This window comes from Calliphora vicina, chromosome 4 (genome assembly GCF_958450345.1).
Source record: "Calliphora vicina chromosome 4, idCalVici1.1, whole genome shotgun sequence".
In the NCBI taxonomy this organism is placed as follows: domain Eukaryota; kingdom Metazoa; phylum Arthropoda; class Insecta; order Diptera; family Calliphoridae; genus Calliphora; species Calliphora vicina.
The window spans coordinates 11,505,300-11,577,388 of NC_088783.1; the positions used below are offsets into that span (position 1 = coordinate 11,505,300).

Sequence of the window (72,089 nt, forward strand, 5' to 3'; positions counted from 1 at the left end):
AGGACGAAAAATATATGCTCCCTCTGTGTTGTTTCTCATTATAACCGATTCGACTGTAGTCGTTAAACCGTACACCCAGTATCAGTGTACCTATAACCTTATTTGCCTGTGACAGTTTCCAGTGCATGATCGCACAGCATCACGTACACGTACCAGATCGACCTCGCAATAGTACAAATGGTGCCAGCTAGAGTTTTCACGGGAATTCCCGAGAACTTAGGCAAAATTTTCAATCTCGAAATCCCGGGAAATTGTGCGAGAATTCCTGGGAATTATTTTCCTAAGTTTTATTTGATGTTTTTTGAACTTGACTTTCTCTAGAAGAAGCTTAAAGCTCCAAAACAAATGCAGAAGTTTCATACAATAACAAAGATTTATCCCAAATAGACCAAAAAGGATAATAATTTGGGATCACTCATATTTCCCACCAAATATCGATTTTTAGATGAAAAATCTAAAATCACTCATAATATGAGGTCTTAGAGGAAAAGGGATAATAATCTGTGATCACTCATAAATCCCTGCAAATATCGATTTTTAAAATCACTCATAGTTCGTTAATAAGAGGTCCTAGAGGTAAAAGGTAATTTTTAGTTAAACCGAAAATCGATTCTTTAAATTTGTCGGTTATTTGGTTACTCGAGCCGTAAAGCTTATCTTAGACTAGTTAGTAAAATTAAAATTTCATACAAAAATTATTTCAGCCTCAATTGAAAAATTCAGATCTTTTGACTGAGTTAGAAATATATTAAGTTATCGCAACCAAAACAATTTTCTCTGTGCGACAAAAAACGAAAAATGTTTATTTAAACCAGGAAAATTAACTTTTTAGCTTAATTAGAATTGAAATTTTAAGTTCTAAAAGGAATTATTAAGATGCTTAATATTAAAACTCAATGTATTGTCATATTTAGGAAAACTAATGCTAATAATACTGGATTAAATTTGTTTATATACATTCGAATTTGAACATCTAAGATCTAAGATTATCTAAGATTCATATGCTTATTTGCCTGTGAAAGTTTCCAGTGCATGATCATACAGCTTCATACACGTACCAGATCGACATCGCAATAGTAAAAAATGGTGCCAGCTAGAGCTTTTCACGGAAATTCCTGGGACGGTAAATCCCGGGAACTTACGCAAAATTTTCAATCTCGAAATCTCGGGAAATTGTGCGAGAATTCCCGGGAATTATTTTCCTTAGATTTATTTGATGTTTTTTGAACTTGACTTTCTCTAAAAGAAGCTTAAATCTCCAAAACAAATGCAGAAGTTTCATACAATAACAAAGATTTATCCCAAATAGACCAATAACAAGTTCATTATTCAAAATATTCCAAAAACTCTTGAATGTTCACAGCTGTCACAGAATTCTATTCTATTCTATCGAAAGTGGAATTATTTTAGTATTTTGCTTTTTCACAAAGAGTACAACAAAAATGTTTGGAATAAAACCATATTTATTTTTCTACAAGTTTTAATTAACATCTTTGATTTAATAAGCAAAACATTTCCAATTCAAAATTAAAACAAAAATTGAAATATTAATTTTTTGCGAATTAACAGAATTAATTGGAATCGAATGAAGGTAGAAGAAAATCTAATGAAAATTAAAGCCACTCAAATGGTGACAGGTTTGTATATAACCAAAATTAGAAATCGTGTCAGCTTATATCTTTATATTGAATTTTTATACCCTACACCACCATAGTGGGGAGGGTATAATACGTTTGTGCAGATGTTTGTAACGCCCAAAAATATTGGTATAACACCCACCTTAAAGTATACCGATTGACTTAAGGAGTGAGATCGAAAAATTCTTAACACACGTTTTTCATTACATTTTTTAACCCAAGTATTATTTGAATTTTTTTTTGATCAAGTTACCTTTGAAAAACATGTCAGTTATTATGTGTAATGTCAATTATATTAATTTTTTTGTTAATCTGATTAAAATGAGTGACCAGAAAAAAGTGCGTACTGAAATTATTAAATATTTTCAACAAAACCCAACTTGGTCTTACAAAAAGTTGGCCAAGCATACAAAGGTCTGCCGTCAAACTGTTTCCAATGTTATTAAACAGTACCGGGAGAACTTGTCAGTTGATAGAAAACCTGGTTCAGGTAGAAGGAATGGTCCACATGATGTTTCTAAAGCCAAAAAAATAGAACGCATTTTCAAAAGAGCTCCCAACACATCCGGTAGGAAAGCAGCCCGATTAGCTCAGTGCTCGGACTATTTGGTACGAAAAGTTAAAGCTAATGCAGGTTTAAAAACATACAAGGCTCAAAAAGTTCCTGACAGGAACGCTACTAAAAATTTAGAGGCCAAAAACAGAGCACGGAAATTGAAGTCAAGTTTTATAAAAAAATATTCTTGCTGCATAATGGATGACGAAACGTATGTTCTGGCAGATTTTTCGCAACTTCCAGGTCAAAAATTTTATGTTGCTGATGCTCGAGGGAATGTTGAAGAAAAGTTTAGGACCCAAAAGCAGACAAAATTTCCCAGAAAGTTCTTGGTATGGCAAGCAATATGCAGTTGCGGCAAAAGAAGCCACTCATTTGTTACAACGGGCTCTATAAATACCGAAATTTACATCAAGGAATGTTTACAAAAAAGGCTGCTTCCATTCATAAGACTTCATAATGTGTCCACTTATTTTTGGCCTGACTTGGCATCCTGTCACTATGGCAAACAAGCCCTTGAGTGGTACAAGAACAATAATGTGGTATTTGTACCAAGAGAGGCAAATCCTCCAAACTGCCCGGAGCTAAGGCCAGTGGAGAGATATTGGGCTCTTGTTAAAAGAGAATTGAAGAGTACAAAAAAGGTGTCCAAAAGTGTGGTAGATTTTAAACGGAGATGGACTACATGTTCGAGCAAAGTGACAGAAAGCACTATAAAAACGTTAATGGAAGGGTTTCCGAAAAAGGTTCAAAATTTCATCACTAGTGATTAAAACTATAAAAATAATTTTTTTTGTAAATTGTAATAATAATTTCAATCAAATAAAAAAAAAATTAAAGCTGTAAGTTTAGTGGTTTCTTTTTTATAAACATATATGTATGTTAAGAATTTTTCGATCTCACTCCTTAGAATCACTTTCTGAGTCGATTATACTATGTCCGTCCGTCTGGCTGGTTGGTTGGTTGGTTGGTTGGTTGGTTGGTTGGTTGGCTGGCTGTCCATGTAAACCTTGTGCGCAGAGTACAGGCCGTAATTTTGAAGATATTTCGATGAAATTTGGTAGATATAATTTTTTCGGCATAAGGACCAAGCCTATTGAAACTACTTAAAATCGGTCCATTATTTCACCTAGCCCCCATACAAATGTCCTCTCGAAATTGGACTTTATCAGTCATAAATGTTAATTTATATATGTATCTACACAAATTTCGTTCCAAATAATGATTTGATTAATGATTTCTATAATTATCAAAACATAAGTTAATTTAAACTAAATTTATATTAAAGAATATTTGTATGGCTTTATGTAAATTACTTACTTTATTTTTTAAATATTTAAATAACTCAAATTGAAGGACTAGTCAGTCCATCAAGGAAATCTTATTTAAAAAACAATATTTTCCAACACAATTATTTAATTTTTTTCTTCGTCAAACCACCAACAGCTGATCCACTACTAATAAGACACAAATACTCCCTAAATAGCAAACCCACCAAAGACAACAGCAAATCTTTTAATAAATTGACAAGCAACAACTTGTTCCAACACCAAGTGACGTAGAGCAAAACCCTCAATAATTTTTAAATCAAAGCGCGCAAATACTGCAAATATTCCCAACGTACTACGAGCAATAACAATGACGCCAATTGTGGTAATTTATGCAAATGGCTTTAACAATACAACCAGCCAGCCCATGGTGAAGGGCGAAATACCGAAATGAATGAATGAATGAATAAATACATAAATGAAGGCAGCGAACAAGAGAAGCTTAATCTGCAATTGAAAGCTAGAAAGTGGATGGATAAAGATGAACCTCGAAAGAAAAAGTTCATAAAATAATAAAAGGCAAAAAAAAAAACAAATATATATTATGGCCCGATGCGAATGAATCTTGAACACATGCAAGCACTTCCTAACAACCACAATAATACGAAATTTATTTTTTCAAATTAAAGCGCGAAATAAAATTAATAAAAAATAACAAAAGACAAGAAAGAGAAGAAAATGCGTTCAACCAACCAAACCAAAAGACAATCTAAAACCAGACGGGATAAAGGCAGCTCGGAAAACCATTCAAATGCATGTTTTTGGTTCATAATATTGCTGCTGTACTGTACTGAAGCAGCCACAAATGAAGTCTATATGAATAGCAAGGAAGAAGCTTAAGAAACGATGTTTGGTTTTTTTTTGGGGAACCAGATTATAAAAAAAATATAAATATATGCAAATGAATGCCACAAACTTACTTACACACACACACACACACCCATATTTGTTTTAATAAAATCTAAAGGCATCTTAGGAAACACTCATTAATACACATACTTACAGAGAGACAGCATAAATTTATGAATCCTTGCAAGTGTTACTTACAAGGATTCATAAATATTGCTGGAGCAAATTAAAGACACATACTGAATAATAATAAAAATAAATTTTATAGCCAAAACATTTATGGTGTAACTAAGTAAAGTAAGTACTTTTACGCTAGTTAAAAAAAATACGAGCAAGTATAAGAGTAATGGTATCTTCAATATATTACCAAACATTCATTCATTCATTTCGTTATTTATTAATTTTGTTTTTATTAAAAGGTTTTAAATTACACAACAATTTTTATGTTGCAAAGGATTCTTGTAAAGTTTCATTTTTAAATAGGCTTTAATATTTAATTACTTCAAAGCTTTAAAATAACATTACATTAGCACATTTTTAAAAAACATATTTCGGCTTAGTACATTGATTTGAAAACATCATTCGTTTGCATTAGGGTTCCTATTTTCGGGAACTTAAATTTGTAAAAAAAACGTCGCGTTTCGTTTAGTAAGCGAACTTGTTCAAATTCGAATGTATATAAACAAATTTAATCCAGTATTATTAGCATTAGTTTTCCTAAATATGACAATACATTGAGTTTTAATATTAAGCCTCTTAATAATTCCTCTTACCCCCAGTAACACGAAGTCTGGTTATGTTTTAACTAATAGTTATACTGACAGTTTTCATACAAAAATAATTTTAACCGACCGTATAACTATTAGTTAAGGCATAACCAGACTTCGTGTTAATGGGGGTTAGAACTTAAAATTTCAATTTTAATTAAGCCAAAAAGTTAATTTTCCTGGTTTAAATAAACATTTTTTGTTTTTTGTCGCACAGAAAAAATTGTTTTGGTTGCGATAACTGACTATATTTCTAACTCAGTCAAAAGATCCGAATTTTTCAATTGAGGCTGAAATGATTTTTGTATGAAATTGTAATTTTACTACCTAGTTCAAGATAAGCTTTACGACTCGACTACCAAATAACCGACAAATTTAAAGAACCGATTTTCGGTTTAACCAAAAATACCTTTTACCTCTAGGACCTCTTATTAACGAACTATGAGTAATTTTAAAAATCGATATTTGCTGGGATTATGAGTGATCACAGATTATTATCCTTTTTCCTCTAGGACCTCTTCCCAACTAACTATGAGTGATTTTAGATTTTTCATATAAAAATCGATATTTGGTGGGAAATATGAGTGATCACAGATTTTTATCTTTTTTCCTCTAGGACCTCTTATTAACGAACTATGAGTGATTTTAGAATTTTCATATAAAAATCGATATTTGGTGGGAAATATGAGTGATCACAGATTTTTATCCTTTTTCCTCTAGGACCTCTTATTAACGAACTATGAGTGATTTTAGAATTTTCATATAAAAATCGATATTTGGTGGGAAATATGAGTGATCACAGATTTTTATCCTTTTTCCTCTAGGACGTCTTATTAACGAACTATGAGTGATCTTAGATTTTTCATATAAAAATCGATATTTGGTGGGAAATATGAGTGATCACAGATTATTATCCTTTTTCCTCTAGGACCTCTTATTAACGAACTATGAGTGATTTTAGGTTTTTCATATAAAAATCGATATTTGGTGGGAAATATGAGTGATCACAGATTATTATCCTTTTTCCTCTAGGACGTCTTATTAATGAACTGTGGGTGATTTTAGATTTTTCATATAAAAATCGATATTTGGTGGGAAATATGAGTGATCACAGATTTTTATCCTTTTTCCTCTAGGACCTCTTATTAACGAACTGTGAGTGATTTTAGATTTTTCATATAAAAATCGATATTTCGTGGGCAATATGAGTGATCACAGATTATTATCCTTTTTCTTCTAGGACGTCTTATTAACGAATTATGAGTGATTTTAGATTTTTCATATAAAAATCGATATTTCGTGGGCAATATGAGTGATCACAGATTTTTATCCTTTTTCCTCTAGGACCTCTTATTAACGAACAATGAGTGATTTTAGATTTTTCATATAAAAATCGATATTTGGTGGGCATATGAGTGATCACAGATTATTATCCTTTTTCCTCTAGGACGTCTCATTAACGAACTATGAGTGATTTTAGATTTTTCATATAAAAATCGATATTTGGTGGGAAATATGAGTGATCACAGATTTTTATCCTTTTTCCTCTAGGACTTCTTATTAACGAACTGTGAGTGATTTTAGATTTTTCATATAAAAATCGATATTTCGTGGGCAATATGAGTGATCACAGATTTTTATCCTTTTTCCTCTAGGACCTCTTATTAACGAACTGTTGGAGATTTTAGAATTTTCATATAAAAATCGATATTTGGTGGGAAATATGAGTGATCACCAGGGAAACCAAAATATGCAAATGCATGTTTTTTCTGGTGCGTCTAATGAGCACATGGATAAGATATTTACACGTTTCAGAACTACTTAAGAATTTTGGCATCGATTTGTTAGTGCATATTTTTGCATATTTTACCCTTAAATACATATTTTTGCATATATTTGTTTTAAGAGCATATTTATGTCATATTTTGCGTTTTTAGAGCATATTTTACTGTTTAATAGCATATTTTGAGTTAATCAATAACAAATTTTGTCTTACTTATTTTTCGCTGTTGTGTTACAGGTTTTTACTTCCTTTGTTTAAAATTCAAAATTGAAAAATAGATGGCTTTTCACCAAAAAAAAAAATTTAAAAAACAGAATTTTTTTTTTTAAATTTAAAATAACAAAAAAATTTTTTATCCAAAAAATGAAAAAACTGGAAAAATTTTTGTTCACCTAAAAATATTTAAATTTTTTATTTTGAAGTATAATTAGGTGAAGGGTATATAAGATTCGGCACAGCCGAATATAGCTCTCTTACTTGTTTTAATATAAAATAAATACTATTTTAATAATAGCTACATCTAAATATCAAATTTTAGTTCTAATTCAAACTTAACCTTTCTAAGTATTAAAGAAATATTGTCGTTTAAATTTGCTCCTGTAACATCAGTTGATGTCGAAAGAACATTTTCTATGTATAAAAATGTTTTCAGATCCAATAGACAACGATTTTTATTTGAAAATTTAAATAAATTTTTTTTGGTTAAAAATTATGTAAAAGTTTGTTTTTTTAAGAGCATATTTTTTAAATTTTAAGAGCATATTTTAAAGTTTTTACTGCATATTTAAAGCGCCTAAAACGCTTTTTTTAGAGCATATTTCCGGTTTCCCTGGTGATCACAGATTTTTATCCTTTTTCCTCTAGGACCTCTTATTAACGAACTGTGAGTGATTTTAGATTTTTCATATAAAAATCGATATTTCGTGGGCAATATGAGTGATCACAGATTTTTATCCTTTTTCCTCTAGGACTTCTTATTAACGAACTGTGAGTGATTTTAGATTTTTCATATAAAAATCGATATTTCGTGGGCAATGTGAGTGATCACAGATTTTTATCCTTTTTCTCTAGGACCTCTTATTAACGAACTGTTGGAGATTTTAGAATTTTCATATAAAAATCGATATTTGGTGGGAAATATGAGTGATCACAGATTTTTATCCTTTTTCCTCTAGGACCTCTTATTAACGAGTGATTTTAGATTTTTCATATAAAAATCGATATTTCGTGGGCAATATGAGTGATCACAGATTATTATCCTTTTTCCTCTAGGACCTCTTATTAACGAACTGTGGGTGATTTTAGAATTTTCATATAAAAATCGATATTTCGTGGGCTATGAGTGATCACAGATTTTTATCCTTTTTCCTCTAGGATCTCTTATTAACGAACAATGAGTGATTTTAGATTTTTCATATAAAAATCGATATTTCGTGGGCAATATGAGTGATCACAGATTTTTATCCTTTTTCCTCTAGGACCTCTTATTAACGAACTGTGAGTGATTTTAGATTTTTCATATAAAAATCGATATTTGGTGGGAAATATGAGTGATCACAGATTATTATCCTTTTTCCTCTAGGACGTCTTATTAACGAACTATGAGTGATTTTAGATTTTTCATATAAAAATCGATATTTGCTGGGAAATATGAGTGATCACAGATTTTTAACCTTTTTCCTCTAGGACCTCTTATTACCGAATTATGAGTGATTTTAGATTTTTCATATAAAAATCGATATTTGGTGGGAAATATGAGTGATCACAGATTATTATCCTTTTTCCTCTTGGACCTCTTATTAACGAACTCTGAGTGATTTTAGAATTTTCATATAAAAATCGATATTTGTTAGGAAATATGAGTGATCACAGATTATTATCTATTTTCCTCTAGGACCTCTTATTTACGAACTATAAGTGATTTTAGAATTTTCATATAAAAATCGATATTTTGTGGGAAATATGAGTGATCACAGATTATTATACTTTTTCCTCTTGGACCTCTTATTAACGAACTATGAGTGATTTTAGATTTTTCATATAAAAATCGATATTTGGTGGGAAATATGAGTGATCACAGATTTTTATCCTTTTTCCTCTAGGACCTCTTATTAACGAACTATGAGTGATCTTAGATTTTTCATATAAAAATCGATATTTGGTGGGAAATATGAGTGATCACAGATTATTATCCTTTTTCTTCTAGGACCTCTTATTAACGAACTATGAGTGATTTTAGATTTTTCATATAAAAATCGATATTTGGTGGGAAATATGAGTGATCACAGATTTTTATCCTTTTTCCTCTAGGACCTCTTATTAACGAGCTATGAGTGATTTTAGATTTTCATATAAAAATCGATATTTCGTGGGCATATGAGTGATCACAGATTATTATCCTTTTTCCTCTAGGACGTCTCATTAACGAACTATGAGTGATTTTAGATTTTTCATATAAAAATCGATATTTGGTGGGAAATATGAGTGATCACAGATTTTTAACCTTTTTCCTCTAGGACCTCTTATTAACGAGCTATGAGTGATTTTAGATTTTCATATAAAAATCGATATTTCGTGGGCATATGAGTGATCACAGATTATTATCCTTTTTCCTCTAGGACGTCTCATTAACGAACTATGAGTGATTTTAGATTTTTCATATAAAAATCGATATTTGGTGGGAAATATGAGTGATCACAGATTTTTAACCTTTTTCCTCTAGGACCTCTTATTAACGAGCTATGAGTGATTTTAGATTTTCATATAAAAATCGATATTTCGTGGGCATATGAGTGATCACAGATTATTATCCTTTTTCCTCTAGGACGTCTCATTAACGAACTATGAGTGATTTTAGATTTTTCATATAAAAATCGATATTTGGTGGGAAATATGAGTGATCACAGATTTTTAACCTTTTTCCTCTAGGACCTCTTATTAACGAGCTATGAGTGATTTTAGATTTTCATATAAAAATCGATATTTCGTGGGCATATGAGTGATCACAGATTATTATCCTTTTTCCTCTAGGACGTCTCATTAACGAACTATGAGTGATTTTAGATTTTTCATATAAAAATCGATATTTGGTGGGAAATATGAGTGATCACAGATTTTTAACCTTTTTCCTCTAGGACCTCTTATTAACGAGCTATGAGTGATTTTAGATTTTCATATAAAAATCGATATTTCGTGGGCATATGAGTGATCACAGATTAGTATCCTTTTTCCTCTAGGACGTCTCATTAACGAACTATGAGTGATTTTAGATTTTTCATATAAAAATCGATATTTCGTGGGCAATATGAGTGATCACAGATTTTTATCCTTTTTCCTCTAGGACCTCTTATTAATGAACTGTGAGTGATTTTAGATTTTTCATATAAAAACCGATATTTCGTGGGCAATATGAGTGATCACAGATTTTTATCCTTTTTCTCTAGGACCTCTTATTAACGAACTGTTGGAGATTTTAGAATTTTCATATAAAAATCGATATTTGGTGGGAAATATGAGTGATCACAGATTATTATCCTTTTTCCTCTAGGAATGAGTGATTTTAGATTTTTCATATAAAAATCGATATTTCCTCTAGGACCTCTTATTAACGAACTGTGAGTGATTTTAGATTTTTCATATAAAAATCGATATTTCGTGGGCAATATGAGTGATCACAGATTTTTATCCTTTTTCCTCTAGGACCTCTTATTAATGAACTGTGGGTGATTTTAGAATTTTCATATAAAAATCGATATTTGGTGGGAAATATGAGTGATCACAGATTATTATCCTTTTTCCTCTAGGACGTCTTATTAACGAACTATGAGTGATTTTAGATTTTTCATATAAAAATCGATATTTGCTGGGAAATATGAGTGATCACAGATTTTTAACCTTTTTCCTCTAGGACCTCTTATTACCGAATTATGAGTGATCTTAGATTTTTCATATAAAAATCGATATTTGGTGGGAAATATGAGTGATCACAGATTTTTATCCTTTTTCCTCTAGGACCTCTTATTAACGAACTATGAGTGATTTTAGGTTTTTCATATAAAAATCGATATTTGGTGGGAAATATGAGTGATCACAGATTTTTATCCTTTTTCCTCTAGGACCTCTTATTAACGAACTGTGAGTGATTTTAGATTTTTCATATAAAAATCGATATTTCGTGGGCAATATGAGTGATCACAGATTATTATCCTTTTTCCTCTAGGACGTCTTATTAACGAACTATGAGTGATTTTAGATTTTTCATATAAAAATCGATATTTGGTGGGAAATATGAGTGATCACAGATTTTTATCCTTTTTCCTCTAGGACCTCTTATTAACGAACTATGAGTGATTTTAGGTTTTTCATATAAAAATCGATATTTGGTGGGAAATATGAGTGATCACAGATTTTTATCCTTTTTCCTCTAGGACGTCTTATTAACGAACTATGAGTGATTTTAGGTTTTTCATATAAAAATCGATATTTGGTGGGAAATATGAGTGATCACAGATTATTATCCTTTTTCCTCTAGGACCTCTTATTAACGAACTATGAGTGATTTTAGATTTTTCATATAAAAATCGATATTTGGTGGGAAATATAGTGATCACAGATTTTTAACCTTTTTCTTCTAGGACCTCTTATTACCGAATTATGAGTGCTCTTAGATTTTTCATATAAAAATCGATATTTGGTGGGAAATATGAGTGATCACAGATTTTTGTCCTTTTTCCTCTAGGACGTCTTATTAACGAACTATGAGTGATTTTAGATTTTTCATATAAAAATCGATATTTCGTGGGCAATATGAGTGATCACAGATTATTATCCTTTTTCCTCTAGGACCTCTTATTAATGAACTATGAGTGATTTAAGAAATTTCATATAAAAATCGGTATTTTGTGGTAAATATTAGTGATCACAGATTATTATCCTTTTTTCTCTAGGACCTCTTATTAACGAACTATGAGTGATTTTAGATTTTTCATATAAAAATCGATATTTGGTGGGAAATATGAGTGATAACAGATTATTATCCATTTTCCTCTAGGACCTCTTATTAACGAACTATGAGTGATTTTAGATTTTTCATATAAAAATCGATATCTTGTGGGAAATATGAGTGATAACAGATTATTATCCATTTTCCTCTAGGACCTCTTATTAACGAACTATGAGTGATTTTAGATTTTTCATATAAAAATCGATAATTGGTAGGAAATATGAGTGATCACAGATTTTTATCCTTTTTCCTCTAGCACCTCTTATTAACGAACTATGAGTGATTTTAGATTTTTCATATAAAAATCGATATTTGGTGGGAAATATGAGTGATCACAGATTTTTATCCTTTTTCCTCTAGGACGTCTTATTAACGAACTGTGAGTGATTTTAGAATTTTCATATAAAAATCGATATTTGGTGGGAAATATGAGTAATCACAAATTTTTATCCTTTTTCCTCTAGGACCTCTTATTAACGAACTGTGATTGATTTCAGAATTTTGATATAAAAATCGATATTTGTTAGGAAATATGAGCGATCACAGATTATTATCTATTTTCCTCTAGGACCTCTTATTTACGAACTATGAGTGATTTTAGATTTTTCATATAAAAATCGATATTTGGTGGGAAATATGAGTGATCACAGATTTTTATCCTTTTTCCTCTAGGACCTCTTATTAACGAACTATGAGTGATTTTAGATTTTTCATATAAAAATCGATATTTGGTGGGAAATATGAGTGATCACAGATTTTTGACCTTTTTCCTCTAGGACCTCTTATTAACGAACTATGAGTGATTTTAGATTTTTCATATAGAAATCGATATGTGGTCGGAAATATGAGTGATCACAGATTTTTTCCTCTAGGACGTCTTATTAATGAACTATGAGTGATTTTAGATTTTTCGTATAAAAATCGATATTTGGTGGGAAATATGAGTGATCACAGATTTTTGTCCTTTTTCCTCTAGGACCTCTTATTAACGAACTATGAGTGATTTTAGATTTTTCGTATAAAAATCGATATTTGGTAGGAAGTATGAGTGATCACAGATTATTCGTGTGTCTTTTCAACCTGTAAAACCTTATTCAGATTCAAAACAGATTATTTGCATTTTCCTACACCAAAATAATCTAAAAAATTATTTAATTTACTACCTTATCCTGCTAGCTTTACTGCACTCCTTCCTGTCCCTGTTCATTTCATAATATTTACACTTAATTGATTTTAAACAATCAACGACCAATCATTATTGTTTATTTTTATCAAATACGAGTACATCGTCCTTACTGTGCTCCATTCATAATTGCTTGATGTTTGGTGGCGAGGAAGAGAAGCCACAATGTGGTTCTTTTATATTATGATAAATAAATAATAAAAAATAAAAGTAAAATAAAGTTTTAAGTCCAGAATAATTGTAAATACGTTTTGGCCACAATCATTCTAACATGGTTGAACATTTAATGTTGTTGTTAACAAGTGCTCCATCATCAAGTTGGTTTTACAAAAATCATTTGTTGATTTTGTTGTTGCTCGCTCCTTCCTGCTGGGTCTGGATATGCGGTGAGCATGTGTATTAAAAATTAATGCTTCGTTACATTTATTTAATTAGCAAATTTTACAAAAGGTTTTGTGCAGTAAAAAAAAGCGGGGTGAGCAAATTTTACCACATAGAATCAATATAATAAATTGAATTTTAGTAAATAGAAAAAATGTTAATTATAATAGAAAATTAATTTTCTTGAAACTTTAACTTATCTCCAAAATATCATTGTTTAATGGAAAACTTTAATTTTATTCATTGTTTAACTAAATTGTCAGAGGTAAAAGTTTATTGTATCACTGACACAACATAATCGTTTATATTGTCACAACATTATCATTATTTTTTACAAAAGTCTCGTAGACGTTAAAGATTTACGATATAAAACGCTTAACGACTCCACTAACGACCTCCTCCTTCTGCTTATGGTTGACGCACAACATTTGATTTTCAGCAACATAAGGTTGTTGCTGTTTGATAAACATAAAAACAAAAACAGCGAAAAAGAGAAACGTTAGTGCCACAATTTAACATAAACCGCCCTCTTATGAAAAGGAAATCATGGATGGATTTGCGAAAGGTTTACGCGATCATTTGTCATTTTCTTTTTTTCAGAATAAAAACATGCTTAACTTGGAAATGATGGCAGACGGAACAAGTATTTTAACAGTGCTGGAGTTTGAAAAAGATTTAAAAGGTGGTGAAAATGAAATAAAATCATATGAATTATTAATAAAGAAATACATGAAATGATTGTAATCGTATGTGAGAGCATTTAGTTTAATAAAATCGTTGTGAAAGATATGAATTATTTACAAGGAAATGACAATATCGAGTCGTAACAGCGAAAATAACTTAAGTGCAAACTTTACAGGGGGAAACATTTTTATTATTGTTTTGCATGTTTTAATTCAATGTAAACATTACACAGTGGTATGTCGATTGCAAAAAATATGGTAATAAATCTGAATCTGCTAAGCCACTGGTTATTTTTGGAATTTATTATTGGGTGAATGAGTTCCATCGGATTATATGTTCGAGATATGGTTTGTGCGGTTCAAAAGTGGTGATTTTGACATGGATGACAAAGATCGCCCAGGCCAGCCATAAAGAATTGGAGGCATTACTCCATGAAGATTGTTGTCAAACTCAACAAGAGCTTGCTAAATCATTAAACAGTGGGAAGAATCGAATTTTTTTAAAAATACATCTGGCATTTCTAAACGGCTAATCCGATCAGGATAAAATTTTACACGGGCGTAAGTTATTAAAATCGACCCTACATATCCTCCAGCGGCGGCGCTGTGGGGGCTCAAAGTAGGGTACCTTCGACATGTAAAATTTTTAAACACGTGCCATTTTTTGGAAAGCGCTCGGCTAGGTCTTGAAAAAACATGCTTGTGTGTGCTATTTATCTCTTAAAATTTCCAATTTATAAGCATTTGAAAATTGAAATTTAAAAATTTTGCCATACCTTGGCCGTACTTTTGAATTTCTTTTGTTAGTTAGACAACTAAATTACCAATAACATGTAAAAGAGTTCAGAGCAATATCAATTACGGATCCAAAAATAAACGATTTTCAATTTAAAAATTAAAAAAATAGTAGATTTTTGCTGTTTTTTTAGAAAAAAGGTAACTTAACTCTTTTTTTTATTAAAAAAAACATATTATTGGTAATTTAGTTGTCTAAGTAACAAAAGAAATTCGAGTCCATTCGGTCCAAAAGTACGGAATATATTTTAAAATAAGTAGACCAATGTATGGCAAATTTTTTAAATTTCAATTTTCAAATGCATATAACTTGGAAATTTTAAGAGATAAATAGCACACACAAGCATGTTTTTTCAAGACCTAGCCGAGCGCTTTAAAAAAATGTAAAAATCTTTCGGATGGGAAACAAACAAATGGCACGTGTTTAAAATTTTTATATGTCGAAGGTACCGTACTTTGAGCCTCCATAGCGCCGCCGCTGGAGGATTTGTATGGTCCATTTTAATAACTTAAACTTTAATACTCCTTGTCTACGCCCAAGTCAAATTTCATCCTAATAGGATTAGCCCTTTAGAAATGCCAGATTTATTTCCAAAAAATTTCGATTCTGCCCCACTGTGCTTTGGTAGATGCACAAGCTGCAATTTTGCGGTTCAGAAGCGGTGATTTTTACACGGAAGACAAATATCGTCCAGGCCATCAAAAAATAATTGACGACCAATAATTGGAGGCATTACTCCATGAAGATTGTTGTCAAACTCAACAAGAGCCTGCAAAATCATTGGGAGCTTCTCAAGCAGCAATTTCAAAACGTTTGCTAGCAGAACGATTCATCCAAAAGCAAGGAAATTGGGTACCATACGAATTGAATCCGACAGACATTGAAAGACGTGAAGACCGGCCAACCAGCCAAATCGACACCAAAGCTAAATGTTCATGGCGCTAAGATAATACTTTGTACTTTGAGGGTGCAAAAGGGTCGTATCTATTATGAGCAGTCCATCATAGATAACATGTACCGATCCTTGACCCGCCCGACTACTGTTTATTTCGTTTGATGCGGAAAGCTAAGCTTAACTTTAGATCAGAGTATCCGAAATTGGCTTGATTCGTTGTTGTCCTCAAAGGATGAGCAGTTCTTTCAGTTCGGAAGCCACGGAATGGGCAACCACTACCGAAGATATTTGCGGTCAAGGTAAAAAACTTTTTTCTAAACAACATTGACACCCTTTATGTCACCTTGTATTCCAAAGAGGTTTAACCATCAGATTCTTAAAGATTATGTCCTCATCTACGATTCGTTCATATATTTGTCATTTTGCAATCGGACTAGTTTGTTTAGAAGATTCCGATTTATTACTACTTTATTTATAAGCTAAAGTTGTTACTTTCAATTGATTGTATAACAAGCAAGACTGAATTTGTTGGTTAAAACATTTTTGCTGTTATGGGGTACATACTGCGTTGGAAATGTAAGTAGCCTAGTAAAAAATTAAGTTAAACTTTAATTTTTTTTAAGATAGTAAATGTTGTAAACATTATACTCCCAAGGATGTAACCGTACAAGTAGTATTTTCCTTAACCAACAACAACAATTGCTGTAGTATTATAATTACTTTTGATTAATTACAGCCACATCCGTGAGTGTTTCATGTTCTAGCAAATACCACGTAAGTAACATTCATTTCCGTTCCTAGTAAAAACTAACAACTACGAGTAGCAATAATATGAAGGAAAATAGGAGCTCGCATATATGTATATATAGGAACTTCCTGGAAAGGAATGAGCATTGCATTCAAAGACTCTTCACTTGAATGTCTTCTAGATAAACCTTTCCTTTAAGGTAAATATAAACTTGCACATGTTAGAAATGAGAGAGTCATGTTTTTCCTTTTAGCCAGGCAAATGATATCAAAGGTAGACGACAAACAACACAACATTAATATATAGAAATTGTTTGTAATTGTCGCATGAAGGCGGCGGCGGCGTCTTTTGGAGCGCGTAATTTATGATTTTTCCGTTAGACATTAGACACAAAAGACATTACAAGCTAATTGTAATTATAAATTGTATTTTACATTTTGTATGCATATGAATATGAGTGAAGGTGAATCCTTATGTGTGATTAATATTTAAGACGCTGTTTATGAAAAGAACTGTTTGTCTTCGTTGCCACAGAAGCAACTCCTTTGCAATTTTGTAAATGCAATCCCTGTTTTTACAACACGGTGTTGTCTTGTCTTGTAAATAAAGACAATTTTATATGAATTTATAGTGGCTCAGAAATCATAACACTTTTTCCACACATTTTATATCTATGAATGTATGTATGTATATAAACTTATTTATTATATAGTATTTATAATTATTTTTCTCTATTCCTTAATTTTTGGAACTTAACAAATGTTGTGTCAATTTAGTTAATTGCCAACAATTATCTTAATGAGCGCCCTGCCATTTCTAAATCAGACTAAAAAGAATTATTAAAGAAACAAAAGAAAAATATCTTCCAGTTGACTTGTAATATAAACGACCTTATGACGCACTCGTAAATATTACTCACACTCAAAATGAAAGCTTTAAAGGACTGTATTCATAAAATATTTATATTAAAGAAACATTTGTTTTAAGATTTTGATCAGAGTTAAAGGTTTTCTTAAATCCCTTAAAATGGATGATGAAAGCAGAGGTTTAGACCATCGGAAAGCCAGCAATATGAAGATGGAAAAGAATATATTTCCCTTTCTTTAAATTCTAAACTCTATATTCCTATACTAACATCCAGGGCTGAAATTTGTGAATTGTCATATGCGTGAAATTTTGCCTTACTTTTTTAATTTCAAAAAAAGTGCCCTTGAAGCACAACGATTGCTCCAAAGTTTATGCTGAATGTGTTCCATTAGTTTCAACATGCGAGAGATGGTTTTTGCGGTTCAAAAGTAGTGAAGATCATCCAGGCTAGATAAAAAAGTTTGAATATCAAGAATTGGATCCATGCAGATGATTGTAAAACTCAAAAAGAGCTTGCCAAATCTTTGGGAGTAACTCAAGCAGCAATTTCAAAACGTTTTCGAGCAGCAGGATTCACACAAAAGCAGAGAAATTGGGTAACATACCAATTGAAGCCGAGAGATTTAGAAAAATAAAATCATTACTTGCGATGAAAAATTGATCCATTACGATAAATATATCGATTACGTACGTGAAGCCCGGCCAACCAGCCGAATCAACACTGAAGTTAAATATCCATGGCGTTAAGGTAATGCTCTGTATCTAGCTGCTGAAATCTAGCTAGATCATCATATGGAACCCGTACCGAAAGCAACGGATTCATTTGAAGCGAGCATTTGCCGTAATATTCCATCATGACAACGCTCGGCCATGTTTTGCAATACCTGTTAAAAACTATTTAGAATTAGGTGGTAGGGAAGTTTTGCCTCACCCGCCTTATAGTCCGGACCTTGCCCCGTCTGACTATTATTTGTTTCGATCGATGCAGAACGATCTCTCTGGGATACACTTCACTTTTGAACAGAGTATCAAGATTTTTGAGAACTTTTGTTGCCCTGAAATTAAACCATGTTTTTTTCTACAAGAATTCCTAATTGTTTTACAATTAACTTAAAGAAGTCAATGTTTTAGTACTTGGCTGACTCCAATTTATATATTTTTGGGACTTTTTATACACATGTGCTATTTGTAATGCAAAGAGAAGTCAATTGGTTTCTTTATACATCCCAGATAATTCATCGTGAAGTCAACTGTCACTTTAGTAACTCTAAGTAATCAAGAAGAGAAAACAGATTCGTAATAACAACCGAATTTGTTGCCAATCGAATGATTCAGTTGCACATATAGAATCTTTCAGTTCTATCAACAGAAAATGAGTTGATAAAGAAGCATTTCGGTTGAAGCAACCAAACTTTTGTTACAATTTCTAAAATTTTGTAGCCACATCTGTAAAATTCGGTCACTAAGGTAGAATCATTCGAAAGGCAACAAATTCGGTTGCTATTACGAATCTGTTTTCTCTGTGTATTTTCTTGAACATCACTAGAAATGAATTAATTTGCCCAATTAGTACACAGAGAAAACAGATTCGTTATAGCAACCGAATTTGTTGCCAATCGAATGATTCAGTTGCACACATAGAATTTTTCAGTTCTAACAACAGAAAGTCAGTTGATAAAGAAGAATTTCAGTTGAAGCAACCAAACTTTAGTTATCCCTTCCAAAATACTGCAGCCACAACTGTAAAATTCGGTCACTAATACAGAATCATTCGATTGGAAACAAATTCGGTTGCTATAACGAATCTGTTTTCTGTGTGTAATAATCTTTTGGGGAGTCCTTTGTCACTAAATAACAATTTGAAATCTGGAGTTTAGTCTATGTAGGCTCAATTGACTTTTTCCTAGGACAATAACTATTCACTTACCTAAATCTGTAAACATTGTTGAAAATATGAAAAACGATCAAACTCCTTTAAATGTCTGATTCCTGCAAAAACATAAATATATTTATGCTACACTTACAGACATATGAAAGTATTTATATAGAGCGATGCTCACTTATAAGAAGACAACAACGAAAAATAATAATCAGGCTTATACACACTCTCGCAAACATATACTTATGGATATATTTTTGGCTGTTAAAATATGGGGCGTGTGTAGTTGTCACCAAAGTTGTCATGTCTATATATTTAATTCTAACATTTATTGTCACACTAAATACATACATCTAAGTATCTACCACTGACTACAATCCAGCTTGTATTGTAGTAGTGTAATACATAAAACATATTTGTACGACACGTCGCCAAATAAAAAAAAAATGAAAATAATTATGCGCATTAGTATCAACTCATTAGTTTTCCAAAAGGACAAACACAAAAACAATCTAAGAAAAAATTCATTAAATTAATAAGAAAAATGAAAAAACAAAACTCCTTTCGGAAATGTTATTCATTATAGTGTTTTTTGGAGGTACAAAAAAATAAACTGGAAATACGTTGTAATTTTTTATAATAAATAAATTAAGTTAATTTAGGAGAAGATAAAGGTCGACATTATGGTTAAAAAACTGCTGAAGTTAGCCTTCGAACAGAGTAATACTAAATGTAAACTAAATCTTTTACGTATTGATTTCATTGTCAGCTATATTGACGCAAGTTTCCTGTATGTAACATCTTAGAATATTCCTGCCGGAACACTTAATATGCTCCAGATTAGGTACTGCATCTGCTAACAAATATTTGCAATATTTATTTATACTACCAGAATCTGGACTCAAGTTTTATTCTAAAGTTTCGTCATATATTGTCCGAAAGCCCTATGAGTGTAAGGTTTGACTTTAATTCAATATGGACATAGCGGACTCCTATATTGATCTGCTCAAATTCTAGATGTTATCCGTTCTATCCTTATCGGGATCTCCCCATAGTATCTTAGTCGTCTCTAAAACACAGATTCGTACACAGAGAAAACAGATTCGTGATAGCAACCGAATTTGTTGCCAATCGAATGATTCGGTTGCACACATAGAATTTTTCAGTTCTAACAACAGAAAGTCAGTTGATAAAGAAGAATTTCAGTTGAGGCAACCAAACTTTAGTTACCCCTTACAAAATATTGTAGTCACAACTGTAAAATTCGGTCACTAAGATAGAATCATTCGATTGGCAACAAATTCGGTTGCTATCACGAATCTGTTTTCTCTGTGTAGTCATTGTTTGATATTTTCATTATATGCCCATATCACGGGTTCTTTTGTGAATTTCCAGAAAGTTTACGGTTAAGGCTTACTGTTTAAATAGTGGAACAAATCTACGCAAATTCTTTAGTTTTTTCGTTATCTATGATATCATAGAGACATGGGGACGAAATTATCAATATGTTCACATATGTTTAGTAGGCATTTATCTCCTTCTTACATTCTAGTTTTGTTTTAGATTTTACAATTTCATCTGTAACTTATCTAAAAGATGTGAAATTTTTTGAAAATATCCATGTTAACAATGCAGTTTTGTGGATGAGAAGTCGAATATATCCTATACTCATTTTGTCATTCCTTTTGGTTCCTGGATTGTCTAATGTGAGGATTTCTACCATTAGTTGATCCCTTTCGGGAATTCTGATTACACAGTAAGTGTCTATAAGTTTTCTTATTACAATGTTCCATAGTAATGATGCCTCTAATGATAAGAACCAACTATATGTTTGTTACAACCATTCATATGATGAAGGACTTATCATATTATGTTGCTCTCGGCTGAAGGCTTATCATAATCTGAGAACAACATATTATGATAAAATGATTTATCATAAATATGGTTGTCACAAACATATATTTGTTTACTGTAACCATATATATGGTTGATACAATCATGTGAATTTTAAATTAACCATATTATGGTTACCACAAACATGTAAATGGTTACTGTGACTATAATATTGTTAAAAATCTTGTAACACTATTTAAATGGTTACAGTAACCATGCCCAATTATATTTTTTCTCTGCGTGTACGTAGACTATGCTTGACAAATACTATGGGAACACTGCTTTATCAATTTCATTATAGCCGTACAAACATTGAAGATACTGAAAGTTTTAGACGTCGAGTTGTGGTCTCTACACCCGATACAATTGCAAAAATTTACGTTCGGAGATTGAGGAAGCCATATGCATGCCACATGGCTCAGTGGTTTCAATTTGTAATCATCACTTGGGCATGATAAAGCTTTTCTTGAGATTCAACCATTTTCCCATCCACCCTATTTAGCACGAAGTAACTATTTCTTGTTTCCAAACCTGAAAAATGTCTCGACGACAAGACAATTGACAAATCTTATTTATAAGAAGGCTTCGAGAAAGTGTATAGAAGTCAAAGGAGACCATGTTGAAAAATAAAATGTTTTTTATCCAAAAACCTTTATTTCATTCAAAAAATCGCGGTCATATTTACCCGCCCTTGTACTATTTTATATCCAATGGCTAAGTTTCGGGCTAATACAATATTTAATACCTATTGTTATTTTGCAAAAAGTTCATCTCGCATAAAATTTTGCATTTTGCCAGTACCCAACTACCCCTAGATATTTGATATTTCATGATATATGTATTGTTTTGTTCTGAAAGTATAAAATTCCGTAGTCTGCGATTTTGCTCTTCCTTATCAACTGAAAAATTTTGTTTCCGGATTAAAGTTGTTTTTTCTTCCAATCAGTATCGCAGTCATCTGCATGATAAACGGTTTTAAATTCTTCAGGAGAATATGTATGGTTGCCACTTAAAGTAATAGAGATACCTCTACCACCCTGATCTGTACCACGTTATACATTCGTCCCTTAATTTTATATTATTTGCATTAGTCAAATTCCCAGGTCCGGAAGTCCATTAAAATAGCGGTAAATATTATTGAATTTCAAGTCAATTCAATGTTGGTTCAAGTCAATTCCTTGTTGGTTTTTCTTGCTTCTCAAAAACAATTCGTCAAACATTTCAGATTTATCATTTTACTTTATTTAAAGGCAGAGTGAACATTTCAACCAATTTTCAATTTGAATGATACATATGTATAGTCATCTACTATATTAAGTTTTGAACTCATATACATATCTAGAGCCATGATTTGTTGTCTTTTAAACCTACGAATTTTAAGAATTTTCATGTCATCCACCATCAAGCATAATCTATGACACTTTATAGGTTTTCTTTGTAACCCACACATCCTTTTGGGAAGATGTACATAGTGAAACAAATTCAATTTCGACCAGAACTATTAACTTTAATTACATGTTTACGACGAGTTCCTAAACAATTGAAAATTCTTTACACAACAATCAAGTTTTTGATAGTAAAATTCTTCTCAAAGCGATCGATCTACATGACTAATTTGACTATCCTAAGGTGATTTTCCTGTGGTGATTTTCGTCCGAAAATTGTGTTATACTTTCACAATAAGTCCTGAATACTTATAAATATCGAAGTCATATAGAGATGTCCGTTTGTCTGTTGAAATCAACTGTTTCCAAAAACCCTAAAAAATCAAACTTTTATTAAACAGCATATTGTTTTGTATTTCAGCTAACGGATCAACAAAAGTTTTTATTTCAAATTTCCATAATCATCAGATTCACACACATTTAATATTCTATGGATTTATTTAAACCCTTGAAAGAATAATTTCTTAAAGAATGAGGAATAACATGAAATCTATCTTCTAATTAAACATTGGCTTTACTCAGCTACACATTAAAGTAACAGCTTTCAGGAAAATCTAATAAATTGTGACTTAACTTTAATTAACAAGTCTTCAAACTCAACACATTTCATCAACTGTGATGGCTAAACATCACGGTCATCACCCCAAAAAAAAATACAAATGCAAAAATAAAAATAAAAACAGAAGCAGGGAAAGAAACACTGAAGGGGCCATTAACAGTCCATTTTTAGTAAATTGATCTCATTTTACACGCGTACACCTTGATTGAGATTTTTATGTGGTACAAATATAAACATCGCAATGAACACACACATAAATTGCCAGCGGGTGAAATATGCAATAAAGAGGCCTTTTTAAAGGCCTTATTTTAGAGGCACAATAACACTCAGCCGCTTTGCAAAATCATTTAAATTTTACAGGGAATAAAATGCAAGGCAAATGACATTTTAGTAGGTCATTCGTAAGGAGATCTAAAAAAAACACACAAACTGCGAAGCTTTTTGCTTGTCTGCAGAGTCTCTGGCGGGAATCGAACCCGCAACCCTCAGATTGATAGCCGAGCATACTGTCGTCTAGTCTATTGGGGTACACACCCATAGAATGTTCAATTGATGGCCTGATAAAGCAAGTCTTTAAAGCGGATTTTTAGGGATTGTATTTTTAATTACTTCAGCATAAAACATAAAGAATGGACTTTATAGAATCACTTGTGAAGTTCTACATATAAATTTTATAAAAGACAAACTATTTTAGAAGATTTTGCTTCTCCTTCTGGTTTCCTTTAACGTTTTATAACAAAGAGAGCAAAATAAATGCTGTTATAGAGAGATAACATGTAGGAATTATTGCAAAACCAATCATATTTGAATTTTAAATAAAGAGTTGTTTGATTGACCTTATTTTGTAATGAAATTATGAATGTGTAAATACTTCTAGAACATCTTCTGCAAGAAGTCAGAGTGGAATGTGTATCGCATCTTTTAGAATGTGTGAATATGTCTTTTAGAAGGCCTACAAAGTGAAGCCCTAGCATTTTTCACGCTGTATTATATGTGCGTGTTTAATTCCTACAAGTTCGTGTACGAGTGTGTATGAGTTTGTTTAATTCCTCGCATCCTAAAAGCATCTTAAATATTTTTCCTTTTTTTTTGCATTTATTCATTTGTTCGAAATGAAGAAAACGTACTTTGTTTGTAGTACAAAAACAGGAGCCGCATTAGAAGCAGAAAAATTAGTAATCAGCATGAATATCACAGCCAGATGGCTTAATACAACTGGAAACGTGACCAATGTTTTTCCCAGCTTTCGTTTGTTTTACAGCAAACGTTTGTTAAGGCAACATGGTTTAAAACAAACATGATGCTCGCCATCATCACCAGCATCATGATTTGGTTGGTAATGAAATCACATTTACACACATAAAATAAAATGAACCAAAAAGACCACAAATACTTGTAAAAAGAAATATGTACCTGGTTTAAAGGAAACTCACTCTTTCTCTCTTGGTTCTTTAAGGATGAAATCAAGAAAGCTTTAAATATGCTACTGGAATAATAAATAACTCCCTCTAAGAGTTGGATAGCGGACATACCTGAAATGAAAAGAAATAAAAATAAAATACAATGTTGAATGAAATGTACGAGTATTTCAATGAAAGTGTTAAGTGTTGGTAATTTGAATAAAATGTTTTTTTGGAATTTTGATATGGATCTAAATATTCTTTATACTGCTGCATATAATGTGGAGCAGAAGGCATAATTTAATATGTCTCGTTATGAAATACCAACTGAATTTTAAATTTAAGATGGAAATCTTTGAACATTTTTATTTCTAATTGATTTTGAAACCCAATTGGAAATATCTTCTTATTAGATTATATTTTTTTCATAATTTCAACAACTGTTTCTACATGATACATACTAAACAAATACAACATGCACTCAAATTAAACGCCTGCAACAAATTAATTATGTTGTATTGCAAACAACAAATAAATTTCATATTTTTGGTAGACTTGTACTCAATTTCAAACTCAATATTTACACAATTGTAAAAGACTCTTCTAAATATTACTTTCTATCTTTAAAAATTTTAAACCCAAACTTCCATTCATTATAAATATTCAAAGAATTCGAGTCAAAAGTATCATTCAGCCATTGGTTCTCTAACAATCAATAGCATATCTTTAACTCATAAATTGAAGTTATTCACCATGAAATTATCGTTTACGTTTCTCTTTGCCATCTTGGCATTGCTGTGTGCTGTGCACTACATCTCAGCTGCTACCGTTATTTATGCCGATGATAGTTTTTTGGAAGAACGCTTGGAATACCCAGAAGTTAAGCCTGAAATTAAGCCTAAAGTAAATAAGGCTTTAGCTGAAGAATTGGATAATGAACTTGAAGATGATGATGAAGAAGCTGAATTCTATGATGATCTCGAAGATGATGATGATGAAAATACACAATTGTTTGATGAACCTCAATATGATGATGATGATGACAATACTGAATTGCTTGATGATGATGAAAATGACTTGATGGAAGCTGAAAATGATGACGATGAGGAAAACGCCAATGAATTGGAAGAAATTGATGCTCGTGCTCGTCGTGGTAGACGTAGGAACCGTCGTAATAGGCTTAGGCGTCGCAAGGGTCGTAAGGGACGCAAAGGTCGTAAGGGTCGTAAAGGACGCAAAGGACGCAAGGGCCGTAAAGGTCGCAAGAACCGCAAAAATCGTAACCGCAGAAACCGCAGACGTCGTAATCGTTCCGGTTAAATAAGCACTGCCCTAAATTAATGTTATGAAATGTATTTGAATAAAATTAACTTTATATATAAAAACTTAGTTGTATCATTTCGGATTTAGTAATACAAATATTAAATTTGTAGGCAAAAGGATTGGCAATTGTTCTTTGTTTTTCTCACATTTAATTTCGTAAGGTTCTATTCTATATTTTATTTCTAGAGTAAAGATTTATCCTTCAGTAGGATAAATCTCAGGGTCAGACTTATATGGGATCTCGTGGCAATTAGAAAGGCACTTATGAATCCGCACCTTTTGGTCCATTATCTCCACATTGAGTACTTAAAATATATATATAACTCTTATATAATATAACCGTGTTTTATTAGTTTAATTAAAATCGAATTATACGTTTAAGGCTTGATTCAGAAACATTAACAGAAAATTAATTTTAAAAATTTATATGAAAATCACTGAGACCATAGAGAAAATATACATACATATAGCGGAAACTAAAACTCAAACATAAAAATTACTCAAAATAATCATACATACAATTGTTTTTATTTACATGTAGTTTTTTTACTAATACATTCTCACCACTTAGGTTTTTGGCAACTGAGTTAGGTATTGGAGAAAGTGGAACAAGACCAATACTTATATGGAGGATTTCATGTCAATCCGATATATTTAGTGTTATTTCAAGTTGGTTAAATTGTAAATTTTATTATATACTTTCTACATCAATTTTCTAATCGTCTTTGGATGAACTTAAAAACAAAATTAATCGAATAATATTTTTTAATCGAGGAAATTTTAAAAATTTTCGATCCCTTGAACAATAATCAAGTTATAGACATTTATTTGATTAAAATAAAACTTGAATGATTGATACCGATGGAGAATTTGAGAAATCATATAATTAAATGGATTGGTTTTTTTTGTTGAATCACAATATGGAATAAATAGCACATCGGGAAAATTATCTCCACGCAGATGATGTTGAAATTATCTTTGGTCAATTCGTATTCAAATTTCGTTGATGCAGCGGTAAATTCCCTTCTTTAAAGCATGGTTATTTGTGGGCCTGATATTTACCAACTATCCATTTTTCAATATTTCTCAACTTTGAAGGAAAATAAAAAAGACTATCAATTTCTATATTTTCCATCTTTTCAAAATAAGTTCTTTGATTATTCCTTTACCTAATGCAAAAATTTCCAGCTGCCCGTTCTTGTCCCATTTTTTTGCTAAAGGTAAATCTTTGAAAAAAGACATGGTTTCAAAAATAACATATGACCGTGAAAAACCAACCAACAAATTTTTTTTAAACTTTTCTGGAATAAATAAAATAAACTAATAAAAAAATTTTTAAAAATATTTTATTTTACTTCCCATAAAATTGATTTTTCCACAAATTTCAACTTTGCTAACCCATATCTATCATATGCCTTTTAAATTTTTTGATTATCTCATTTGGTTCAAAAGTTATGATTTTTGCAACGAAAAAAACTCAAATGGCGCCACTGTGCCACGCACTGTGGCTCATATTTAAATTTCATCAGCCAAAAGTCCAACCTTTTGTTAACAGCGATTTCAAAAATTTTAATGCCATTCAATAGTAAACACATTGAAACTAAGGTAGCCAACATAAAGTCAAATATTTTATGTCATTTTATTAAAAAATTTGGTTTTTGAAAATTTTATCAGAAGTAAATTATCATTACTCGCAAACTATTATCGATAATTGGATGATTTTTTTTGTTATGTTGGCAAGAAATAGTCTTTAGGAACTGGTATGATTTGATAACACCTGCTGTGTTATTAAATTTTTTCACAGGTACTATAATTTAGTGAAATTTTGAATTTCATTGGAATAAAAGTGCTTACGGTCAAAAGGGGTTAAACAAATTTTACTACCAGGAGAAAGGCCCATATACACTTGTTGACCTGAAAATTTGAAATTACTCCCAAATTTGTTTTCTATTTTAATTTTACCTGTTCATATGACTGGCGCAAAGTACAAGTCGCAATTTTGAAGATATTCCGATAAAATTTGGTACATAAATTTTTTTAGGTCCGAGGACAAAGCCTATTGAAAGTGACTGAAATCGGTCGATTATTTCATATAGCACCCATACAAATGTTCTCCCGAAATTATACTTTATCGATCGTAAATGGTTAATTTATATAGGTATCTACACAAATTTTGATCTAAATAAGTTTTATATAAACTGTATTAATGTCACCTAATTTAATGATGATCGGTACATAATTAGTAATAGCTCCCATATAATGCCCGCTTCCAAAAATCACTTTAACGAGCATAAAAATGTAGGTATAAACACAAAGTTCTACACAAATATATTCCATATAGACATAAATCACACGACCTAATTTCATGCCGATCAGTCCATAATTAGTCATAGCTCCGGTATAAGACCCGCTTCCGAAAATCACTTTAACGAGCATAAATCTCTTAAAAATGTTGATATAAACACAAAATTCAACAGAATACCTTCCATATAGACATAAATCACACGACCTAATTCCATGGCGATCGGTTCATAATTAGTCATAGCTCTCATATAATGCCCTCTTCCGAAAATCTCTTTAACGAGCATAAATCTCTTAAAAATTTTGATATAAACACAAAATTAAACAGAAATAACTTCCATATAGACATAAATAAAACGACCTAATTTCATGGTGATCGGTCCTTAATTAGTCATAGCTCCCATATAATGCCCTCTTCCGAAAATCATTCACGAAAATAAATTATAGTGTAGGGTATTATATGGTCGAGCTTGACCGAACATACTTCCTTACTTGTTTTTATCTGAAAAAAAAAATCCGCTTTTTCATACTAAATGCTATAAAAAATTAATTAAATTGCTCAAAACTGCTGAACCGATTTTAATGAAATTAAAACTGGAGAAAAAATCAAGTTATATATTGATTTTTTTCATTCCGTTTGTAACATATCATATATTTGTCGCAGACCCAAATTAGTATGTATATTCTGGGTCATCAAAAGATTCTAAGACGATATCTAACCAAAAGGTCGCTATAAGGTTTGTTTTGTATTGAAAATGAACAATATCGGTCCAAGCTTTTAACCAGCCCCCATAAAAATGTCCCCCCGAAATACTGTTTGATCAGTCATAAATAAATTGATTATGCGGCAATCCTGATAAAATTATTCACAAATTAGTTATAAGAACTCTGAAATGTAAAGTATAGCAAAAATCGGGCAACATTTGTCCCTGGTCCCCATATAAGGCTCCTTCAGAAAATGAATTGAACATTCATAATTGTCTTATATTAATTAATATCGTGATGAAATTGGACACAAACAAGTTTTATATCTTTCAGCCAATTTTTGAGAGGATTGGTCCATTATTGATTCTGCCCACCAAATATCCCCTATATCAGAAGATAATGCTAATTACTGACTGATTTCTTGAGTATTCAATACACAAAAGTGCCTACTCAACATGCTATGACATCTAGCTGCAACATCATCTAACACATACATCCAATTTTTTAATATCCACCAAAAACTGGGACATAATTTAAACATCTGTATCCACATGACCGACTTTAAACAACAACCAAATGCCAGAAAATCAAACTTTCACCACAAAACAGATGTTTGGTTGTGAAGAAAAATGTAACCCGCCTACAAATTGTAGTATTTGAGGAGCTTGTAATTTCAACTAAGTACAATATTTACACAAGTAATTTTTAAATCAATATCTAAAGAAAAATTACAAATTTAAATTAAATTTAAATTTGTATAAATATACAAAGAATTTGAAACAAAAGTATTATTCAGCTATTGGTTCTCTAACAATCAATAGCCTTTTGAAATATATCTTATCGGATCTAATTGCAGCTATTCAAAATGAAAATATCATTTACTTTTCTCTTTGCCATTTTGGCATTGTTTTGTGCTGTGCACTACAGCTCCGCTGCTTCAGCTGTTATAGCCGATGAGAGTGCTTTGCAAGAACGCTTGGAAAACCTTGAAGTTGAGCCTCAAGTTAAAGAGGCTTTAGCTGAAGAATTGGATAATGAGCTTGAAGATGATGATGATGAAGCTGAATTCTATGATGATCTCGAAGATGATGATGAAAATACACAATTGTTTGATGAACCTCAATATGATGATGATGACAATACTGAATTGCTTGATGATGATGAAAATGAATTGATGGAAGCTGAAAATGACGATGATGAGGAAAACGCCAATGAATTGGAAGAAATTGATGCTCGTGCTCGTCGTGGCAGACGCAGGAACCGTCGCAACGGTCGTAAGGGTCGCAAATACCGCCGATCTCGTAAAAATCGTAAAAACCGTCGTTCCCGTAAAAACCGCAAAAACAGCAAAAACCGTCGTTCTCGTAGAAATCGCAAAAATCGTAATGCTCGTAGAAACCGCAGACGTCGTAATCGTTCCGGTTAAGAACTCACTGCCTTGAATTAGTTAAATGAATTAATTGTATTTGAATAAAAATAACTTTATATAAAAAAAAACTTAAGTTGTGTTATTTGATAGGAAGTACTTAGCAAAACATCTCCTTGTCTTCAAAATTTGTATCAGATTCTATGCAACATTAGAAAGCGAAATCTCAAGAGATTCTCGTTTCAGCCCTATTAAAGTTTATCGATGGCCATCAATTCAAAATATTCACCACTAAACGCAGAGAAAATTCATGACAACGACTAAGTTTGTCAATTATTCGAGTTTTATTTTAATCGAATAAAAGTTTAAAATATTTTATTATTATGATTGATTATATTTTAAAGAATCCTCGATTATCGAACGATTAACGATTAAAAAATATTATTATTCGAATAATTTAATAAAATATATTTAAAACCAGAAAATTTTTATTAATTTGTTTCTTAACTATGATCAAAAATACAAAATTAATAATAAATAAAAGATGAAAATATTAATAGATGAAAATATTATTACTATATATGAAATAGTTCATTTAATTATTGAAATTCTTTAGATTCCAAAATAATTTTAAATTCGTATTAGGCTTTCAGACAAAATTTAAGGCGATTGCTTAAAATAGATTATAAATTATATCAAAAGCATACCCTCTAACCGACCAATTTTATTTCGAGGTAAAATAATATACCAGGTTATTGTTTGAAAAAAAGAAATACGATGAAATAAAAACAAACAAAAGACAAGTGCACTTTCTTGTTTATCACAATAAGTAAATTGTTTGTCTCTTTACACATATTTTTAATTTAATTTTTAATTTTTATTTCATTTATTTGTAATATTTACCGTTATAACGGGAAAAATAACGAAATAAAGCAGCATTACATACATTTAACATACCCACCTAAAGGCAGCCTTGCCGGTTAGAGGGTTAACCTCTTCCAGGTCTTTAGAAATCTCAAGGTTTTCACCATAGGGTTTCACATAGATACGAGACGTAATTGTCAAAAACCTAAGTCTGTTGTCAAAAACCTATCTCTTGCAACAACAAAATACATGCTATTCAATGTATTTTGTTTTTGTATCAAACATATGATTTGTTGTATTTTTATTTGACAAATCGGAGTGTCTCGTCTCTATGTGTAATTCTCTATGGTTTTCACTCTTAAGTTAAGTTTAATAATGTTCTGATCTTGGTGTGTTAATCCAAATTCGATTGGAAACTGAATAGAGAATGTTATTTCTAATAAAATTTCCAATGTAGCCATCATGAAACAACTTTAAAAACTACTGGTCTTGTTTCTTTAAGATATTTTTTCAAAATTTTATTTTTTTTTAATTTTTACTTGAAAATAAATTTATTCTAGAATTCAATTAATAGAACAATAGTTGAACATTTTTTTATTCCAAATAGAAAAATATCTTTCATTCGAATAAAAAATATAGTTCATCTTACATTATTTGAATGGCAACCCCAGCTACGACATGATTACGCCAACTAACGAATGATCGTCGCCAACGACTTTACGGTTAAATACATTTTATTTGAATAACAGCAATTCTTTGTTTCATATTTTTAATTAATAATAAATATTGTGGCTACAAAGATAATATAGACATGATATAATATTATGACCGAGCTGATCATAATATGGTTGGGCTAAACCATAATATAATTTTGTTGTTACAGTTATGTTTTTAAACAGAAATATTATGTTTATAAATAAAAATATAATTGAACACAATCATATTTTGGTTGTACTATTGGCTGTATGATTAAAAAATGCGGGATTTACAATAGATGGCGTATCTTTTGAACGCGGTACTTGATTTCAATAACTTATATGTCATTTTGAAAGGTACATATCTGTCATTTATTCTCACTTAGTTACATCAAAGTTTTCTTAGTTTCGAAAATGTCGAATTATGTACCAACAAACAGTCATGTGCGGGAAGTTTTGCTATACTGCTTTAATTTGAAAAAAAAAATTGCCGGTGAAGCACACCGATTACTCACCAAAGCTTATGGCGAATGTTTCAACGTGAGAAAAAATATAGTTGGGCATGGTTACTGTAACCATTTCAATATTGTTACAAGTTTAACAATATTATAGTCACAGTAACCATTTACATGATTGTGGTAACCATAATATGATTGACTTACGATTCACATGATTGTGTCAACCATGTATATGGTTACAGTAAACATATATATGTTTGTGACAACCATTCATATGATGAAGGAATTATCATATTATGGTGCTCTCGGCTTAAGGCTTATCATAATCTGAGACCAACATATTATGATAAAATTATTCATCATAAATATGGTTGCCACAAACATATATTTGTTTACTGTAACCATATATATGGTTGATACAATCATGTGAATCGTAAATTAACCATATTATGGTTACCACAATCATGTAAATGGTTACTGTGACTATAATATTGTTAAAAATCTTGTAACACTATTTAAATGGTTACAGTAACCATGCCCAATTATATTTTTTCTCTGCGAGTGGAGAGATGGTTTGTGAGGTTCACAGTGATGATTTTGACATGGAAGACAAAGATTGCACAGGCCAGCCAAAAAAGTTAAAGACCAAATTTGAGGCATTAATCCATGAAAATTTTTGTAAAATTCAACAAGAGCTAGCAAAATCATTAGAAACTACTGAAACAGCAATTTCAAAAAGTTTGCGAGATTCATTCAAAAGCAGTGAAATTGGGTACCATATGAATTGAAGCCCAGAGAGCTTGAAAGACGATTTTGCATGCCCGATGAATTACTTCGATGGAAAATGGATCCATTGCGATAACCCAAACCGTAAGAGATAGTATGTGAAGCCTGGCCAATCAGCCGTTATGCCATCATGAAAACGCTCGGCCACATGTTACAATACCTGTTAAAAAGTATTTAGAATTAAGTGGTTGGGAAGTTTTGCCTCACCACCTTTATAGTCCAGACCATGCTCGTCCGACTACTATTTGTTTCGATCGATGCAGAACAATCTCTCTGGGAAACACTTCACTTTGGAACAGAGTATCCGATATTGGCTTTATTCGTTATTGGCCTAATAATATTCAGCCTAATTCAAAACAAACCGAAACTCTTTTAATATATTATTAAATATAAATATTCCAATTTTGAAATTTTAAACTTTCTGTAAAAAACGGAAACAGCATTCAAGGAAGGTATAACAATTAAAATAAAATGAAAGTTTTAGTGATAAGCTTATCACTATAGAAAGTTTAGTGGAATTGAACTCGAAGTCCAAACTATACTTATCATCTAACTGCATCAACATTAAAGTAGTATTGGTTTATAATTGCCTAACATTATATAACCGATTTACTAATATGCACCAAATACTGTAAACATATGTATTCAAATGACAGCGATAAAATGCAGCACCAAACCATTTGTTTTGTTCTGCAGACAACGCATAACCCATCTAAAAGTTATTGTCTTTGATGGGCTTGTAATTTCGACTTCAATATTTACACAAGTGTTCTGTTTTCTCATTCACCCAAAAGTTTCCAATTAGAAATGAAAAACATAAATTTGGTATAAATATTCCAAGAATTTAAGAACATATTATCATTTAGCTATTGGATCTTTAACAATCAATAACATTTTGAGATATTCTTGTCTAAGGAATTCAAATAATTCAAAATGAAAATTTCATTTACTTTCCTCTTTGCCATTTTGGCATTGTTTTGCGCTGTACACTACAGCTCCGCAGCATCTGTGGCTATTGCCAATAAGAATGCTTTACAAGAACGCTTGAAAAGCAATGAAGTTAATACTTCAGCTGAAGAGTTTGATAATGAGGATGAATCTCAAAACAAATTATTGGAACCTGAAGATGATGATGATGAAGAAACTGAGTTACTTGATGAACTTGAAGATGATGATGAAAATACAGAATTGTTTGATGAACCTCAAGATGATGATGATGACAATACGGAATTAATTGATGATGACGATAATGAATTAATGGAAGCTGAAAATGATGATGATGAGGAAAACACCAATGAATTGGAAGAAATTGATGCTCGTGCTCGTCGCGGTAGACGTAGGAATCGTCGCAATAAGCTCAGGCGCCGCAAGGGTCGTAAGGGACGCAAAGGCCGTAAGGGACGCAAAGGCCGTAAGGGACGTAAAGGTCGCAAGGGACGTAAAGGTCGCAAGGGCCGCAAAGGTCGCAAGAACCGTAGAAATCGTCGCTCTCGCAGACGTCGCAATCGTTCCGGTTAAAAACATACTCGCTTAAATTATTATAACACAGTACAACACATGATTTTGGGACTCAATTCTGACAATTGCACGTGAAAGTAGCCCCAAAAATAAGAACTTCTGCATCATTAGTTTTGTCAAGTTGGCTGCCGTAATAATTTAATGACCATACGAATTTTTTTTTCTCAAGGTGGATTTTTATAACTTTTTCTATATTTTAGCACGGTTATATCTCGTATACCGTACGGAATATCTCTTTTGTGGCTGAAGCAATGTTGTAGATATTGTATAGTAGAAAAAAAGTACCGAACATACCTACCCGAAAAAGGTGCACCCAGTGCCTTAAAAATCGCAAAAATGCCCATTTTTTAATTTTTTTAACCAATTTTTCACCTTTTTTGCTCAATAACTGGATTACAAATCCAATTATGGACCGATCACCATGAAATTAGGTCGTGTGATTTGTGTCTATATGAAAGTTATTTATCATGAATTTTGTATGTATACCATCATTTTTATAAGATTTATTCACTTTAAAGTGATTTTCGGAAGCGGGTCTTATATGGGAGCTATGAATAATTATGGACCGATCATAATAAAATTTTTTGACATGAATTTTATATATATAAAACTTATTTTGAGCGAAATTTGTGTAGATACATATATAAATTAAACATTTATGACCGATAAAGTCCAATTTCGGGAGGGCATTTGTATGGGGGCTAGGTGAAATCATGAACCGATTTCAGACAATTTCAACAGGCTTCGTCCTTGGGCCGAACAAATTATATGTATCAAATTTTTTTTATGATCGGTCCATAATTAGTCATAGCTCCCATATAAGACCCGCTTCCGAAAATCACTTTAAAGTGAATAAATCTGTTAAAAATTATGGTATACATACAAAATTCATGATAAATAACTTTCAAATAGACACAAATCACACGACCTAATTTCATGGTGATCGGTCCATAATTGGATTTGTAATCCAGTTATTGAGCAAAAAAGGTGAAAAATTGGTTAAAAAAATTTAAAAAATGGGCATTTTTGCGATTTTTAAGGCACTGGGTGCACCTTTTTCGGATAGGTATGTTCGGTACTTTTTTTCTACTATTCAATATCTACAACTTTGCTTCAGCCACAAAAGAGATATTCCGTACGGTATACGAGATATAACCGTGCTAAAATATAGAAAAAGTTATAAAAATCCACCTTGAGAAAAAAAAATTCGTATGGTCATTAAATTATTACGGCAGCCAACTTGACAAAACTAATGATGCAGAAGTTCTTATTCTTGGGGCTACTTTCACGTGCAATTGTCAGAATTGAGTCCCAAAGCAATGAACTGAAAAATGTTGTACTGTGTAATGAAACATATTTGAATAAAATTAACTTTATATAAAAAACATAAATTGTATCATTTCAAATTCGGTTATATTTTCTACTAATATTTTATTCATAATATGTACAGCCACTAGTTGGTCGACTTTTAAAATAACCTTCATTTATTTTTTAGCTAAAATTTTATTAATATTCTGCAATTCTCTGGTACTCCAAGGTTCCAAGGGATCTGGTGGTGACATGACTTCCTCATCTCTGTTCTTTTTCATTGGAGCTGAACGACCGCGATGATAATAATCAGTATTTTCTCCCTGGTATTCTGGCGACACCCTGAAATATATTATACACAGTTCGTAAATAAACTTCTTCATTGTTTTCTATATTATTTCGATATTAACTTGTTTTTACGACGAATTCTAGCGCTTTTTGCTCGTTTGGCGGCATCATCCTGTTGATACTGACGTTTACGCAAATGAAACTGTTTCATAGTGGCATGTACCTCCTCCACTGTGGGCATGTCATCATGAGTTTCTGGAGAATCATCATCATTACCAGTTTCAGTTTCCACTTCGGGCTCTTGTTCCACAGTTAAAACATGCTCCGCCAAGGCTTCTTGGAAATCAAAATTCTTTAAAAATGTTTAAAGTTGTCAGAAGAATTTAGTTAATATGAAATTAGTTTTAAATAAATTACCGGTATGCTGTCCTCCTCTTCAGGGCGTATTTTGTCCCATACTGAAGTTATCAAATTATCACCACTGTCCCCTAGAGTTCCTTTTGCTATGGGAGCTTTGAAGAGAGCATTCCTGGTCCTTCGGGCTAAAGACAGTTTTCCCAGTATGGGTCCTCCACCATCACTATCTTCCGTTTCTACCTCAGCAACCAATTTCAAAAATTCCTGCAACTTTTTGGGATCCACCATATCTTTGGGATCCTGGAAAAGTGTTGTCAAGTTACCAGCCAGAGGTATGGCCATGGTATCCGTTGTCACATCAGGTACAATTGTTGGTTCTGGTTGTTTCTGCAAATTTACATCTTTCAAGCTGGTGGCTTCTATTACAGTTTTTGGTTTTGTCTCTTGGGTTTTCAAAGTCTGTTTAACCAATTCAAAAGCTCTATTGGCCAGCTCCTTGAGGGCGGCATAAAATTGAGGATCATGTATCTCTGGAGGTTCATCAGCTTTTAGCACTAGTTCTCTAAAAGGATCTGGTGCTGGAACATTCGTTGTAGTAGCGGATCTAAAAGTTGTACCCGAACTTGTACTAGGATCAGTGGCGAAATTTAACATATCCATGGCGCTAGTTATATTTGACTGCCCAGTTGCATTGACCGGATTCAGATTGTAAGGATCTTTAAGTTTTTGTTTAGCAATCTTTATGGGACTTGATATGGAGGCTCTACCCCACATCAAACGTCTCATTTCTTCTCCCGTCATGCCACGTTTCTTTAAGGCTGTCAAGGTTACTCTTCCCACTCGCTTCCAATTAGAGACGGCTCCCTTGCGTTGCTTAGCACGAGTTTTACTTTTGCTCTTGATAACCATTACACCTCTTACCTCGAAACCGGAATCATCCGAGGGTCCCAAAGGTATGGAATATGCCTCCAAATAACTCTTGGCATCGGCCTGGGGTACTGCTCGTTCTAATGTAACCACAATCTTGGCCCATTGTTTCATCCATTCCTTTTCCGACTGTTCGATAACATGGGCATAGGTATTACCCATCATGGCAATTAACATATTAAGCAATAGTATGGGCACAAATATCATAAACATAACGAAAACCGTTTTGGAAAGATTCGGATAAGTTGTTTGATTTAAATCGGGATACTAAAACACACAGATCAAATTCAGGTTACTTAAAGAATATGAAATATTTGCTAATATTTCTCACATTATAATCACCCAAAGTGGTTTGAAACAAAGCCATCCAGGTGCTGGGAAATGTATTAAACATGGTGGTCTGTAACTGAGGATGACCTTTGTATAGAAAGTAAAAGGCCTGTGAAAAGCCACACAAAACTATGGAATAAATAATGCCAAATGTAAACATGTCACCAGTTATCATGGAATAAATCATGGTAACAAAAGGACCGGTTAAACGAACAGCTCTGCAAAATAATCATAAAATATGAAAAGAAAGCTAGATTTTTTTTATTTAAAATCATTTTACCCTGCAAAAAACATCAAGAGAAACCAACTGCCCGGTACAGCAAATATCAATATGGCCTCCTCGGTATCGGTGTCACCCATCAAGCGAAAAGGAATGCAAGACAAAATCATTAAATTTGATATTAGAAATATGGCTTTAGCAGGAGCATGGGACTAGAAATATAAACAATTAAAGATCATACTAATTAAATTTAATTAATCGGTCAATATCATTTACCAATTGCTTAAGAAAAGCCGAAAGACCTTGATTTTTTATTTCATCTCCTTGTTGAAATATAAGAAAACTTAGAACTCCTGTAATGGTGCACAACTCTGCACAATAGCGGGCTATAGTTTGTACATCATATTCCTCATCTTCATCTGCTTTATCATTTTGCTTATTTTTTAAATTGCCTACATCTTCACTATCATCCTCATCGTCACCATCATGGGCGGGTCTGAGATAAACCGAAGTAGACAAACACAATAAATGCACCACTAAAATCAATAAACGTTTTAGGAATTGATTTTGGGCAAACGTTTTCCATTTCTCTTCCAGTAGACGTTGTATAATACCACCATCTAACATATCCAAATGTTCCTCCTTGGTACCATTCAATATTATAAATAAAGCCGAATTCCAGTCTAGAAAATAAATTTAATCTAATCGCAACCACGTGAGAAATTACTAATCATCTTACTAGTTCTGCCATCCGGTAAAAGTGTATCCAAAGCATTCAAAGGATAACCGGAGCAGGTGATATTACTATAACGCCAAAATTCCCGGGATGATAGTTCCAACATCTCACGAAAAACCTCTGCTCTACCCAATTTACAGGACAGCGTCAAAGGCGTTAGTCCCGAATCATTAGCTATGCCATTTTTTGCAGGAGTTTTAGGATGTCTCAGAGCATAGCCAAACATATCCTTTACATTTAAAAATAAAGTAGCTTTAAGAGAACTTTTTAAATAGCTAAAATATTCTCTTACCAATTTATCACACACAACCACCATGTGTAAAATCATATTACCGAAAGTATCCTGGGCATCTGGATCAGCGCCATGATCTATTAGTAAATTGTAAACACTCTCATTAGCACAACAGGCCGCCCAGGATAATGGATATTCTCCCATATATGCCAAACCCTCATAATCTGTATTCTTTGCGGGATTGGCTCTTTGCTGATCACGCGGCAAGAAAAAACTTCCTATAGCTCTTTGATTTATATCAGCTCCCGCTTCAATCAAATCCGCCACCAACTCATTATTGCTATAAGCTATGGCCAAGTGCAAAGCACTTGCACCCAAATACTCCTCACCCTCCATAACATCCAGAGCTAGGCGCGGGAATACCCTCAACAATATGCGAGCTAATTTTGTGTGTATCTTCGAATCACATATAATCAGGACATGCAGTAAACTTTCACCCAAGGAGCCACGATATTGCATTTGCCAGCAGGCATTGTGATCTTTCCATTTGCCCAAGGGATCGTGAATGGACAAAGAGGCTTCTATGGGTATGGTAACCTGTGTATGATCGCGATATTTCCACCTTAAGAATTCAGCACGATTAATGACCTGACCTTTGCCATCGTTGTACATAAAGACACCAAATTGTTCGCGTATTAGCTGTTCCACCGCCACCAGGCCGCCAGTGTTAATGGCATCAATGAGGTCGCCACCTTGTGCAAATACAATCAGTTCATTTACATTTTTTTCCTTTTGTAAGAGTTTAGTTTTCTGTACAACTTACTACTAACCTCTTTTAAAATCCGCCAACTTATAAAGCAAACATTTATTAGCCGTGGCCGAGGATTGCGATATAACAGCATCCAATATGGCGCCCGGTTTCATTTCCTGTGGTTTTTTCCTCAAACATTTTTTTAAAAAGAATTTCATATCTCCGTTGAAATAACAATGCTTCTTTGCCGATTTTATGCCTTTATACAAATGATTTATATAATCATTGTTTAATCGATATTTTAGTAGAACTTTTTAAAGTTTATTGTTGTGATAGTGATTTCCCTGGTTACAGTTATTTGCTTGCGAAAGAGGGTTTGAATTTTTGCTGTGTTTGTTGCAGCATTTTCCAAATGTTTGTTAAAGTCTATGAAAACTCTTTTAAATAAAAATATACATCTATACGAGCCTTTAATGTGTCAATTTTTGTGTTGTACTTTTCTCAAATTGAAGGCTGCAAATTAGGGTTGTCATTCGAATAAAAATTATTCGAATAAACGAGAACATATATATTTTTTATTCTAATTAATAACATTTTTGATTTTAAAATAAAAAAATTTTTGATCAATAACACTATGCACGAAATTGACACTTTTTTCTGTCAAGAGGGGCACCCAGCGGCTTAAACTAATTCGGGTACGCTGAATTCAGTGGTGCTAACCATTTTTTTTAGGTTAGCTCGTATTTTCGAGATATACAGTTATTTCGAAAATGGAGGAGGTTGCACAACATATATTCGCGTAACTCAAAAACAGTTTAGTTTATTGAATAAACTGAAAAAAACGAAATTCCGCAACGAAATTACCTTCAAGTAAAGCTTAACATGTTTATAATCTTCGCAGTCGTTTTAGAAATATAAATTTTTTTTTGGCAAAAAAAATAATTTTTTAGAAAAATTTCGAAATTTTTAGCTTTTAAAACGGCATTAAAAATTTACACATTTAGAAAACGAAGTTCCAAATAAAATAAGCTCTAAATAATTAAATTCTGTCCACAACTTTTAATTTTATCAAAAAAAAATACAAATATCCCCTAATATTTTATCAAAATACATAACTCATAGTAATTAGCTACATCGTGCAGTGCACAGTGGTATAGACAAAAAAGAGGGAAATAAATCTAAACCCTTAGTCGATTTGAATGAAATTTGACATGTGCAAAGAAGAAGTGTTAACGAGTTTAAGGTTTGAATTTTGACCGCATGAGTCTACCAGAGGTGCAGCCAGAGGTCCCCAAAGTAGGACTCGGGTATGATAAATTTTTAAAACAATCCTCTTTCTTCGTTTGTGTTCCGATTTCAAAAAGCTTACACACATAGAATCTCCTCATCGACCACTACAAAAAACCTCATCGTGGCTATCAACTATCTCTTATAGCTTAGGAGATATTCGCATTTTAAAATTAAATTATCAACATTTTTACCCACCATACTCCAGTTTTTTGATAACAGCGGGTCCAAGTATTTCTCAATTTGCTAATGTTTTTCTTTTATTGAACTAAGTACAAATGTATATGTCAAACAAAAAAAGAATTGTTTACAAATCGTGACTGACTCCAAAGTTATATGCATTTGAATTTAAAAATTAAGAGCGTATATTCATTTTCCAATTTTTAATGCCGTTTTAAAAACCAAAAATTTCGAAATTTTTCTAAAAAAAATGTATTTTTCTAAAATGACTGCGACGATTAAAAACATGTCAAGCCTTACTTAAAGGTAATTTTGTTGCGAAATTTCGTTTTTTTCAGTTTGTTTAATAAAATAAACCGTTTTTGAGTTACGCGAATATATTTCTGCAACCTCCTCCATTTTCGAAATAACGGTATATCTCGAAAATACGAGCTAACCTAAAATAATGGTTAGCTCCACTGAATTCAGCGTAACCGAATTAGCTTAACCCACCGGGTGCCCCGCTTGACAGTTTTTTCAACTAGCACAGTGTAATTGTCGATTCATCGAATACACGAATAAAGTTGTTTAAATAAGTAAAAATTTGGTGAGCAATATCTCAACGAAACAAAACTAATAGTGTAAATTCCATTAGAAAAAAACGTAAAATTCAAAACCTTTTGAAACTTAACATAAAAGCGAAAAGCTTGTGACCTCTGCAATAGAGTTAGAATGATTTGGCAAAGCAAACGAATCAAATTCGATAGATGTAACTTCAACAATATGACCGCTATCAACTGTCAAAGTTCGGAAGTCCCTATTGGACGACCCTTGTATAATTAAAATGCTCTAATTTATTATTTTTTAGTTTTATTCCCTGTGAAAAAATTATTAAAAGTTTTCTCGTTTTAAATAAATTTTATTTAATTATTCGAATAATATCTTTTACTCTTTATTCGAATAATAATAACTAAAATCATAAACTTTTATTCCATTAAAATTGAACACGAAAAATTTAAAAACCAAATATTGAGTCAACCATGATTTTAAAACGTGATCGTGTGAAGCACCTTTTAAGAACATTTTAGATTGAAAGTTTTGTGTCCGATTTGAAGTTACACTTCCGCTAAATTTAAAGTGTTTGAAGCTTATAAATGGCTTAAATCAACAGTGTCATTTAATTTGCTAATAAAATTAATTAATTTAATTCTATTTTCTATGTATTTGGAAAATTTTGATTGTACAAAAAATAATAAAAAATAAATAAATTTAGAATTACATGATTTGATAAAGAATATTTGTAAATTTGTAAATATTTAATTTAATCTCGCAAAACGAAATAAATATGTTCTCAAAATGGCGATTTATATACAAATACTCATATGTTTTGTATGTGTATGTAAGTACTTATTAAATATGTATGTACACGAGAGGGATTCTTTCTTTTTTATCTGAAATAAAATTGTATTTATTTGTTAAATTCTTAACTTTATGTACATACATAAAATATATACTTAAGCGGCATATACAGTGATATGCAAAAGTAACAATTTTTTTTAAATAAATGTTCAATTTTATAGGACTTATCTGAATATGGATTTATAAGAAAATAAAAACAAAAATTAATTAAAATTTTGTTTAAGCTTTGATATTTTTACAAATAAAGCTTGAGTGTCTGTAATTCTCATTCACTCTATAGCTTGATTTGTATAATATATTTAGATTTTTATTTAGATCTGGCCTAAGCAACCAGTGAAATGCGCATAGGAACTAGCTAGCTTATCCCCCAACAATAAATGTCAATGAATTTATCAATAATTGGGAAATTTAGCACAATTCTTACTATAAAAATTAATTAGGATTATCCCTCTCATATGTCAGAGGATTTCAGAAAATAATAAAATTTAGCTATAATATGGACAATTTTAATAAAATCATTTTAGATCATTTACCACAAATTTCAACTTTTGGATTTAGAGTTGTGAATTAACTGCTCAGCAGTATACCCACCATTAATGTCTGACAATAAAATATTTTTCTGATATAGAAGTTATATGGGGGGTTGCATCAATTATGGACCGATCCTCACATAAGCTGGTAGAAAGATTTAGGCTCATATAAGACTTATTTGTATTTAATTTCAGTGCGATATTAATTATTATAGGACAATTATTAATGTTCAAGTCATTTCCTAAGGGGAGCCATACTTTTCAGTATAATTTTAGAGTAATTAGAACTAGTTTGTGCAAAATTTTATCAGGCGGTATTCAGCATAATCAACATACGTATTTATGACTGCTCAAACAGTATTTCAGGGGGAAATTTGAGAGCTAGCTCATTTCCATTGTTTTAGAATCTTATGAGAACCCAGAATATATAAGTATATTAGGGTGGCCCTTAATAAACGAAAGATGGGATTTTTGCCATTCTCACCCCTCAGTTTGGTGAACATTAGTAAAAAAAATCATCCTGAACAAATCTTAGGTAAATCGGTTAGGGTTAAGACGTGCCGCAAGCCCTCTGAAGTTTTAAGATGCATTTACAAGGGGAAAAATTGTAATTTTTCAGTTTTTGTAAAAATTTTGCCATTAAAATCTTAATTTTGCAATTTAATTTAAAAGAATAAAAATGTGTATGTAATTGTCGTTCTAATGAGACATAAAAAACAGAAATTGGTCAAAAAATGTAAAAGTTATTAAAAACTAACGTATCTCAGGTTATCACAAAAAACTCCATTTTCAAATTTTCTAAAATTTTGTTAAACAAATTTCAGAATTTTTTGATCATCTCATTGGAGAATATAATAGGGAATAGAAATATGACAAAATTATGAAAATATCTCCTATAGCTTTTCCGTACCTGAGATTTAAATTTTGAAATTTTCGAGAAAAACTAATTAATTGGCCATATTTTGGCGAATGAGCTCAATTTCCTTACTGTTATGAATTTTAAGAAAAACCTATTCAGAATATTATAGTCCAGATAATTTTAAATATACTCTGAAAGTTTTACTAAAATTGAAAACGTTAAACTTTAAATCGTGAAGGTCAAAATTAAAATGTTTCAATATTTGGAATTTCTAATTTAAAAAAAAGCGAAATGTTATTTAGTTTTGGGCTGATTTTAATGAAACTTTATAAAAATATAACATGAAGTCTAGTATTTATAATAACAGCACAAAAATGGAAATTAACGCTTAATGGCACTTGGGGTTAAAATGACACTCAAAATGAATGGTACTAATTTTAATGTTTTTTTATAATTAAATAAACAGAATCATTCAAGTTATTTTTTTTTATTTTAATATTACAATAATTATAAAATTACGTTTTTTCGGCCCACTCTTTATTAGTTCTGAATAAAACAAGATAGAATTTTTTAAGATCAGCTTAAAATTGTAAAACTTATTCGATTATTCTAAAACTACTGATTGTAACTTTCCATATATTGTTAATTTCGGCACCTAAAATTATACTATGAATGCTGTTATTTAAATTAAATTTGATATAAAGTTAATAGCTATATTTTAGCAATATAATTAAGGATTTGTTATGTATTCTATTCATAGTAGTAGTTTTCTATGATTCAGGATATATGGAAATTTGGATAAGCTGATCGATTTGAAATTTCTTGATATCCTAGCCAAAACTGGTTTCCGCAAGTGTCCCAAGTTTGGTTAGGATAGGATTACCCGTTTGGAAGATAAAGCTAATTTACAAAGTTGCACCCTTACGTCAACAGCATGCATACCTGGGTATCCATAGTAAAACGCATGGAAATATAATGATAAAATTGAAAAGTATAGTATTTTTGTCAACGCTTTTACCCACCCTACTCCACATTTTTGATAACAGCGGGTCCAAATATATCCCAATTTTCTCCATTTTTCTTTTATTGGACTAACAATAAATGTATATGTCAAACAAAAAAAGAGATATTTAAAAATCGTGACTGACTCCAAAGTTATATGTATTTGAATTTAAAAAAATTTAAAAAGGCGATTTTTCGCTATTTTTTGGGAAAAAAGTACTTTTTTTTAAGTTATCTAAAAAAATTCAAAGATGATGTATTAGAAATTTATACTTTTTGAAAAGATAACTTTACACTAAATATTTTAAATGAAAATAAATTTAAAAATTCTTGATACGGAGGGAATCAGGTCCATTCAAATAACGCATATTTTTATGTAAAACTCAAATTTAGGGCAAAAATTCTCAAATCGCCATAGTCGATATCAAAATAAAGTAACCTAGTTTAGATGGCCAAATATGTTCTTAATTATTTTGTAAAGGGATCCGATAACCCCGCTCCTGGTGTGGATATTATAGCAAAAAAACTAAAAAATCCCATTTTTGGGATTTTTCAAAGCTTTTTTGAGAATTTTGAAATTTATAATCAGGAATCCCGTACGTATATCTATTAGAAGAGTTTATATAACTGTAAAATTTCAGTAAAAACTATTAATAAATAAAAAAATTATTTTAATTTTGAAAATTTGTATCTTTGCAAAAACTCAATAAAAACCAGTCTTTGTCATACCTATACAACCACTTTATTCAAAAAACAATGACTAAATGTAAGGGTAAAACTGGTTATCATACAATTCTTGATCTTTTTGTCTATTTCTAACATAATAAAAAAATAATACACAAATTCCAACCATACAAAACGTATGAACATACCCAGGTATGTTGCTGTTGATGTGCGTAATGCAGTTCTGCTGTTAACATAAAGGTTAAAAAGGATTGAAATAAAATAAATCATGTTAGGTACACACTTTTCGATGATACTATACTAAATTCCTTTACATGTATATATGAGAACTACACATACTATTTTAAGCACACCTATACAGACATTCTCATACAATTGTATTGTACAGGCAACAACATACACTTAAATTTAATTTTCCCTACATTTGATCTCTCTCTTACAAAAATATTTTTTTGGCAGTATTCTTCTGTATTTCGATTTGGCCCCTCTCAAAAAAGTATGGGTATGTGTAAATTTTCTTCTTTTATTTTTACAAAAAGAAGAAAAAACGTAGAAAAATAATACAAGAAAATGAAGAAAAAAAAAAGAAATTTGTTTCCTTTTTATATTGTCAGCGTCATGATGATGTTTTTGTCACTTACTCTCTCTTTTACTTCTGTTCTGTCAGTCTGTATGTAGAATGTACATATATTTTCGTTTGTACGTATGATTTGTCAGTATTCAGTTCAGTTTTTATACTGTTGTTCTGAACTGTTCAGCATCCTGTACTCAGCAGAGTGCTCTGTTTTCAGTCAGTCTGTCCGTTCGTCCGTCCGTCTGTCAGTGTGTAGGTTTTTATTTTTTTCAATTCTGATTGGACGCGTTTGTATGGTCGTTTTTACTTCGTTCTTACAGTGTACATGTGTGAATGTATGTATGTGTGGATCTCTGTATGTATTTTTGTGCTTATATGTGTTTCTGGTTCATATACACTTGTGGATACATATTCCATGTATGTGAGAAGTATTTATGTATGTTGATACAACAACTATATTGCTTTTGGCCATTGGAAAACTCCACCCATATACTAAAGACACGCATGCATCCTCCGTTAAGAGAACGAGCAACGAATGTACATTCGTACCAAAACCTCAAACCCCAAACATCCTACTACTAGTTAGTACGGTAGGAGTATGTGGTTGTGGCACCACCAGGGTATTACTATTGCTTTTGTTGTTGGTGGTGCTGCTGATGTTGGTAGGTTTTATGTATGTATGTTAGTCAATCGATATTTATTTGTTGCTATGGTTATTGCTGCTGCTGCTACATTATTTTTTCCACTTGCCATTTCATTGAGGTTATGGTAATGGTAATGGCTATGTCTAAAGTACATGAACATTTGGTCATAAAACACAAAATTGTATAAAATTAAACAAAAAATTACGTAAATACATACATATATGTATATGTATTTACGTATGCATGTGTATGCATGAGTACATGTATAACGAAAACTTTTCCGTCGGTCACTGACTGTCACTGAGGAAAATCTTAATTTAATTATATGTATTTTCTTTAGTGAATTAAGAAAAATTGGAATAAAATTAGTTTTTGCTGTCTTATTAACTAATCAATAATGTATTAAGAATGTATTGTATATTTAAGCTTAACTGAAAGCCATATCATTAACAGTTCAGAATTATAAAGGCATTTATTAATGCTTTAGCTTGATTGGATGCTGCAATTATGTATAAATATTCTTAAGAAAGTCTGCTAAATTTAAGATTTGAATATAAAAATTTTGTAAAAATCAAATGACTTTATGAATGCCAGGAAATTAAAATTAAGTATACGTCACCCATGTTAAATAAATCTCATGTTTTTGCGCATTTTTAATATTCAAGTGCTGCTGATTTACTATACAAACCTCTTTAGATTTATATTTTTAAAACCGGTTTTCGAACCGGTTTTTGATAGAAAAACCGAAAACCGCTTTTTAAAAATGACGCTTTTCGAATTATTCGAAAACCGGTTTTTTGTATATGTCGAATATTTGATCACTCTAATTACAATTATTCTAAATAGTAGAGGACGATGAGTTTACTTAAAAACTTTTTAAAATTAAATTCCGCAGAATTCTATAAGTTTAGGCTAAATCTTACTAATGATTCATTAAAAACTTAGCGATGATTTTACCAAACGTTAAGTTGAATTCGATGTACATACCTTCTTGCAATTAATTTGAATTCTTTAGTGTGTTTTTTATTCTTAAAATTTTAATTTATTAATCATTTCATTAGCTTTTCAGAAAACAGGAAAGACAAAAAACGTTCTAAAATCCATGATTTGAAGTATTTTTTAATTCTGATAATGGAGTTTTATTAATTATTTTATATGATTTATAATGACAAATAATCACAGCTAAGAAGCGGTGCATCTTATAAGGCCTTTTTTGGGACTTGTAACATTTTCTGTTTCATATCAGAAAGTCGAGGTGATAATAAATTTCAAAATTATCAAATATTTAATTAAAAAATGTATTTATATTTTTTGGTTGAAATTTAATGAATAAACCAATAATTAAAAGAATCATTATATATTTAGTAACATATATATACTCAGTTTCTTTTGACTGAGATAATAATTTTGAAATTTTTACAAAGTAAATGGACTTAGCACTTTTGTATATTTATAGTTATTTAATATTAACTAAAAATTACAAATTTTAAAGCTGAATATATTTTATTGGACATTTTATGTTTCTACACATATATGACGGTAAACCGGCTTAACCGGTTTTTTAAAAAGTCGGTTTTTTATAAACACTAGTGTGCACCCTTTTGTGCTCCCGATTGTGAACAAACGCTGCAGCCATCTTGCATTCTCATACCCAAGTGAGAAACCACTGAGCTATGAGAGATGCAAGATGGCTTCCACAATCTCTCGCACTTTCAATCTCCGATTGATCAACACCATATAGTGAATATTTTTTCAATTGTTTCTGGTGTCGTGACCTCCACTGTAAACCACAATTCCCAATTTATTTTTCAAGCTTAGCCTTTATTTGAGTGATGGTTTTTTTCCGCAAAAAAATAATGCTTAATTAGCAGACTTTTTTTCAATTTCTGCTCATATCACCATCAATGGATGTCAAACACAAACTAAATGACCCAGCTTGTTAAAATTTTGACAGAAGTCAATTGACAGATGTTTTTTAATAGCACCGCAGTATTGCCCTTTCAGTTAAGAGCCGGGAAATTCAAAAAAGGTCCTAAAGAATTATACAAAACTTTCAAAATTCTTTAAGAACAAATAATAAAATAATTACACGGTGCTACGATGGAAAAAAAACTTGGCAACCGACCCAGCGGGGGTTGTAGGTCTTGCTGAGTACATTATAAATTGTGTCAGACATTTTCAGAAACACCCTCAAATTCAGAAGTTATTCTAAAAAAACCGTTTTCAGTGAGGTTCGTCAACTTATCGGCCAGTAACACAGTCAGTTTTTGACCCACTTTAAATGTTTTAACGGGTTTGGCAAGAAAACTGCTTACGCTTTAAAATGAAGTGCTTTTCTTGATACGTTTGTAAGTTATAAATATTATTTTTGTTAAGAATATCTAGAAGAAAAACAAAATTTATCAACTTTTTTTGATTTTAGTCGATTTTCATTGCTTATTTTGATATGAAAGTTTACAAAAATGTATACCAACTTATAAAGGAAATTTAGTTCTTAACAAAACATGGTTTTAATTATTCAAATCGGATAAAAATTGTAAAAGTTATTCAACTTTTCATTAACACAAATTTTAGTATTTTCTCCCCCAGCGCATATTAATAAAAAAAAACAAAAAACTTTACAAAAACAACTAAGAAAGTATGGTCGGTCAAACACGACCATATAATACCCTACACTAAGTAAAAGAGTAAAAACATTTTTCTTTTAAAATTTCTATAATTTATATTTTTGACTGATTTTCGGAAGTGGGCCTTATATGGGGGCTATGACCAATTCTGGACCGATCACCATGAAGTTAGGTCGTGTGATTTACGTCCATATGAAAGTTTACTATGTTGAATTTTGTATGTATACCAAAATTTTTATGCATGTTAAAGTGATTTTCGGAATCGGGTCTATGTGGGAGCTATGACTAATTATGGACCGATCGTAACAGAATTTAGTGACATGAATTTTGTATATATAAAACTTATTTGGAGCGCAATTTGTGGAGATACATATATAAATTAAACTTTTTTTAAATCGACTCAGAAAGTGATTCTAAGTCGAACTGTATACTTTAAGGTGGTGTAGGGTATAAAAATTTTTTGTAAAATTTTGAATTTACAGGTAAATTTTTTCGAACTTTTTCCCTTTTTAAGTTCTGTCAAAAAAGTCATTTTGTAGCAGAGTGTTATTGATCAATTCGACAGTTTTTACGCTATCCTGAAATATTTGAAAATTCCACTTAAGTTGTTTTTTCAAAAGTCCACAGATAAATGTTTTTTTAAGAAATAATTTTAAAAAATTTGTGAAATCTTCCAAATTTAATTTTTTTCGAAATATTGCTAAGACACTCTAGTATACACTGCCTGAACGCGTCTGAATTATTCTATTAAGATAAAAACTTACACAAAGTAAAAACGTTCCTTTATTATTCAAATTTAATATTATTTTATTACCTTAACTGCTTATTAAAAGTTGGCCAACTAAACAAACGTGTATTCTGTAATATTCTTAACCCTACAAATTAAAAACTACTGATGAAATGCGACTACATCATCTACAGCTATAAAATACACCTTAAATCTTTTAAAATAACAAGCTGCTATTTATACAATTTCTCTTCAGCACATTTTATCTATTGTAACATACTGCAATAATCCTTTAACACACATTCAGGTACAGATACATTCATAGACACACACTAGTATAAGCTGTGCAAGGATAACGAAAACTAAATCGAAATTCTAATTTTGTGATTACACAGTGCAACAGTGAAAAAAACACACGATCATGACAGTATAGATTCGACTCTACTACCAAAGGGTAGTAAAACCCTATACTCAGTTTGCCCATTTTGGTGACCGATTTTTTTTTATGGGCCCCCAAAGTTTCTGAAAATCAGTGGGGCCTCTAAAAAAGGTGCCATCAGGTTTTGGTTAACAGCTAATTCAGACTTTGTGCTACGGCTTAACTTTATATGGCAATAATATAGCTAAGAGTCCGCCAAATAAATTTTGTTAAAATTTGTTTCCAAAAAATAGCTTTTTCGTGCACTTTTGTTGAAAAAATATAGGAAGAAAATTTTTTTTTTTTACTTTTTTTAGAATAACTTCCAGGGACTCCTAATTTTTCAATAACAATATCTCGCAAAGTTGTAGCTACGGTAAATTTGAATAACTCTCGTGAACATATCAAAGCAATCCGAACATACCTAGGTATTCTAAATAGCTGTCAAAAACCACTTTGTAGCTTAAAATTTTTAGTTTTTTACTAATTTTTGACTCTAAAACAATAATTTTTTGTTAAAAATGTATGTTCGAGTGTATACTTCTCTATTGTGCTGGAATAATGAAGAATGGGCAAATCATTATCGGTATGATCCGGGCGCATAACTTTATCCAATCTTGATCATGCAAGACCGGCTTGATGCAAGATATGAAAAAACTTTAAAATTTTTGAAAGTGGGCAAGGTTTGTGGAACTTCTGAAGTGTAAATATAAGCTTTTTATATAAGTTTTTGATATCGGTGGAAACCTTATGACTTAAAGATTGACATTTTAGTGAAATGAATAATTTTGTGACGTCATTTACCTTAAAAACTAATAATATTTTAAAATGGTGATTTTCCATCAAGAAAAATAAAAACTTTGAATTAATGTAAAATTTGAACAATTACAGACATCACAATAAAATTTGGAAGTAATATAGACCTAAATATTCGTAAGTCAATGGCATCACTAATGTTGTCATCCTTTGTTTTTAAACACCGAAATTCCTAAAACGGCGAAAATTTGTTCCAAAAACTAAGTTTTTTTTAGAAAATAGCCCACTTTGACGTTATTTACTGCATGATAGTAAAAACGTTCTGTATGTATATAAACAACATATGGGGCTATATAAATGTGATGAGCTTTTGAGGTTCGGTGTTTTGCGTTTTTAGAATTTTTTACTCAAACCTAATTTTTTTTTTTTCAAAATTGCCCAAGTTTGGATAGGGCTGGGGGGTACAATGTCCGCTTCAGTTAGTCAAATTTTACCTTATATGTTTTTGCATTAAGTTCTCTTACCAGATCATAAAAAAATTTATATAGTCCCGAAGAAAATTAGTTTTTTATAAAAGAAAAAATATGGGGACTTTTTTGGGAAAAAACTTAAAAAACACACGCATACAAAGTTGAAATATATAAAAAGATGCTTCAACTTTGGATGCGTGTAACTTTTTATAGGGACGAAATAATTGTTATCAGATTTGTTTTATTTTCTTTAGAATTTTATCGCAAATATACGTCATATATAAAAAAACAAATTTCGACCTTTCGTAGGCCCATCAAATTTAAAATACGAAAAAAAGATCGGGCAAAATTTAAAAAAATATTAAACCCAAATATCTCTTGAACTAAAAGAGATAACTACAGATAAAATCATATTTTTTGTAGACCTTCTCAAGGTCTATCTATATTTGAAATTGCAGCTCATTCGGATCATAAATGACTTTTTGGCAATTTTTTTATAAATGTGTGACATTGAAGGTCCACCCACTGATCCCCATTCCGAACACCTCAGCCGAGTAAATAATACAGCACAACATAGAAGTGTGGACTTGATAATACTATTTTTACAAAAAAATCTTTGTTTTAGCGTCAAAAAATAGGAAAAACGAAAATTGTTAAGGTACAAAGTGATCTTTATGTGCTATGTAGAGTGACTAGACACATTCAGAATGCATTGATATGTTCACAAGAGTTATTCAAATTTACCGTATCTACAACTTTGCGAGATATTGTTATTGAAAAATTAGGAGTCCCTGGAAGTTATTCTAAAAAAAGTAAAAAAAAAAAATTTTCTTCCTATATTTTTTCAACAAAAGTGCACGAAAAAGCTATTTTTTGGAAACAAATTTTAACAAAATTTATTTGGCGGACTCTTAGCTATATTATTGCCATATAAAGTTAAGCCGTAGCACAAAGTCTGAATTAGCTGTTAACCAAAACCTGATGACACCTTTTTTAGAGGCCCCACTGATTTTCAGAAACTTTGGGGGCCCATAAAAAAAAATCGGTCACCAAAATGGGCAAACTGAGTATAGGGTTGTACTACCCTTTGGTAGTAGAGTCGAACCTATACTGTCATGATCTTGTGTTTTTCCAAAAGTCTCCATTTGTTGCATAGTGTTATAAAATGGAATTTGTTGCATACACATAAGCTGGCAATGAATGACTTGAAACTTAAGTATAATAAAAATAAAATAGAAAACTACAGCAACCAGAGTAGCGCCAAAGTGAAACGTAGCATGAATTAAAACCACAGACCTTTTTTCTAAAATTTAATAGCACAACTCTTTACAAAAAACAACAACAATTACAACAGTATAGAATGGAATATTTTTCAGTGAACAAGTTACAACATGTCTAGAAACCAGGTATGGGCAACTTTGAGACTTTTAAAATAATATTAAACCCCAAAAGAGAACAGCTATTTAATTCTTGTCCTAGAAATTACATTGTATATATTGAAAATGTTTAATGTTATTGACAAGATTTTTTAATAATAAGTTGTCCATACCTGCTTAAGACTAAACATCTCCTTGCATTATTTCCGTTTGGCTCACATCGTTAAGGTGAGTAACCCAAAACATAACCTCACGTTTAGTACGAGTAGTAGTGTCACTGGATTTATGCATTGCGGTAAACCATGACAATTAGAAATGGTTGCGTAACTTTTTTTCTCTCTCTCTCCCCAACTACCTCGTTTTAGGTTAAATAATTTTTAAACTATTTTGTAAACTATCAGGCGATTAAAGTTAAAATGATTAAATTTTAATTTAAATAAATTTTAGTTTTAATTTATTTGTATAAACCTATGTATGTATGTCTATGTAAACATATATATTATGTATGTATTTAAGTATATAAAATTATTGATTTTTGTTTCACTTAGTTTAGGCCAGTTTTGTTTTCTCTTTGTGAAAATAAACTATAAAAAGTCTGCCGACCATGTTGAGAAACCCCATAATAATACACACCCAGTCAAACAAACAAAATAAAACTTCAAAATATTCAGTTTTCCATTGTATCCTATAAAGTTTTTCTATTTTTTTTTTATTTAAAACAAAAGTTTCTTTTCAAAGTCATTCTTAAAGAACTTTGTTTTTGTGTTTAAACAAAGTTCTTAGGCAACTAAAGCGCCAAACGGCTGTCTGTCCCTATGTCTCAGTGGCTGCTTTATACCGCAGCATCATACACGCAACAGATGAGTCTTATCAAAAATGGCGGAAATTCTAAAAGGCTGTGGTAAAAAAAAGTATCACAAAATGTGGTGGCAAACATTTTGTTTAATTAATTTTTATTAAAGCTTTCTGTTTTGATGCGAAAATAAGCTAACAAGGGATGCCAGGCGTAATGATTATAAATATTTCACATTAATGCAAATCCAATCCTTTATGACCAATATTGATATTTCATTGGAATTAAACAAAGCATACAAAATCTACATTAATGGATAACACTAAGCTACTCTAGATTGTATTGGGATTGGAAGTCACCAAATATGGAAATAGATTCTCATTAATATTAACCTAAATATTGGATGAGTTTGACTGTCATCTAGCATTTTATCTGAGGAATATTGGAAAAAGTCCTTGTCCCATTTTCCTAATGATGTCAGTTATTTTCAATTAAGGAGACATGAAAATAGCTATATGTCAGTAATATTCACGGGGATATCCGTATTTTTATTAACAGTCGTGCGAAACTTATGTCACTCAAATCGTACATTTATTCCTCACTTATATTATTTTTCAACATAGTCTAATTTGAGCTCTATGCACGTTAAATAATGTATCTTCTCCCTTCCAAAAAATAAGATTTGTCGCGGTCATCAAAATAGTGTTACGTTTTAACCTTTTTAAAACGTTGGTTTATTTCCTTTAAATAAACCGAATACTTTTGATTGCAAATAAAAAACCATTTAGTAGTTTAAAATTGTAACAACTCTTTATTTATTTAAATTTATACAACAACACTTTAAATAGTCACTCAGTGTTTTTCCCACACACACACTTAATAATGCAGTAATGCAGTAAAGACATGCGAAAATTAACATCGAAAGGTCTAGAATTCGAATATAGTAGTTGTCCGCTAAGATAATTGTAGAATGTTCACGAAAGATGGCGTGTGTATAAATAGTGGCAGAGGTTGCAGTCGTCAATGAGTCTAGTTTGAAATATCGTTAAGTAAAGACATTAAGTAAAGACATGCGAAAATTAACATCGAAAGGTCTAGAATTCGAATATAGTAGTTGTCCGCTAAGATAATTGTAGAATGTTCACGAAAGATGGCGTGTGTATAAATAGTGGCAGAGGTTGCAGTCGTCAATGAGTCTAGTTTGTCTTTACTTAACGATATTTCAAACTAGACTCATTGACGACTGCAACCTCTGCCACTATTTATACACACGCCATCTTTCGTGAACATTCTACAATTATCTTAGCGGACAACTACTATATTCGAATTCTAGACCTTTCGATGTTAATTTTCGCAGCTTAAACATTCAGTGTTACCATACTTCAAACAATGCTAACAACCGCATGCTATCAACATGGTTGATAAGTAGAAGCTTCTACTGATGGAAATGTTTATAAACACGATGAATGTTGCTGGCAGTTGCTACCTACCGTTAAATTCAAATCGTGCAAATTCATAACAATAGGTAGTTTTTGTGAGATGATTTCATCGTTTTAGTTAAATCTCTTCCCGCCGAGACATACTTCAGGTTTGGAAACAAGTCACTTGAGGCTAAAAAAAATGGCTGAAGAAGGAGCATTTCGTAGCCTTGTTCTTGGTTTTTTTGTCATGGAAACTGCATATATGTGTACCCTTTTGTGCATCCGATTGTGATCAAATGCGGCAGCCATATTGCGGAAAGCAAGTATTCATTCAAAATTAAAACCACTGAGCCATGTGAGATGCCTATGGCTTCCACAATCTCTAGCACTTTCAATCTACATATCGTTATTTTTTCAATTGTTTCGGGTGTAGAATCCTCAACTGGTCGTTTAGAACGTTCGGTATCTTCCTTGCTTGTACGGCCACAACGAAATTCAGTAAACCACATTTTGTACCATTGAAATTGATGGTGCAGAGTTCCCAAAGTATTTATCAAGCTTAACCTTTATTTAAGTGATGATTTTTTTTCCGAAATTCACTTTTTTCCAATTTCTACTCAAGTTACGAGGTAGTCTGCTATCAATAGCTGTCAAACTCAAACTAAATGCCGCTGCCTGTTCAAATTCAGGAGGAAACTGACAGTCAAAAGCCGGAAAATTCAAAAAGTCGCGGACTGATTAAATACTTTGACCTTAATAAGTATCCGTTTCCATTAATATTTTAAAGTTTGAAAACAAAAAGTTATTGAGAGTTGGATCTGAAAAGAAGTTTAATAATTATTCCATGTAATATATATAGATAAATGCGTCAGGGCATTGTTGCTATCTTTGTTTCAATCCGAGTATGCCTAGCCTGTCTAGGTTCTTCAATGGTCTGCTTCCTTTGAGATCTTCTTTACCACAGAGTTGTCTTGTATCTTTGGGATATGATTGTTAATGGACGAGACTTCGGCTCTTAGTCGGCTAATGTCTTATTAAGGGAAAGTAAATGCAATAGATGCCATCCGAGGAGATGATTTCGTTGGCTCTATAAGTTAAGGCAAACTAATTAATACAATCCGACGAGATATATACTTCGGCTCTCAGTCGGCTGACAAACAAATTACAGATAAATATAGCTATGTCAGCTCTCTTCGGGTAACTACAACTTATTGGCTATGACCACAGATATATTACCGGATTATGTCTCTGTGATACATAAATGTCTACTGAATAGTGTTATCCATACAAAAAACTGTGTCAGGTAGGTAAACAAGATTCGGCATAGTCGAATCTTATTTACCTACCTTATTTACCGCACGAAACATTGTCAAGCCATGTCAATGCAAGAAATTAAAACTATGTATATAAAAAATTTACTCAGTTTGGATATAATCTCCATATTTTAAATCCATGTTAGTAATCTAACAACAAGCAATTCATGTCAAATTATCTATTGTAATTTTTTTTAAAAATTTCAACTTATTATTAAATTAAAGCTTGTAAATCCTTAACTTATTTTCATGTAATTTAAATCGTTGCGCTTAAATCCCCCTCTCCAGCCCTTTTTTCGACAATGCTTCACAACAAAACCAAAATAAAAAATCATTTGTTTATCAACCCTAAGGTGTCATTAAATAATGTCAATGATGATTTCTTTCTCATTCCTTTTAATTTCGCTAAACATCTGTTCTTGTTGTGGCTTTCTTCCTTTTATTATTGTTTTTTTTTTTGTTCAGCATTTTATTCTTTATTGATTGAATCAATTTGTCAAATATCGAAATCTTTAGGTAAACAAAAGCCGCAAGCTGGTTTCACTTGTCATTATTGAAATCTGTTCGTAAACAAACTCAAGTATGAAGATTAATATTTGTCTTCTTGTCATTGTTGGTGTGCTCATTTGTTTGTATGTGTATTGTAATGTTAGAATGCCTTTTTATTGACATTTCGTTTGACAGTGATGCTCTTTGTCTGTTTGCAATTGGGAATATATACGGATATAAATGTTTGATTAAATGATTTTCGTTGCATTCATGTGTAAAATTTGTTTAAATTTCCGAACATGAAAAACATTTTAAAGTGATATTCAATCTGATATTAAAAATAATTATTGTAAAGTTGAACAAAATTATATTAATTATATAAAATATTATAGTTAAATAAATTACGAATTATTGAGTTATGTTTCTTCAAAGGAGTTTGAGCAATTTACGAGATGCTCGCCGCCTGTTCCGTGTACGAATTGACTGCCGCACGCAGGCAAAACTTTAACAAAGTTTTGAAAATATTAAACGATATAGTTGATTTCAGAAGTATATTTTTCTTACATTTTCTTTTTTTAAAAAACAAACACAAACTGCGAAGCATTTTGCTTATCTGCAGAAACACCCAGAGTCTCTGGCAGGAATCGAACCCGAAACCCTTGGATTGATAGTCCAGTACACTATCGTCTAGTCTATCGGGGCACATTTCTAATCGTTTCACATCATCAAATCAGTGTTCCGCAAGTAATATTGTAAATTAAACATTACTGATTCGTAAATTACACATCAGAAGAAAAATTACCTATGATATTTTGACATACTTCAAGTAGATGCAGTGTTGCTACTTCATGAGTATTTGCCCATGTGTAATTAATTTTTAGTTTTAGAATTTATTCCTGAAATTCAAACTAAAGTTCATTAAAAAATTCAATGAAAAATTCAGCGAATATTTTTGCCACTTGAAATGAGAGAAATATATCACGATGAACAATCCCTATATTTTCGATTAAACCTCCTTAGTCCTTTGATCATGCAGACTATACTGAGCCAATTAGATCTTATAACGTTGGAAATGTTAGATAAGAGTTTTTGTCTACTCCGTATACCCGCAAGTCCTACAATAGTCCGGAGTGCCATTATTGCATATGTATATTTAGGCCGTTTTTTCATTCATCCACCATGGTCATTCGATCAAGCAGAAGGTACCCTCCAGATTGCCAATTTATCTACCCAGCCGAGTGAATATATGAACAACCTTGGTATTATCACTATGGCCACATTAGTACTTCACCCACCAGATTTCCAATTTGTTTACCCAGTCACTTAATTGTATGCTCTTATAACGCCGCGCAATATCAGCTAATAGTCATTAAGCTGTTTCAAAGTGTAAAATATGGTTTGTGAGGTTCAGAAGAGGTGATTTTGAAGACAAAGGCCTTGAAAGACAATTTTGCATGTCCGAAATGATGTTTGAACGCTATAAAAGAAAATCATTACTTGCGATGAATAATGGATCCACTACGATTACCCGAAGCATAAGAGAATTTATGTGTAACCCGGACAATCTGCCGAATCGACACCAAATCCAAATATCCATGGCGCTAAGGTAATGGTCTGTATTTGGTAGGACCAAAAGGGTTGTATCTATTATGAGCTGCTGAAATCTAGCCAGACCTTCACATGGAACCTGTACCGAATGCATTTCATTCGTTTGAAGTGAGCATTGGCCGAAAAACGCCCAGAATGAAACTGTAATATTCCATCATGACAACGATCGGCCACATATTGCAATAACTGTTAAAAAGTATTTAGAATGAAGTGGTTGGGAAGTTTTGTCTAACCCGCCTTATAGTACAGACCTTGACCCGTCCGACTACTATTTGTTTCGGTCGATGCAGAATGCACTCTCTGGGATACGCTTCACTTTGGAACAGAGTATCCGAAATTCGTTCTTTTAGGGCGGAATCCATTTCCAAACAGATGGGAATAGATCATAGCTAACAATGGCCAATACTTTGAAAAAATATTCTACAAATGTATCAAAACAAAGGATAAAAATCTCGCATTTATAATTCATACACCCAATAAATACCAGATAATGATCTCCTCTCGATCTTCGATCCATCTGTGAATACCGCAAATCAGGTTTTAGCTTTGGAGGTTTTAGCTTTCGTTATGCCTCTCCGATAAATAATGAGGAATTGTGTCTCGTAATTTCCGACTCAAATATTCAATTTGACATAGTATACAGATAAGTTTACATTTGTGTCACTTATGACATTGTATACATAGAGGAAGTAGTAGGAACCTTTACCGAACGAAACTGATTCGTTTGAAATGAGCATTGACCGAATAACGCCCAGAATAAGCGGCCAGACATGAAACCGTATTATTCCATCATGACAACGCTCGGCCATATTTCGCCAAGTGATTGGAAAGTTATGCCTTACCCGCCTTATAGCCCAGACCTTGACCCGTCCAACTACAATTTGTTTCGATCGATGCAGAACGCAGTCTCTGGGATACGCTTCACTTTGGAACATAGTATCCGATATTGGCTTGATTTGTTCTTGTACTCAAATGATGAGCAGTTCTTTTGGCTTGGAATCTATATGTTGCCAAAAAGATGGGAAAAGGTCATAGCTAACAAAATTTATATTGTACAAATGTTTCAAAACTAAAGCTAAAAATTTTAATAAATACCAGATCATGTTCTAATAAATACCAGATCATGTTCTAATAAATACCAGATCATGTTCTCCTCTCGATCTTCGATCCATTTGTGAATATCGCAAATCAGATTTTAGCTTTGGAGATTTTAGCTTTGGACTCACCTCTCCTGTAAATGATTAGGAATTGTGTCTCAGACTCAAATATTTGATATGAAAAAGTTTACAGCTAAGTTTACATTTTTGTCACTTATGATATTAGGTATGTTTTAGTAGTAAAACATATCATATGGGTGTTGAAATTCTGAGTGTTAAAATTCTAATTAAACACTAGTATTTCAATAGAGATTTAAAATTAAGTATTTCGCTGCATCTTCCTCATAGCAGAACCTCTATCTAAACAAGGTAAATGAGAACAAGGATCCCAATACTTAAGTTTCCAAATACCACTTTATAAGGGGGTTTCAAGATGAGATATTAAAAGGTCCTAGATTAATTCTGCTTAAATTGTATTCAAATCTAATAAATTCAAAATAGTTATACATATTGTGCATCAGACCTTTCATACGAACATGTTTAGTCTAAGAAACATCCTGGCTTGAAAAGAAAACTGCACAATTATCACAATCGATAATCCGGAGAAGAACAGGCAGATTCAATATATTTATGTATATAAAATCTTAGAAAGATGCAGAACATTGTGGAAACAATATTAAACCCACGTTGCTTTAATTTTAACAAATTCCCGAGCTACAGTCGAAATCATTTCCATATTTAATTTGATTTAAAACATTTGATATACCTACATATGCATATTGGCTTTTAATAACAGGCATACGTACGCTCCATGTAACTGTCATTGTGTAAGCTGTATTAAACGCTAAAAAGGATATGTTAATCTTCACCTGACAGGACATGTGAATATAGGTACAAGTACATACGTTTAGGTTTTTAACAATTCAAATACACATACAAAAAAACGTTTTCCTGCTACAAAATTTAGTAGTAAATCTAGTTTAAATAAAAAAAACTTTCTTACATCCACTACTCCTGGGTGATTTATAGCATTTTGATGAGGTGTTATAGATAATTTCCTTTTTTTGAACAAAAAACGGAAAAGAAAAATATTTAACATTGGCTTCTTAGTTTGCATATAAGATTCAACATTTCCTTGATTTCTTTATATACATCTACCAAACCAAAGACTGGAAATGATGAGGATGAAGATGATGAGGCTGATTAAAATGTTAAGAGTCTACAAAATGCCCTCTAAATATTTGAAGTGAACAGAGAGAGAGACACTTGTTTATTGCTTAAATTGGTAGCTTACAAAGACCAACAAAAATAAGAGATAAAGATAACAAAGAAATTGCTTAATTTCACAAAAAGACCCAAGTTGTAACTTAAAATTCTTATAGTAAATATTAAAGAGGCAAGGGTGGTGGTCACAACATACCCCGCACCATATACATACATACATGGAAACATTATAAGCCAGACAGTAGCTGTAAATGCACGACAAAGCAGCAAGCAGCTGATAAGACTAACAACTCATAAGAGAAAATAAGGACCTTACACCCACATACACTTTACATATCCACATCGCACATACGTACTTATGTACATTATGTACAAATGTATGTATATGAGGATATCGCAAGCAAGAACTAACTGTCTTGTGACTTTGACTTTAATTACTGGATTTATAGGTCCTTTGAGATAATCTGCTTTGTCGTACCAAAGTATCCTCGTATGCTGTTATGTTTCATCTAATACCATAAAGATATTCATACTTTCAGATATAAATACAACACAGTTCTTTGTTTCTAGATTCTTTTTTTTTTTTGTAATGAAGTCGGGAAATATACAGAAAAATAAATATAAAAACAACAGCAACAAAGAATTGATGATAATAAACAGTATGTAAAAAGTTGTAAAGATTGGATGTTACACTGGGTAATTAACATCATGACAACCAACACTGACTGACAAAAGACAGCAACGCATTCAAACTATTCACACGTTCTTTAGCGTTTGTTAGAACGAGGGAGGCACAGCAATTTTAGAAGTTTCTTTATGTCTTTAATTCAAGCTAAACGACTAAAACATCTTGGTAAAGGTCTCGTTCATGATCTGGATTCTCTCGGATATCCAATCTGATCCAAATTGTCAGACGTCACAAATTTAATCTTTAAACTCATTTGAGTGACTACAAGACATTCGCTCTTCACTATAGATTTTCTGGATAAGCTGGTGAACAGATTTACTACCTGTAGACACCATAGTTGTTTAAGGTAACATGAAACTGCGGGATTTCTTCAAATTTTAGCTTTTATTTTGAAAAATGTTTACAATATAAATATATACCACTGTTAGCTATGAACTTTTCCCATCCTTCTGACTACTTCAGATCAGAGTATCCGAAATTGGCTTGATTCGTTCCTGGCCTCAAAAGATGTTCAATTCTTTTGACGCGTTATATTATAACATATGGATACTGCGTCAAAAGAAGAAACAAGCCAATTTCGGATCTCTGTTCTGAAGTGAAGCGTATCCCAGAGAGAGCGAATAGTAGTCGGACTGGCAAGGTCTGGACTATAAAACGGGTGAGCGAAACTTCCCATCCACTTCTTTCTAAGTAGTTTTTGCAACATGGGGCCGAGCGTTGTCATGATGGAATATTACGCCGCATATTCTGAGCGATTTTCGACCTAACGAATCAGTTGCATTCGGTACGGGTTCCTTGTAATGGTCTGGTCAGACTTCATAATAGATAGGACCCATTTGGTCCCACCAAAAACAGAGCATTACCTTAGCGCCATGGATATTTGGCTTTGTCGTGGATTCGGCTGGTTGGCCGGGCTTCACATACGATCTCTTACGCTTCGGGTTATCGCAATAGATCCATTTTTCATCGCAAGTAATGTTTCGGTGCAAAAATGTTCTTTTACACCGTTCAAAGAGCATTTCCGACATGTAAACTCGTCTTTCAATGTCTCTCAGCTTCAATCCGTACGGTACAAAAATTGCTGATTGAGTAGCTCCCAATGATTTTGCAAGCTCTTTTCGAGTTAGACAAAAATCTTCATGGAGTAATGCCTCCAATTCTTGATCTGAAAACTTTTTTGGCTGGCCTGGGCGATCATTTCCTTCCGTGTCAAAATCACCACTTCTCTCACATGTTGAAACCGATGAAACACATACATCATAATCTTTAGTGAGCAATCGGTGTGAAGCAATCAGATTTCCCATTTCCTCTCAACCCTCGCATGTTCACTCAGTTCATTTAAGTATGTATACAGTAAATCGTAAACTCAAACCTTTAACTTTTAACAAATTGGCAATAACATACAGACAAAGAAGCAAAACAGACAGCCGAAATAATGTTGAAATTATCAAATGATGTTGACAGTTCTGTGAAAAGCGAAAATTTGTGTGTGTGTAAGTTTGTTAGAAATGTCGACAAACACGTATTGAATTTTACAACTGGCAGACCTGAAGAGCAAGAAATGTATGTAATACTGAAATCATTTATGTCTAAAAGTCATGTGTAATACGAAGGTATTACATTTCGTCTTTCATTTGCTTATCAACTATATTTTATTGTAAGTACGACTATGAAATGTTCTTTCTAGTTAACTGCAATTAAAATCTGATAACTTAGAGAAATATCCTTTCATTTAAAAGGCTTACAGTGGGTTTGCATAAAGAAGAAATAAATGTCACGAGTTGTGTGAATGTTAGTGGAAATAATATCCCAACAGTTCTGGATGACTATTCCGAAGTAGTGAGTTTACCTATCATTTAGAATCGCTACTGGTTACAGAATTAATCAAGTGACTAAGTTAATTAAAAATGTTCTAGGTTGAAATTGAATTCACCATACATAGTCAAAAAGCTAGACCAAAATAGTCAATTAATGGGAATTTTCCTACCGGTTACATATAGTCAGTTACCTTACTAGCTACCTAACTGGTTACTTGTCTACCTATATAACTAGTTACTTTGATATTAACGTTTCCTAGGCGGAAGCTAATTGAATCCTAATCCATCTAAAGAACAGCTCCTAGTACTCAAATCAACCAGACACCTTCTACAAAGAGACATTCTAATAATATGCTCTTAATAATTGACTCATTCTCAGGGAGCTCATGTCTTCATTACAGAGAGATAGTCCAAAAGCCAGTCCATTTGACAGTTTTGCTATACTTATTTAATTTGATGGCTCACCAAAGCTTATGGTGAATGTATTTCATCGGTTTCAATGAGCGAGAAATGGTTTGTTCGGTTCAGAAGTGGTGATTTTGACACGGAAGACAAATATCGCCCAGTCCAAAGTTTGAAGACCAAGAATTGTAGGCATTACTCCATTAAGATTGTTATCAAACTCAAGAGCTTGCTTAATATCCATGGCACTAAGGTAATGCTCTGTATTTGGTGGGAGCAAAAGGTAATATTCCATTCCTGCAACTGTAATATTCCATCATGACAACGCTAGGCTACATGTTGCAATACCTGTTAAAAAGTATTTAGAATGAAATGGTTGGAAAGTTTTGCCTCACGCGGTTTATAGTCCAGACCGTGCCCGTCCGACTACTATTTGTTGCGATCGATACAGAATGCTCTCTATGGAATACGCTTCACTTTGGAATAGAATATCCGATATTGGCTTGATTCGTTCATGGCGCAATAGATGAGCAGTTCTTTCAGTTCTTTTATATGTTTCAAAATGAAAGCTAAAACTAAAAAAAAAAATATTTTTAAGTCATACACGCAATATATAATCGAACCAAGCTGTAGTCATTTCAGCTTGCTCTAACAAGTAGTAAAGTGGCTGAAAATAAAATAAAAACATTAAATACACTACAAAATTTTCCAACTTCAGATCAATTGACTCTCCAATGGATTACTTCTGTTGCGTGAAAGAACTACTTCCTAAAGTTTAGTACACAAAATAAAGTGTAAAAATACTGCATCCTAGATTACTTACAGAAACAAAGGTGACAATCTGTTTTTCACTAGATTACTTGGGATGTATAAATTAATGATTTGATTTCTATTTCCATTACACATCGTGTCAAATAACCAAAAAATATATAAATTGGAGTAATAAGACATTAGTGAAAATAACTATCTAAAAGGGATACATTGACTTCTCATAAAACAGCTGGGATGTAGTTGATTTTTTGATTGCCCAGTAAGTTTTTTAGTACATCTATTTATCTATCTATCTATATAAAAATGAAATGGTCCATGTATGTAATGGCATCACATAAGATCGGCTGGAGCGATTTGGCTGATTTTTTTTTATTCGATTCGAAATTTTCGGGAGATGGTTTGTAAAGAAAAAAATTTGGGGTAAAACTCGGGATTTTTTTTTAGTCCAGTCAACTATAATAAAAAAAGCCCCCTAAAGTATGCAGTACAAATTTGGATATTTTATTTGCAAACAAATAAGAACAGGCAGTTGTATGTGGGTAGGAGAAACTTGAAGAACTAACATTAGTAAATGCTACCGGGCGAAGCCGTGGCGGGGCGGTCAACTAGTTTTTTCTTATAAATATCATTTATAAAATATCATGACCAAACGATTCTTTGTTGATCAGACTTATAAAAGGACAGATAACTTGGTTTTTGTCAGACCAATTTCTAATTCTATTCGAAAAGAAATGCTTAAAGTGCCAAACAAATGGATCAGTTGAGGAGTTGAGTTTATACAACATTAATTTAAAAGATATATTGACTGGGTTATTTGCAAAAATTCACAATATACTACATACATACATAAATTGTAGACTCAGTTTTATGTTTGAATTTTCTGACACTTGATTTCGTGCTAGCAAGTGTTTGATTTTAAAATTAGAGGGTTGCATTCAACACTTTAACAACGTCAAACATCATACGCTATTGTCTGTGAAGATGAGGGGTAGATTTTCGTACTGCAAAAAAACAGCAAGAAAAAAGCCAAACAGTGTGAAATTTACAGCATCATGAATGTATAAATAAATGACTGAAAGTAATAACGCGACGACCGTGTCATTTTTGTGCAAAAAAAAGTCCTAAAAAAAACACACAGAAAATCAAGCTAAAAATATATAAAATTGCCACATATACGGGCGGGCGTTCACATTGAAATGTGTTGATGTTCATTTATTCTTCACATTTTTTCCATGACATCTCCACCACCTCTGACGGTTGGACAGACAGACATACTGAGTGACTTATTTAATCTGCATAATTTCCTTGTGTTACCGTACTTTGAGAGTCATTCCAAAGTGTGAACAAGGACTGACTGACTGACTCTGTGTTTAAATATATTGGATTGAGTTTGTTATTTATGTATATTTACGTACGTATGTTTGTATGTATGAGTTTACATTTGCAACACGGCCCTTTAACAAAAAGTGTCAAGTGTCTGTTAAGAGGCACTTATGTTTGGCGTTTAAATTCCGATTCTATTTGAGTTGTCAACCATTCTGGCCAAGAGTGTTGATTTAACATTGTAATTGTGTTTTTTTTTTTTGAGCTTTCTCACACTTGTTGTACATTCATTCATCTATTAAACGGTGATGAAGTTTGCTGTTTCCCTGTTATGAAGTGTCATTTTTATAGTCCTATCTAAATAAAGAAATATGTGATATACAACATTTTAACAGTTAAACTGTAACTATGGAGTACTCTATATAAATACGGAAGTACAACAGTTCAGTCCCTACAAACTACTCTTTATCAAAACGTATTATCAACATCGCTTATAACTCTGTAAAACTGTGTTTTTGCTGAAAATTTTATCAGTTAGTTATATCAATCAGATTACTTATATTCTTTATCATTTTTACTAGCGTAAAATAAACTCAGTATGTCTCTTACCACTTCTGCTCAAAAATCGATAAGAAAATTTCAATCAAAAAAAAAATTCGTTTTGTGGGAAAAAAATTAAATATGTGATCACTTTTAGTTTTGTTCAAAACTGGATTTTTTTACCAAAATGTCGATCAAAAATAAATTCTGAGTTTTTAGGAAAATAAGCTCAATCTGTGATCATTTCTAATTTGTTCCAAAAATCGATTTTTTTTTTATATGAAATGTCGATCAAACCTAACCCCCTGGTTATACCTGATAAATTTGTATCATGATAAACTTCAAAATGGTTGTCTAGATACAAAATTATAAGGTATAGTCTCCATTTATTAGTATTATTTATTGCTTCGTTATAATAAAATTGTTAGTGCTTTTGCTTAGACAACTTTGTCTTGACAACAAATGCCATTTATTTTTATGATGAATATTTGTCAAGTATAGACAGGAGGTAAAATTCCATATAACTCCGTAAACACTACGTTTTTTGGAAAAATAAGTTCAATCTATGATTACTTGTGGTTTTACTGAAGAATTTATTTAAATGTCGATAAAAAATTCCATAATTCAATTCGTTTCCATATTAAAAATAGAGTTTTATGACTTAAAAATGTGGTATTTTGAACGCGGTTTTTGTTTCTAATAACTTATATCTCATTTTCAAGGGTATATATCTGTAATTTATTCCCACTTAGTTATTCAACATTATAATGTAAACAACAAAGTTTTTATTAGCTTCGAAAATGGTGTATGTTTTCCAATGCTTGTGGTGAATGTGTTCCATCGCTTTCGACTTGCGAGAGATATTTTGTTCGGTTCAGAATTGGTGATTTTGACACGGATGACAAAAATCGCCCAGTCCATCCAAAAAAAGTCTGAAGCCCAAGAATTGGAGGCATTACTCCTTGAAGATTGTTCACAAACTCAACAAGAGCTCGCTACATTTGAGAGCAGCAGGAATTAAAGCAGCAGCGAATTAAAGCCTAGGGACCTTGAAAGACGATTTTGCATGTCCGAAATGATGCTTGAATACTAGTAAAGAAAATTATTTTTGCACCGAATCATTACATGAAATGAAAAATATATCCATTGCGGTAAGCCGAAGCGTAAGAGATCGTACGTGAAGCCCTGCCAACCAGACGAACCGACATCAAATCCAAATAGCCATGGCTCTAAGCTCTCTATTTGGAGTGACCATAAGCGTCTTATCTGACCAGACCATCACATGGAACTTTTAATGATTCGTTTGAAGCGAGCATTGGCCAAAATGCGGCCAGACATAAAACCGTAATATTCCGTCATGCCAACGCTCGGACACAAGTGGTTGGGAAATTTGTCCTCAGTCACCTTATAGTTCAGACCTTGCCCGTCCGACTACTATTTGTTTCGATCGGAGCAGAACGATCTCTCGGGATACGCTTTACTTTGGAACAAAGTATCCGACATTGGCTTGATTCGTTATTGGCCTCAAAAAATGAGCAGTTCATTGGCTCGGAATCCATATGTTGCCAGAAATATGACAAAAGGTCATAGCTAACAATGGCCAATACTTTAAATCAGAGACCGAAAATAAAGGGTTCACTTTCATTTAAATTTTTTGTGATATATCACTGAGAGAGTGATTTATTCGAAAACATTTTAGGTTTGGGATTGAGAGAAACAGAAAAGAAACAAACACAAATAATCTGGATGAGTGATTTATAATTTATTTTTTTTCGAAAATGTCAGCTTGTGACTTTTATTTGCGAACATAAAAAATAAATCGTAAAAATGCATTTGATGCAAATCAACGCTTAAATATATAAAATTTATCAAAATATTAATAACAATTTAAAAACTTATCATATTATTTCCATAATTTTTTAAAAATTACTTATAATATGTTATTGTATGTAAATAAAAGAGAAAGTAACAGTTATTAAGAACAAGAAAAAATAAATTGTTTATCTCACACCAAACCATTAAAAAACAAAAAAAAAACGAATAAATGTCATACCAAACCATTTATTTTTATCACAAAAATATAAATCACAATTTGGGTTTTTTGGTATATGGAGGAGTTATTTTCGATCTCTGCTTTAAATAAATTTATATTGTACAAAATTTAAAAATAAAACCTAAAATTTTTAAAAAATCGCGCATTTTTAAGTCATACACCTAATAGTTTTACTGAAAAATTTATTTTTTTATATCAAAGTATGATCAATTTCATTCCTTATTATAAATTTTATATTAAAATGTCGATTAAAATTAAAGTCCTTTACAACCTTGTAAATATCTACTCTGTAAATAATGTGTTTTTATGGAAAATAAGCTGAATCTGTTATCACTTTTCGATTTTTTATATAGAAATATGTATGTATAAAAGAAAAATGATTTTTTATTTACAAATTTAAAAAAATGTCAGATGAACTGAACTAAAAATGCTTTTAACTCTGGGAAAATAAGCTGAATCTATGATCTCTTCTATTCTTTATCAAATATTAATTTTTATATGAAAATATCGATCATCACTTAATAAACTCAATCTGTGATCAATTCTACATAGTTTTGTTCAGAAATGTTCAAACTAATTAAAACTAATTATTAACAAATTTATGTACATACATACATATTTATGTATGTATAATTATATGAATCTGTCATTTTCTTTCAACCCTCAAATTAATCGACTTCCATTTAAACATTTCCTCATGCGTCTGCATGTAACATCTGTAATCATCATTAATGTGACAGTATCAAATCATATGAGCCCAACAATTATCATTTAATATGCGAATATGACAAACTCATATTTTATGTTTTAATCACAGAACATCAAAAAGAAAAACAAAAAAAAATAAATGAAATGAATAAATGACAATATGTTGCATACGCAAAACCACTCGTCTTTGGTGTTTTACAAACTACTCACACACATGCAGACATTCTACACATCGAAACAATCATACGGATATTGCCCCTGTAAGTAGGCTTCATTAATAAAACTCGTTGTATTCGTTGTAATTTCCCACGTAAATTTAATGATAATTTTACAGATGCGTTGTGCTTGTTAACGGAATAAATTTTATAAACGCTACAGATTGACAAATGAACCATGTGTTGTTGCAAAAACACATACATACATTTATTTATAACATTTCCTATCTACTTATCTATTCACATTTTGACAACACGTTGATGATTTGGTTGGTGGTTGTTTGTTGGATGGATGGATGGTTGGTTGGTTGATGCTTTGCCTTAAATGTTGATGAAATTCGATATATTTTATAAAATCCTTGTTACCATTTTAATAGATTTTTGATAAAGAGTAGAATTGATCGCAGATTGAGCTTATTTTCCCAAAAATGCAATTTTTACAGAGTTACAAGCGCTTTTAGTTTTGATCGACATTTTTGGGTTTATTTTCCCACAAAACGCAGTATTATTATAGTTATAAACGATTTTAGTTTTTAATTTTATTAAAAACTGAAATCCATTTTTTATAAAAACTGTAAGTGATCACAGAATAAGCTTAACCAAAACCACAATATTTATAGAGTTATAAGAGATTTAATTTTGATCGACATTTTCATTTCAAAAAAATTATTTTTGAAAACATTTTTTTTATAACAGTCAGAAATTATCCATATTGAGCTTAATTTCTTAATTTGTAAGCGATTTTTTTCATATAAAAATCGAGTTTTGATAAAGAATAGAAATGATCATAGTTTGAGATTATTTTGCCAAAAAAACGAAATAATTGCACTGTGTGTAATTTTTTGAGTCATGAAAATATAACCATATACGGACACCACTACGTGATAAAAGACCAAAAAAACAGTACCGTGTCTCCCAGTTTTGCCCAAAGTCATGCACCTTTTTTAAAGTTTTTTGCGATTTTGATCTTGAAGATGAAGTTTTTTTGATTTTATATGTTCACAATTGTTGTTCTTTATGATAAGGGCTACAACTTTGCCTCAGAGAGTAAATCAAAATTCCGAACTGTTTGCAAGATATGAGCCTAAGAAAATGATCACTTTTTTGCGAAAATGACAGGGAGGCCCCAAGTCTTTGGGGGCCCGTAAAAAAAGTGCATGACTTTGGGCAAAACTAAGAGACACGGTGTTTTTTTTTTGTCTTTTATTACGTAGTGTTACAGAGTTGTAAAGGATTTTAAAAAAAATCGGTTTTACATAAAGAATGTTTGTGATCACGAATTGTTCTTATTTTCCCAAAAAACGCATTATTTACAGATTTATAAGCGATTTTAATTTTGATCAATATTTTCATAAAAAAAATTAAATTTTTGATAAAAACTGGAAGTGATTGAGGGAGTATGACTTAAACATTATTTTGAAACATTTGTACAATATAAATTTATTCAAAGTATTGGCCATTGTTGACCTTTTCCCATCTTTCTGGCAACATATGGATTCAGAGCCAAAAGAACTGCTCATCTTTTGAGGCCAAAAACGAATCAAGCCAATATGGGATACTCTGTTCCAAAGAGAAGAATATCCCAGAGAGAGCATTCTGCATCAATCGAAACAAATGGTTGTCATACCGGGCACAGACTGAACTATAAAGCGGGTGTGGCAAAACTTCCCAACCACTTCATTTCAAATACTTTTTAACAGGTATTGCAGAGCGTTTTCATGATGAAATATTACGGTTTCATGTCTAGCCGTTTTTCGGTCAATGCTCGCTTCAAAGAATCAGTTGCATTCTCTACAGGTTCTAAGTGATGATCTGGTCAGATTTCAGCAGCTCATAATATATAGGACCCTTTTGATCCCATCAAATACTGAGAATGACCTTAGCGCCATGGATAATCGCTTACGCTTCGCGTTATTGTATGATCTCTTACGCTTCGGGTTATTGTAATGGATCCAGTTTTTATCAAAAGTAATGATTGGGTGCAGACATGATTTTCCTTTATAGCGTCAAACATCATTTCGCCCATGCAATATCGTCTTTGAAGGTCTCTCGGCTTCAATTCGTATGGTACTAGGGTATTCAATTAATCGGGTTTCTGGTTTAATCGGTTAACCGAGCAAATAATTAATCGGGGTGTATATTTATTCGGTTAATTTAAAATTATTCGATTAACCGAATAATGTCTATTTTAAATTTAAATTGAAAATACAACCACGAATTTTGTGTACAAAAACATAAAACAAACAAAATATAACAATTCAACCAAAAAATAATAGCAA

The 72,089-nt window shown here is 31.7% G+C and overlaps 4 protein-coding genes across 4 annotated transcripts; 3 read left to right on the top strand and 1 right to left on the bottom strand.

Annotated features, from left to right (window-relative positions):
• The first annotated feature begins 25,404 nt into the window (after positions 1 to 25,404).
• LOC135956790 (protein nemuri-like) lies at positions 25,405 to 25,971 on the top strand. The gene has a single exon (XM_065507365.1). The coding sequence runs from the start codon at positions 25,405 to 25,407 to the stop codon at positions 25,969 to 25,971; it is 567 nt and encodes a 188-aa protein (XP_065363437.1).
• A 3,874-nt stretch (positions 25,972 to 29,845) lies between these two features.
• Positions 29,846 to 30,406, top strand: LOC135956792 (glutamic acid-rich protein-like). Its single transcript, XM_065507366.1, has one exon. The coding sequence runs from the start codon at positions 29,846 to 29,848 to the stop codon at positions 30,404 to 30,406; it is 561 nt and encodes a 186-aa protein (XP_065363438.1).
• Positions 30,407 to 34,082: 3,676 nt separating this feature from the next.
• On the top strand, positions 34,083 to 34,667 carry LOC135956795 (protein nemuri-like). The gene has a single exon (XM_065507383.1). The coding sequence runs from the start codon at positions 34,083 to 34,085 to the stop codon at positions 34,665 to 34,667; it is 585 nt and encodes a 194-aa protein (XP_065363455.1).
• A 1,484-nt stretch (positions 34,668 to 36,151) lies between these two features.
• On the bottom strand, positions 36,152 to 40,034 carry iav (transient receptor potential cation channel subfamily V iav). The gene is made up of 9 exons (XM_065509684.1): positions 39,896 to 40,034; positions 39,126 to 39,817; positions 38,837 to 39,062; positions 38,374 to 38,780; positions 38,158 to 38,309; positions 37,879 to 38,095; positions 36,681 to 37,814; positions 36,386 to 36,615; positions 36,152 to 36,317 (listed from the first exon to the last, which is right to left on the bottom strand). The coding sequence occupies exons 1-9, from the start codon at positions 40,032 to 40,034 to the stop codon at positions 36,152 to 36,154; spliced, it is 3,363 nt and encodes a 1,120-aa protein (XP_065365756.1).
• Between the last annotated feature and the right edge of the window lie 32,055 nt (positions 40,035 to 72,089).

Bases quoted from the DNA above. Each gene is read 5' to 3' on its own strand.
- LOC135956790 (XM_065507365.1), top strand. From the start codon at position 25,405: ATGAAATTATCGTTTACGTTTCTCTTTGCCATCTTGGCATTGCTGTGT.
- LOC135956795 (XM_065507383.1), top strand. From the start codon at position 34,083: ATGAAAATTTCATTTACTTTCCTCTTTGCCATTTTGGCATTGTTTTGC.
- LOC135956792 (XM_065507366.1), top strand. From the start codon at position 29,846: ATGAAAATATCATTTACTTTTCTCTTTGCCATTTTGGCATTGTTTTGT.
- iav (XM_065509684.1), bottom strand. From the start codon at position 40,034: ATGAAATTCTTTTTAAAAAAATGTTTGAGGAAAAAACCACAGGAAATG. The intron at 38,310-38,373 runs GTAAATGATATT...TTATATTTCTAG, and splicing joins CGGCTTTTCTTAAGCAATTG to TCCCATGCTCCTGCTAAAGC. The intron at 37,815-37,878 runs GTGAGAAATATT...TGTGTGTTTTAG, and splicing joins CCACTTTGGGTGATTATAAT to TATCCCGATTTAAATCAAAC.